The sequence below is a fragment of the Nicotiana tabacum genome, chromosome 23 (genome assembly GCF_000715075.1).
Source record: "Nicotiana tabacum cultivar K326 chromosome 23, ASM71507v2, whole genome shotgun sequence".
In the NCBI taxonomy this organism is placed as follows: domain Eukaryota; kingdom Viridiplantae; phylum Streptophyta; class Magnoliopsida; order Solanales; family Solanaceae; genus Nicotiana; species Nicotiana tabacum.
The window spans coordinates 114637893-114709981 of NC_134102.1; the positions used below are offsets into that span (position 1 = coordinate 114637893).

The following is a 72089-nucleotide window of genomic DNA, read 5'->3' on the forward strand; positions in this document are numbered from 1 at the left end:
AGTCTCAAAAGTATATGTGCAAGGGGATCTCCCAGAATACTATTCCTTAGTACCAAAGAAAATATGTAGGGGGATCTCCCGGAATACCGTTCCGTAGTCCCAAAGTAAATACGCAGCTCAAACAATGGAAATTACAGTTACGGCAAGAAATCCTACAGTTTAGACTAAGTACAAGTCAAGGAAAAAGCAGAAAATCCACTAAGCATGCCGCACATAGTTCAAATAAGCAATTAAGGCACGTAGACATGTTATTCTAGGCTAAACAAGATAACTACACATGCTAGTATAACTCAATTAAGAAGAAAACCGGTTATTACTCAGTAAAAATTGGATTTTCCAACAATTAGCCCGTGTACGTACTCGTCACCTCACGTACACGACGCTCACATATCACAACAATACCAAATCCTAAGAGGAGTTCCCCCATACAAGGTTAGGCAAGCCACTTATCTCGATCCAAGCTCAATCAATCGGTAATAACGCCTTTACCACGGATATCCAACTCTGAATGGACCAAATCTAGCCCACAACAATTACATATTATAAATACAACTATTATGGACTAATCTAATTAATGAAATTAATACTTTTATAAGAAATTCAAAAATCGTCCTAAAAAACCTCCCCGGGCCCACGTCTCGGAATCGGGTAAAAGTCACGAAATATGAACCCACATTCACTCACGAGTCCAACCATACTAAAATTAGCCAATTCCGGTCACAACTCGACCTTCAAATCCCCAATTTATAGTTTATGAATTTTCTATAATTTTTTCCAAATTTTCATCTTAAAGTACTAATTAAATGATGAAATGAGTGATATATTCATGTTTATTAACCAAATCTGAGATAGAATTACTTACTCCGATGATTTTCTTGAAAGCTCCACGAACAATTGTCACAAACCGAGCTCCCAAAGTCCAAAATGTGAAATAATACCCTAACCCTCGTTTATATAGTACCAAAGCTGCCTTCCAAAGTGATGACCGCACATTTTCAAGTGTGGTCGCACATCCCAGGTCCTGCGGCCGCAATCCAAATTGTGCGGCCGCACTTCAGAAATTTTTGCCCTACTAGGCTTTAGTAAAATGGCCATAACTTTCTGTACAAATTTCCAAATAATAATTTCTTTATCTTTCTGGAAACTAGACACGAAGGGATACAACTTTTGATTTTGAAACATCTCCAAATTCCTTGTGGATCAAAAGATATAAGCTTCCGAAGTCAGACCAACGAACCTGCAGAACATCCTGAAATGCGGCCGCAAGAAGAATTGTGCGGTCTACACTTTTCCGATGTGGTCCGCATTTTTCCATCATTCCCTTTTTGTGGAAGATTCCATCATTCCCCAACCAATTCTCTATCATTTTTAGGTCATAATCTTCCCACATACTACAAGGATATATGCATGCAAGGTAAGCACTTTCATCCCCATGAGTTACCTTACTAATGGCCCATTCTAGTTACATTTTGAAATTAAGAGTTTGGGTGATAGAATCTTACCTCTTAGGAAGAAGACCTAGGTGTCTCTCTTGATAATCTTCAAGGTTTTAAGTGAAAATTGAAGAGCAATTTGATGAAGATCACTTCCTCCATCTAGGACCTTCTCTCTCACTCTAAAAATATCAGAAAATATGATCAAAATGGTCCAAGGTAGGTGTTTTAACAGAATAGGGTCGGGTTTAAAAACCTCAAAAATGAAGCTCTGGAACAAGTTTTGCGGTCGCATATGCACCGCGAAATTAGGGTGCCAAAATCGGAAAAACAACTAACCGGGTCTGCGGTCACTATGTGGCCCACAGACCTGTTCTGCGGTCGCATAATGCACCGCAGAACGGTTCTGCAGTCGCATAGTGCACCGCAGAATGGTTCTGCGGTCGCATAGTGCACCGCAGAACGGTTCTGCGGTCGCATAGTGCACCGCAGAATCTCCCTCTGAAAAATCTCAAGGCGGGATATGCGATAAGAATGCGGCCCGCGAAACGATTATGCGGTCGCATAATGGCCGCGAAATTGACAACAAAGATGCCCCAGAAAATTATCCCACTCTGCAACCAGTTTGCGGTCCGCATAGTGGTTATGCGGCCGCAGAAATGCCTACTTCTGCCCAATATTTTCCTTCAACTCCCTAGCATACTGTTCAATCCAAAAAGTCCGAACCGCGACTCGCAAGCTCACCGCGAAGAATTTCTACTATTATTAACCTCTACGCCTACTATGGCATCACAGAATTCGGTTTTTTAGGAAATATTTTACGGGGACTTACATATGTGGTCCGCAATTTTCCTATGCCTCAACACTTTTTCTTGTGGCTCGGCGCTTTTCTTCTGCCTCAGCACTCCAAAATGTGTGGCCTGCACTTCCGAAAGTACTAGAACAACATGAGAGTACCGAAATGCCCGAACTCGCTCAAAACTTACCGAAACACACTCGAGGCCCCCGGACCTCAACCAAAGATCCCATCAAGTCCTAAAACATCATACAAACTTAATCGAAACCTCAAATCATACCAAACAACAACTAAAGACATGAATCACACACCAATTCAAGCTTAATGAACTTGAATTTTCAAACTTCTACAACCGATGTCGAAACCTATCAAATCACGTCTAATTAACCCCAAATTTTGAACACAAGTCATATTCAATATTATGGACCTATTCCAACTTTCGGAATCAGAATCCGACCCCGATATCAAAAAGTCCACTTCCGGTCAAAATCTCCAAAAATTTGACTTTCGCCATTTCAAGCCCAAATCAGCTACAGACCTCCAAAGCACAATCCGAACACGTCCCTAAGTCCAAAATCACCCAACGGAGCTAACGGAACCAACAAAACTCTATTCCGGAGTCATCTTCACACAGTTCCGACTACGGTCAAAGTCCTAAGGCTTAAGCTTCCGTTTTAGGGACAAAGTGTCCCAAAATACTCCGAAACCAAAAACAGAACCTCCAGGCAAGTCATATAAGCAGAAACAAATAAGAGGAAAGCAGTTAATAGGGGATCAAACCTAATACTCTTAAAATGACCGACAGGGTCGTTACATGTAAGAATGGTAGCTCAAAAGCAAAGAATGGAGCAGTATTATAATCGAAGAGTCAACCTTCGTTATTTCAAAATAGGTGACTTGATCCTAAGGAAAGTAACTCACAATACCCAAGCTAGGTCCAACGTGGGAAGGCCCCTACTGGGTTTTAGCTATCACCGAAAAAGGTTCATACAAGTTGGAAAACCAAAATGGAGAGAAGTTGCCCAGCAATTGGAACGCGGCACACCTCATAAGATATTATTGCTCATGAACATTATCCGATCAGAAAATATGTGCTGCACTATTTTTCTTTCGTTCAGTTTTTGTCCCAATTGGATTTTTCTGGCAAGGTTTTTACCGAGGCAGTAACAGAAAGCATACTACGAAGACAACAACAATAAGCCCTTTAATAACAAGGCACACAAGTAAAGATCTACTTGGGGATGGTTAGATAATTTTTTGCTCTATAGCAAATTCCCACCGGGAAGTTAAGTTTGCTATTGAGCAAAGGTTATATGATCATACACGAGCACAAACCACTAGAGTGTTATTAGATAGTTCTTCTCTCGATAGCATAAATTCTTAAGGGGAAGTAAAGTGTGTTACCAAGTTAAGGATTATCTAGTAATGCATTAGTGGAATTTTCGAAGATACAAGACTTCTAGTGTTCCAATTCATATTCTTTACATTCGAACAATGGAGGAATAATATGAGGATACGGCAACAATGACTGCCACGTCGACCGGGAATGAAAAACCGAAAGTATAATTACATCATCGGGACTGGGGACTGCGCGAACAGCCCCGTAGAAATGGCGATTTCTTTTCAGCATAGCAAATGCTTTTGTATTTCTTGAATCATTTTTACGACATTCATTCAAAATATTGTACGAGGGAAAACATGTAAATTTATTCATGAAATATTCAATTTGTTTTATATTTGTCCTCCATTTTTTTTTCGCTCCACAAAAGCCCCTTATCAAATTTTGTCCCGTATTTGCCCCTCCCTCTAATGCTTGATTATGATATTTGCCACATTGGAGCCATTTAAACAAACAAACCATCCAAATTATCAATTTGATTTTCATATACTATCCGCATAATTTGAAGTAAGCCCCTGCGTAATTAAAACGGTCTAAATATATCCCTACATGGTTTTACCAATTCTTTCACAAATTAGTTTACATATTCCCTCTTCAATAATTTGAAGCATGTCCTTGAACGGAAAAAAAATCCAAATATATTCCTATGTGGTTAGTGGTAAAGATATATTTGAGACAAAAGATAATAATGAAGCTCATATGAATTGAAAGGCGAAAAATAAATATATTACATCTATAAGTCAAAACGCAGAATATTAGGGGTATATTTGGGCTTTTTGCTTTGTTGTTAATGGGCGAAAACTTTCAATACTTCAATAGCATGTATTGGTTTGCTTTCAAATCCACACACGAAAAAGTGATTTTATTTTCATGTTTTCTTACCTTTTTCTTACTCTGGGGAAGGTTTGTGCTATAATAAATAAGGTTGCAAAGGATAGGTTTGATTTTTGAAATATTATAAGTAGTGACTGTAGATAATAAATTTGCGTCAAGAAAAATAAAATCAAGACAGAAAAATATTATAATAATCGTAGTATTTTATTTCAAATATTTGAGTGTTATAATCTCTATTGTTCCTCTGATTCTACTTTTCGAATATAAATTTAAGAGCCATTGAACTTGATCTTGATTTGTTCCTTGTTCTTGAGTTTGAACTTAATTTGTTCTTCGTTCTTGAGCTTGAGCTTGATTTGTTCTTCGTTCTTGAGCTTGAACTTGATTGCTTGAACTTGGACTTGATTGCTTGAAGTTTGAAACTTGTGGAGGAATTTGTAGTGTTTGATCCACGAGCTCTTTCTTGCTTCTTGTTATCACTTCTGATGTCTTTTCTGGGTTATGAAGACCCCTATTTATAGTTGTGGGAGGGAAGAGTTATGATAAGAACAAACTTTTTTCGACCAATCAAATTGAAGTGTGACAAGGCCGCATTTGATTGGCTAGAACATGTCACTTGCACACGTGGCGCGCTTTCATTGGCCTTTTAATGTGACTTGGCATGCCTTGTCATTTTAACACGTGACATAATCATATTTGCTCTTCCGTTTGACTTGGCGTACCACGTCATTTGACACATGACACCAATTGGGCCTCTAAGAAGATGACATATTGGGCCTACTGAATTGGGCTCATTACTTGTAGCTCAATTAAATGGGCTAGTCCAATAGATTAAGATTTATTTATTTAACCCATATAAATTGGACATATAGAATTGATCCAATTATATTAGCCCATAATATTTATTTGGACCAAAATGTATTTAATTTAAAGTATAGTCCAAATTATTTTATTGAATTTAAATTCAATAAATTTTGTATGCCTACAAATGCCCCATACTTCAAGATTTGTCAGGGTATATATTTTGTCCATTGAAGACAAGGCTTGAAGTATCAACTCATATAAAGAATCACGTGGCATATATATGTTGGCTTGAATCATGTGGCATATATATATATATGTTGGCTTGAACTGTAGGCACTTGAATTTAACAATTGCCATGATTAACTTTGAATTTATACAAAGCCTTAGTTTTCACGTGACATTCTGTTAGCCAAGTTACTAGCGAACTTTTACTTCTTTATTAGGAATCTATTTCACTATCAAATTCCAATGGTCAAATTTAATGTACAACACCAATTATTAATTGGTTTAGACTTTCAAATTAACCATGCCCCAATTCGTCACCGGCAGAATGCATCTCCATTTCATTAGGGAACTAATTCCCTCCTTATTGTAATGATTAGATAACTTCACGTGTGTATTTCAATTCCAAATAGCAATTTGAGTTGACTTTGGATTCCTACAGTAGCTGAATCCCATCCGGAATGCAAAATAAGTAATCCCACCACGGTAATTCACCTTCAAGATCAACATTATGACTTCTATAAATACAATACTCTTTATTCTATTAGTTTCACTTTCAGCGTTTGCAAATCAATTTGAGTATGCTTTTGACGACTTGGAAGCATTGACGCGAAGATAATTTCTTCTTCTTTGCTTGTGCTTTCTTTATTCTATTGTCCTTTTTGTAGGTAAAACAAGAAGGATATGTTCTTGCTTAACGAGATGTGTGAAATGATTTGTATTCATCCCCGCTCGAATATCAGAGAGATTACTCTCAAGATGGCCAGAATATCGGAGAGATTACTCTCAAGTTGGCCCGACTATCAGAGAGATTACTCTTAATGTGGCTCGACTACTCTCAATGTGGCCCGACTATCAGAGAGATGACTCTCAATGTGGCCCGACTATCGAAGAGATTACTCTCAATCTGGCCCGACTATCGGAGAGATTACTCTCAGTGTGGCCCGGCTATCGGAGAGATTACTCTCAGTGTGGCTCGACTATCAGAGAGATTACTCTAAATGTGGCTCGACTATCGGAGAGATTACTCTTAATCTGGCTCGACTATCAGAGAGATTACTCTCAAGGTGGCCCGACCGAGAGATTACTCTCAATGTGGCTCGACTATCAGAGAGATTACTCTCAAAACGACCCGACTATCGTAGAGATTACTCTCGAGGTGTGAAGGGATTGATACTCATCCCTGCCCAAAATACCGGAGGCCATTTCAGGATGCAAAGGTTCATATGGCATATCGAAGTACAAGTCCATGGCAACAAATAGATGGACAAATCCTCAAATATCATATGGGAAGACAAATCCAAGGGACTTAAGGTACAAAAGGGGCTTACATGTCCACCTTAATATTGGAAAGTTATAGTTCCTTTTAAGGACAAACCCACGAAGAGGCCAATTTAAGGTGCAAAGGGACTTAAATGTCCGCTAGATTGGAAAATTAGAAAGTTTCAACTCGAACACTTGGTGAACTTTGAAGATTTGGCGGATTTTGCAAATTTTAACTTGAAGAGTGGTGGACTTTTAAACTTCAACTTGAAAAATTAGAAGGCTTGAAGACTTCAACTTGAAGATTTGGAAGACTTAAATAATTCAACTTGAAGACCGACATACTTGAAGACTTCAACTTGGAGACTTGGAAGGCTTAAATATTTCAACTTGAAGAGCGGCGAACTTGAAGATCGATGGACATGAAGACTTCAACTTAGAGACTTGGAGGATTTAAATGTTTCAACTTGAAGAGCGGCGAACTTGAAGACCGAAGGACTTAAAGATTTGGTAAACATGAAGACAAAGTGAATCTTCGGGCTTCAATGCAAATACTTAATAGCCTTCTAAAAGACTAAAATCATTCCATTGAAGATACCAATTTACCACAGAGGCTTACCCCATTTAAATCAAATGGGATCCAAAGTTTAACAGAAGAATAGTATCTCATCTCGATTTTCAAGTGCTGATTGAATGGATTACATTCAATCGTACTTTATTTGGACAATGATTGGTGGATTATGTACCTTTTGAACTTATGCGATTGAAATCAAAATGAAACTCTAAGCTGCCTACGTACCTCAATGAAGAGGATCAAGTCATACCGTAATTCATAATGGGTGATTTTTTTTTTTACTTTTTATTTTTATTTTTTATTTTTTATGTCCTAACTTTTGCCTAAGCCGCCTCTTTAGAGGTTTTCAACCTAGCGGACTTTTTTTGGGGGACTGTACACAGTTTAGACTCATGCGGTCCAGGAGTGTAGGAATATGCAGTTTAGGCTCATGCATCAAGGAGCGTTGCAAATTCAAGAATAATACTTCTTCAAAAACTTGCCATTGATAGGGTCGATTCTCATGCCATCTACATCAACTAGATTGTAAGCCCCACTTGGATAAACTTCTTGCACGACATATGGCCCATCCCATTTTGAAGTGAAATTCCCTACAGGTTTATGGGAAGTAATAATGGGTCTTCGTACGACAAGGACTTGATCTCCTACTTGAAAGGATCTTGGGCGAACTCTTTTATTGAAGGCGCGAGACAATCGAGCTTGATAATATTCAAGTCTCTGTTGAGCTTCCAACCTCTTCTCATCAAGAGCCTCCAACTCTACTAATCGAAGTCTAACATTTTCTTCATTAGTGATCCTTTCTTGAATAACTAATCGTAATGAAAATATTTGACGCTCGAGTGGCAAGACAGCTTCGACTCCATAAACAATTGCATAAGGGGCCGCTTGTGTTGGCGTGCAGTGAGTTGTCCTATATTCCCACAGAGCTTCTTCCATACGGTCATGCCAATCTCGTTTGGATTTGGAGACAACTTTCTTTAACAAGTTGCATAGAGTCTTGTTGAATGCCTCAGCTAGACCATTGGTGGCAGCATTGTACATAGAAAAGTTACATTGCTTGAAGCCAAAGAGATCACAAATCTTGTTCATCAATCTATTGTCAAATGGCTTGCCATTATCCGTTATTATGTAAAGAGGAAGGCCAAAGCGATAGTTTATGTTTACTCGGATGAAACTTGCAACATTTTCTTTATTTACTTCCTTAAGAGCCACAACTTCAGCCTATTTTGAGAAGTAGTCAGTTGCAGCCAAGATGTATAGGTGCCCACCAGAGGACTTTGGCAGTGGTCCAACAACATCCAATCCCCAAGAGTCAAACGACCAGGATGCAATAGTCGGGTGCAACACTTTAGGAGGTTGATGAATAAAATTCGCATGGAATTGACAAGCCTTGCATCTTCGAGCATAGTCCAAGCAATCTTTTACCATCGTTGGCCAATAATATCACATCCTTTTTATATGAAAGTGGAGCTTTGGTCCAGACTGGCGTGATCCACATACCCCATAATGTGCCTCTTGCAAAGCTTGGACTGTTTCTTCTTCCCCTAAGTATAACAAGAATACTCCCTCGAATGACCTTCTGTAAAGGAAGCGAGGTGCACGACGACGGATTTCAGTCCTTCTCCTCGGATTTTCTAGAAGTATACCATAGCTTAAGTAGTCGATAATGGGTTGTCGCCATTCTTCTTTCTCAACTTCAGAAACAACGACAAGATGCTTGAGTTCATTTTCTTCACCTTCAGCCTCATTTGGCGGTGGTACTACCTATTTTTGGCAGACAATAACTTGCGCTTGATCAAGCAGGGTTAACGATGAGGTTAGGGCAGCTAAAGCATCAACCTTCTTGTTTTCTTTCCTAGGCACATGTTGAATAGTCATGCCACCGACCCACCCCATTAAATTTTTAACATAATCATGATATGGGCGTAAATCAGGTTTCTTGACCTCGTAACTACCTAAAAGCTGGTTGATCACCAACTGAGAGACACCAAAGACTTGCAATTGCAACTGCTTCATTTCGACAGCCATTTCAAGCCCAAGTATCAGTGCTTGATACTCAGCAACGTTGTTAGAGCATAGTTGTGTCAACGTAAAAGAGTAAGGCAAAACTTTACCTTGAGAAGTGATAAATACTACACCGGTACCAACACCAGCTCCCCCGTGATGTGCAGCACCATCAAAGTACATCTTCCATGGAGGTTGAACTTCAATGACTATTGCGTCCTCATCAGGTAGTTCGCCAGATAGCTCCCAATCATCAGGTATAGGGTGATCTGCCAAGAAGTACGCTAACGCTTGTCCTTTTATAGCCTTTTGAGGGATGTGCACAATTTCAAATTGTTGAAACTGGAGGTACCACCTTGCTAGTCGATCACCAAGGACATGTTTTCACATTACAAACTTGATGGGATTTGCCATAGAAACAAGGCGAATGACATGAGCTTGAAAGTAGTGCTTCAACTTTTGAATTGAGAAGACTAGGGCCAAACATAACTTTTCGATTGGTGAATAATTTAACTCATTTGGTGTCATCATCCCATTCAGGTAGTAAAGGGAGTTTTCTTTCCCCTCACATTAGCAATGAAGCAAAAAGTCATCATTTGGAGAGCAGAAACTTATTCAAACATTAGTTTCTAGAAAGCCAAGAACTTGCTTGCAAACAATTGTGAGATATGGTTCAAGAATAGTCTTAAGTTGCCTGATTACATCAGCTAAAGATCCACGGTCCATATACTGCAGAACCAGATAAATAGCTCCATTGTGATAGAAAGAGTGGTAGCATAAAATAACATGTGAACATTGTGATGCTTGATTTATTTTCAGTTCTTGCACTATCTGCTTACGAATATCTCCATGTATAGTCATATGGATAACCTGGGTCAAAAGCAATCACCCGTCAACATTAAAAGAGATGACCATCATGAAGTTAAACCAAAATACAACTTCCTGGAACAACAAGAAGCTAGTAGACACTTTAACAAAATGTGGCACTGGCCTAGGAAGCAAGGGTCAAATTGTGGCAAACCATATGTAGATTCTGTAATGAAAGATTCTGCAAATTGTCATTCCAAGAATAGTTAAGATGCATTTGCTTGTTGATTCCTTTATTCAAGAAATCTAATCAAATATTGGTGGTTCTCTAAAGGATTCGAATCTCTTTTTCACAAATACTTGTTCTTCTACAATTCATCGAAGGAGGATCACTCGCATAGCCACTATTCCATTATATTGACATTTACAGAGAGTAATGCGTAAGTAATGCACTTTTCTAGGTCCTAAATATATGCAAACGTTACTAACCAATTAAATTAGTGAAAAAGAGGAATGTTAAAATATTCTTGCTTGATGAGTATTGACCTTCAATGCAAATAATGTTCTAACACATTTATGGCGAACAAGTTGAACAACACCACCACTTCCCTTTTTGATGACTTTGATGGTTTCAAGATCTCCCGATAAGAACTGAAGATCTATCTCCTTAGTTTCTGAGGCATGTGAACATTATGCACAAGAAGTTGAAACTTTATATCATATCATAGAAATGTCCCATAGTGAATTTTGACTTAACCTACGGGTATATCCGCTAACTAATCAAATAATTAATCCTTAGCTAAGGATAAATTCGACTTTGGGAAATAATATAGACAAAAATATGTGCAACTTTACAACAGCTAAAAATTTTAAATTTCCTACTCATAATGTCATAGCGACTAGAGCTGCATAAATAGACAATATTCTTCAACTTGGACAGATTCCTTCTTGCTGCTCCTCAGACATGCAACAAGATAAAGTATCCTGAATCATTTGAAGTTCTCTTGTTTAGGTATTACTAATTTATTACTGCACAAAATTACTTGTGTTGAATCTTTGAGTCTTTCCTACAATGAGAGGTGAATTTTCCATCAAAAAGCTCACATCTCAAAAGCACGACATAGAAATAATTGAATGGGTTGTTACAAATACACTTTCCCATATGCCTAATGCTCTTTATAGTTTTATATCCTCTCTTATGCTCTTTCCAACATATTGCCTTCTTTTTTTCTTTGATCGGAGAAAACTCTTGCCAAGTTGTGTGCCAAAAAGTAGAGAACCAACACAGTAATATAGTTCTCTATAAATAACATCTAATTCTCTATACATACATGAGAACTTCTTAGGTGTACCAAAACTAACTAATAGTAAGAGGTTATTCCTCAGATTTATTAAATCATTTTCTAAACTCTTAAAAACTCTACTTCTTCTGTCTAAAGGTCTATATAGAAATGTCCTTCTTCTAGTTACAGGTCCTGCTATGCGATTGCAACACATCCTTCACTAATCCCGACATCACCTACTGCACCCAAAAATAATTCAAAAGAAACCACCACAAAGTGTGAAGCCACCCGGACCATATTGCCTTCTCCTACCAAAGCTAATACACAACCACATGAAAAAGTTGATATGCCATCAAAGCATATGAGATTCGTTTTTGTCCAAATACACCAAATTATACTTATTGGGATCATCTGCCAGATCCTCTTGATGGTTCTGTCAATTTTGCGAAGGTTCCAACTTTCAACTGCTTCTTTTATGGCTTGTGGGGTTGTTCAACTGATGCCAAAAACTGAAAGGAACATGTGCCACAAATCTGCAGCCACCCTGCAGTGCAACAACAAATGGTTTATAGATTATGAGATGTCGAGACACATGTAATATCTATTGAAAATTCATTCTACATAAGTTGTCTTGAGTCAAAATAACACCTTTAAGAGCTATCCAGGTAAGCACATGATCTTTGTAGGTGGTTTATCTTCCATATAAGCTTCCATGGCCAAAGTTCAATTACTTCATTGCTAGCACACTATTTATTGTATCCTGCCTTCACTGAATAACAACCTCCATTGAGATTGCCCCACCTTTGTCTTGAGCTTGTGTGTTCATTTGAAAGCTTTCCAGTAGCTGGATAATCCCAGATCTTATACTGGGATAAACCTCTAATCATTGCGACAAAACAACCCCTAATTGTTTGTATATATTTTCCAACAAATAACTAAGAAAAACTCTCCCCTTTCTTTTACTTTTTCCGTCCACTATATTGTCATCTCCAACCTAAGCTAATAAAGACGCGTGAGAAAGCTTACTGCTTTATCATCCATTTGTTGAAATGCGTTTCTTTAACAAACAAATACACCAAATGGTACTTAAAGATTTACTTTCGAAACCTTCGTCTTTACCCCTTTATCACATATCAGTAGATAAAGCTAAGATCATCCATGGACTATAGGTGATAGATCTACAATGAACTCAATTAATATGCTAGATGATCTAACCTAGACTCGGGCTAAAGTGCTGAATGCAGTAACTATGAACCATTTATCGAGATTCTAAATTCAGAACATAGCATCTCTATTATAGGTCCATAAATATGGATCTCCATTTTGGTATCTTAGGAACTGTATTTGGTATATATTCTGGCGGTTTAGAAAAGATACCACAGTAAGTCTCCATAAACTGCAAAAAGGAAGAGATTCATTCTCTCATGATTGAAAAGTATAACTCTAGATTTTTCTGATCTGGACTTGAAAAAAAAGGCATGCACTACTGGGTTTCCTGGTACAATATTTGTTTTCCATATGAGGAAGGGGATGCTAACTTCAGGAGACTAGATGAAAGTTGTCTGGCATTCAATGCTAAACAGAGGTGAAAGTTTAGAAACATCGATTCCATGTCGTCTCAATTCATGAAGGCCAAGTAGCATGGTAGTTGTCATCCTCTCACATAGGTATGGACCAAGGGTCAGTCTCATAGTTGGAAATCTATGTGTGGCATTGAGGATAATGTGGACTCTAACATGTTATGGAATATTGGCAGAGGAAACATTAGTTTCTGATTTGATAATTGGTCCACCATTGATCCTTTAGACAAAAAGATTGATGATGGCTTGGCTCAACATAGTAATCTTATCAATGAAGTATTTATAGATGGGCAATGGGATTGGTCTTGTCTTCATGCTCAAGTTCCAGTCAATATTAAGAGGCAAATGTCTCAAATGCATGTTGTTCTTAATCCAGCTGTTGATGACATTCCACACTGGATATGCTTAAGTACAAGTAATTTTTCTGTAGCTACTGCTTGAAACCTCCTCAGACAGAGGAGACACACAAATCAGTATGACTCCGAGATCTGGCACAATGACATTCCTTTTAAGATGTAATTCCTAACTTGGAGAGCAATACATGACAAGCTCTCCATTGATGAAAAGATCATCAGGTTTGGTATGAACTTACCCTCAGTGTGCTCATGTTGCATGAGTCCTAGAATGGTAAAAATATTTGGAAATACTTTGTTGGTCCTCTGGGGATTACATACAGAAACGTAAATATGAGAACTCTTATCATCAACTGCTGGAATCAAAGGACTAAGAACTTTGTTGTTGCTTATGTGCTTACAATTATCCCTCCCTTTGTGTTGTGGGAACTATGGAGATCAAGGTGTAGCTCCAAATATGGAATGGAAAGACCATCTACTTCTAGATATATCTCCTTTATATCTTTCAACATTACTGACAAACTGAAAGCTAAATTTGGTAATACCAGACTTGGTGAAGGCTGGGTTAACATATGCAATCTTAGCAACATTTCTCTCAATGAAGTATCTATTATCTGTGTCAGATGGATCAGACCTCCCATTCTCTTTATTAAACTCAATAATGATGGCTCATGTATTGATGGTAAATGTAGTGCTGGAGGTGTGATCAGAGATTTCAGGGGGAAATTCATTATGGCATGCTCCATTCACTTGGGGATGGTACCAGCAACTGTGCAGAAGCATGTGCTTTAGAGTTTGGTATCAACCGGTGGATACAAAGAGGGCACAACTTAATCATAGGTGAGACAGACAAATACTACACCAACACCAGCTCCTCCATGATGTGCAGCACCATCAAAATACATATTCCATGGAGGTTGAACTTCAATGACCATTGCGTCCCTATCAGGTAGTTCGTCAGTTAGCTCCCAATCATCAGGTATAGGGTGATCTGCCAAGAAGTCTACTTACGCTTGTCCTTTTATAGCCTTTTGAGGGATGTACACAATTTCAAATTATTGGAACTGGAGGTACCACCTTGCTTGTCAATCACTAATGACAGGTTTTGACATTACAAACTTGATGGGATTTGCTCTAGAAATAAGGAAAACGACATGAGCTTGAAAGTAGTGCTTCAACTTTTGAATTGAGAAGACTAGGGCCAAACATAACTTTTTGATTGGCGAATAATTCAGCTTATTCGGTGTCATCATCCTGCTTAGGTAGTAAAGGGAGTTTTCTTTCCCCTCACTATTTTCTTGGGCCAACAGTGCTCCTACAGACCTTTCTTATGCTGAAATGTATAGTATTAATGACTTTCCAGGAATATGGGCTTCCAAAACTGGGGGCTTCATCAAGTAAGTTTTAATACTTTCAAAGGAATTGCTACAAACTTGGTCCTACTTGAAAGAACGCCTTTCTTCATGAGGCGACTAAATGGTTGGCACCTCCCGGCTAGGTTTGAGATGAATCTTCTAAGGTATGCTAGCTTTCTTTGCAGACTTTTCAATTCATGAATATCCCGAGGCTCAAGCATTTTCAAAATGGCATTCACTTTGGCTTGATCAATTTTGATCCCTCGATGTCGGACAATGAAACCAAGGAACTTTCCAGAAGTAATTCCAAAGGCACATTTCAATGGATTCATCCTAAGTTGGTACCTCCGGAGTAACTCAAATACCATTCTCAAGTCTTTTAAGTGATCGATTTTCTCTTTTGATTTTACCACCAAGTCGTCAACATAGAATTCAACATTCTTGTGGAGAAGATCATCAAAAATATTCTGTATAGCCCTTTGGTAAGTAGCACCGGCGTTCTTCAATCCAAAAGGCATTACCTTGTAGCAAAAAATACCCTTGGGGTACGGAATGCAGTAAATTCTTCATCTTTTGGCCCATTCGAATTTGGTTATAGCCCGATGAACCGTCCATAAATGACATTGCCTCGTACCCAGTAGTAGCATCGATCATCAGCTCTAGAATAGCTGGAATTCATTTTTGGGACACGCAATGTTGAGATCTCTGAAGTCAACGTACACCCGAATCTGGCCATTCTTCCTCCTTACATGGACAATACTTGAGACTCGTGTTGGGTATTTAACTTCGCGAATAAAGCCAGCTTCAATGAGTTTGTTAATTTCACTTTCGATTAAGGGAACCAAGTCCAGCCTAAAGTGCCTTTGGGCTTGCTTAACAGGACGAGCGCCATTCTTGACTGCAAGGTGATGAACTGCTACTTTAGGGTCCAAGTCAGGCATCTCTTTGTAACTCCAAGCAAAGACGTCCTTCAACTCCTTGAGTAACTCGATATAAGTGTTTTCTTCATTAATTGCTAGTAAAGGACTTAGGTATGTGGGCCTTGGTTCTTCATCTGTGCCAAGGTTAACTTATTTTAAGGCATCAATCATTTCCTTCACCCCTTCTTCAAGTTCCGGGGGAGCATCTTTCGCATCTTCATCTTCTTAAGGGTCCCCATCATTGATGGATATGTGATAACACAATGAAACATCCTCTAATTTTTCGTCATCCTCCATTAGAGATGAAACACATTGCTCACCTTGTGTAGTGACATGATATGAAGAACCCACACTTTTTTTGTCTTCATCACATTTTTAGTGTAGACGACAGTGTATGGCTTCACCTTCAGTACCTCATCACACGAAACCATGACTTTTGTTTGTCGCCTCATTCTGGAAGGAACCAGACTTTGAAAATCCTTAGAGATCTTCTGAATTTTGGGTGAAGTGGGTGTTCTTGTATTTCGATAATTTCTCCGAAACTTATTCCCTTACTTTAATGGACCTAATATCTCGAATACAGAAGTCCTCGCAGTTGATTTTCTAACTCGATCAAAGACAGAAGGCTTGTTAGAAGCGGCAGATTCATCTTCTACGGTGATATAATTGATGTTCGCCCTTCTCATGGAGAAGTGCACCGGTGACGGTTGTTTGTATCCCAAACCTTCACGTGGTTGCCTCATCGCAGCTTCTGATGTGAGCTTCCCTAACCTTGATGGCTCATTGGGATTGTATTCAGCTTTTGCAAATAGCCTGTAAGCGTTAGGATCAAAACATTCATCTGTTCGCTTTGTAGGGAGTACCACATTCTGCAAACGATTTTGGGCCAAAACTGATATAACACATGACCCCGCAATCTGATCGTTGATAGCGGACTCCCCTCACTTGGCGCGAAGCCATAGAACACATGCCGATGATCCACAATACTAACCTTCACCGATCATAAGACACCTCAAGCCATTTATTTGGCGCATGTCACCCTCGTGACAGTTAAAATCGCTCTCTCCAGTGCCTTGGCTACCAGTATGTACCCTTCGCTAAATAGAAATCTCATACGAACTACTTAGTCTCTAATACCACCAACTATTTTAGATCTACATCCACCTTGTGACACTACCACAATTGTGATCATTAGGCAATTAATTAAACCTTCCTTATAGCATACTTATCAACCAGATGCCAGAACCCGCTGCACCATAATGTGCATAACTGAATGATCTCTCAATACTTTCGCATCCTCGATCTGGACTACACGTCGTAATAATGGTTGAGCAACCTTGGCTCCCTTATAACCCCTTTGTAGTATCCCGAACCGTTGATGCATAGTTGATACCAAGTGCACAATTTCATTCACGAGTGGATGCAAAAGAACATAAGAATGAAAGAAGTGAAATTTTTTCCTATTAGCTCTGTAGCCTCTCGAAGATAAGTACAGACGTCTCCATACCGATCTGCAAGACTCTACTAAACTCGTTCGTGACTCGTAGAACCTATGAACCTAGAGCTTTGATACCATGTTGTCACGACCCAAAATCCCACCACAGGCGTCGTGATGGCACCTAGTCTCTAAAACTAGGTAAGCCGATTTTCATTACATTTCGAAGCCATTTTTTTGTAATTGATTAAATAGGTAATCAAAACCAACAGCGGAACAAATATGAACATAACAACCTCCCAAGACTGGTAGTACTGAGTCACGAACTCTAAGGGACTGATAGAATATACAGTACTGATCGAATAAGAAATTAACAGTACAATAAAATGAAAAGACTCCAAGGGACTACGATGACCAAACAGTCCTACCTTGAATCCTTGCGATCATACTCTAATCTCTGTCTGAATCCAATATCTTCAATACCTGGCTCTGCACAAAAATATGCAGAAGTGTAGTATGAGTACACCATGGTCGGTACCCAGTAAGTATCAAGACTAACCTTAGTGGAGTAGTGACGAGGTACAGTCAAGACACTCACTAGTCAAATAATATGTGCAATATAGCATACAAAAATAATAGAAAACAAATAGTAGTGACAACAACACCAATCAACTAGTGATTTAAACAGCAAAGCAACAGGAACACCATAAATATTACTCAAACGAATAATAAACACAGGTACAACCAATTAATCAAGTCCCTTTAATATACATCTTTTACCTATAAGTTTTTTTCCCAATAAAAGTCTCTAGAATATAATCATTTTCAATAAATATATTTCGAATATACTTTATTCAAATAAATATCCTTCCATTAAAATTCTTTCACATAAATATCTTTCGAATATAATTCTTTCAAATAAATATCTTTTGAATATAATTCTTTCAAGTAAATTTCTTTCAAATATAAATCTTCCAAGTAAATATCTTTCAAATATACTTCTTTCAAGTAAATATCTTTCAAATATAATTCTTTCAAATAAAAGTCACCATGTGATACCTCATTTAACTTTCCTGGTGTGAGAAATATATTCAACATATCACATCAAATGGCACGACAATACCTTCGTGCACTTGTCTCATTCTCACCCAATATATATATATATATGTAGACCAAATCAATTGGCACGGCAACACCCTTCGTGCATTTATTTCTTTCATTTTTACCCAATATATAAATATATATGTAGATTAAATCAATTGACACGGTAATACCCTTCGTGCATTTATATCTTTCTCACCGTGCATATATATAACAGTACCAACTAGGTGGGAGAAATGCCAATAACAATAAAAGAAATAAAGTGGAGGTACACAGGAAGCAACAACGACTACAAGTCACATAGAAAACATAGGTGCACAATAACATCTCCAGATAAAGGTATGAATGTATACACAACAAAACGATATCACAATATAATGTATGTCTCTCGTCTTCGCCTGCATAGAAACACCCTTCGTGCCATGAATATATGATAATATCAAAATAATTACACGTCATCACCCTTCGTGCTTTTACTTTCATCCTCACCTGATAATATAAATGAAATGGCACGGCATCACCCTTCGTGCTTTTACTCTCATCCTCACCTGATAATATAAATGAAATGGCACGGCATCACCCTTCGTGCTTTTATTCTCATCCTCACCTGATAATATAAATGAAATGGCACGGCATCACCCTTCGTGCTTTTACTCTCATCCTTGTGAGCACCTAATTTTTTACTATATTTGAATTTTTATCACCTTTTACTATGTAAATATTTTCAGAATTTAATATATATTTTTTTAGCTTTGTTACACTTATATATATATATATATATATATATATATATATATATATAGAAAAATTATTAATAATTTAAAAGGTCAATTATTACTATTAGTATTATTATTATTATTATTTTTATCTTTATTTTTAAATAAAATGAATTAAAAACCGAAAATAAATAAAAATTAATTATTATTATTATTATTATTATATTTTTTTAAAAAAAAATCGGATGGGAATTAAAAAAATAGGAAAAGTAGAAATATAAAATTAAAAAGTAAAAGTAAAAGTAGGTAGAAATTGTTTAATAAAAAAAAGTAAAAGAATGTGGAAAACTAAAAAATGAAAAGTAAAATAAATTTGGAATTAAAAAATAAAAGTAAGGATTTTTGTTTTTAAAAAAAAAGTAAAAGTAAGTGGGAAATAAAAAAAGAAAAGTAAAATAAGTGGGAAATAAAAAAAGAAAAGTAAAAAAGTGGGATTTTAAATATATTAAAAGTAAAAAAAGTGAGAAATTAAAAAATAAAAGAAAAGGAAAGTGGGGAATTATTTTTTTAAAAAAATAAGAAAAATGGGAAGTGAAAATTCTTTTTAATTAAAAATAATAAAATAATAAAATAATAAAAAATAAAAATCTGAAAAATCCGATTTTTTTTCTATAAATAGAAGAGAAATGTGATGAAAAAAAGAGGAGAGAAAGGAAAAAATAGGGAGGAAGAATTGAGAAAAAATTATCTTCTTCTTCTAGGATAAGGAAATTTCTACTCGTGTCAATTTTTCTTCGGCTTTCTTTCGAAAAATCCAGCAACTTCACCACCCCAAAACCACCGACCCTTGACCACTTTTGAGCCATCATTAACCCAAAAAAAAAAAAAAAAAGCTCCAAAAATAGCCACTAAATCGTCAGTTTTGCAAGGTCGATTGAGGTTGCAAGTTGGGATTTGCCGCTCGAGTTTTCGTGGTCCGAAGGGTCCAGTTGAGAGCTATCCGATCATTGAGTGGTTGTAATTTAAATCCACAATCATCAATACAAAGGTTCACTTCTCTTTCTATTTTGTTTTTCTCATTAATGTTTTGGGTCACTCTGTTTTAATTTAACTTTGAGTATGATATGATCGAGTTCGCATCTGAGTGTGCTAAGATTAATTTATTCTCATGTTGAGTATTTGTTAAGATTAATTTCTTGTCCTTTTTAGTAGTTCATATGGTTAATTTTATTGATGAATATGTATTAATTCGTTACTTTTCTTGTTTATTCAATGAAGTAATGGCTTTCCATTTTAGCATGCTTTAGTTTCATTTTGATCTCCTATCTTAGTGACTAAATTGGTCCTGCCTGTATCTATCTATTCCTGTCATAAATTTAGTCTAGTTTCAAATATTGGTTAGCAGTAAAATTATAAGAGATTAGGTTGGGCCATGATTGGTGTAAGACTTTAATTGGATTTCCCTAACGTATTTATGGGCTAATTGTTGCACATGACAAAAAACAAATAAATATTCACAAGCTAGCCAACTTTTTCCATAATTAATTTACTTCATTTCCTCCATAACAATATACATACCTCATGACCTTACAATAATGTCAAAATTAGTAATTGAATAATATTCTAACACCGTAGCTTGATTTAGGCGCGATTAATAATAAATCATCGTGACTATGGGTACGGTTCCTGTGGCATAGTCATGATACGTAAACCCCAATTCAAGTGCGCGTTTCACGCGACTTGACCATAAATTCAAATAATAATAAAAATAAACATGTTGTAAATCGCGGGTGCGTTTCATGTGGCGCGGTTTGCAATGTGTACCAAAACGACAAGTGTGCGACATCGCGACTTGTTCAAATAAATTCCATAAATATTAAAAAGCGGTAAAAGACAAAAATGCATAATGGGTTTAAAACATGCAATAAATCAGATAATTACGCCAAGTATTAATTGTTAAGAGACTGTGCTAAAACCACAGAACTCGGGAGTGCCTCACACCTTCTCCCAGGTTAACAGAATTCCTTACCCGGTCTTTTGTGTTCGCAGACCAAAAATAAGAGTCAAATTTCCTCGATTTGGGATTCTAAAATAAATCGGTGACTTGGGACACCATAAATTATTCCAAGTGGCGACTCTGAATAAATAAATAATCTTATTTCGAATAATGTCACTTAAATTAAAAAAAACTCCCCTACACATCACCCTTCGTGCTTTTACTCTCATCCTCACCTGATAATATAAATGAAATGGCATGGCATCACCCTTCGTGCTTTACACTCTCAATGGCACGGCATCACCCTTCATGCTTTACACTCTTCCTTACCAAGTACATGTATATCATTAACAAGCAAGGTAGGTATAAGTCGTAATGGCGCCCAACACTACAGCTAGGCAAGCCAACTAATAAATTAAGCATACATTGATAAAATTTAAAACCAAGAAAACATAAACCCAAACTCTACCAATGTTTGTACCAAGACCTGGTGTCACAAGTGAATGAGCATCTAGTAGATTATACAAAATTCCAAATACTGTCTGAAATAAAATAGACAGAATATAAATATCAGAAGAGACATTGGTAGCTGCAGAACGGCTCAGAAAGGCAGCTCACCACTATGCCTCTAGATGACGTGGGTATGTGATGATAGGTCCTCCACTAGTACCTGTCTCAGATCCTGCACAAAAAGTGCAGCAAGTGTAGTATGAGTACGTAAACAACGTGTACCCAGTAAGTATCAAGCCTAATCTCAAAGTGGTAGAGACGAGATGGCCGACTTTGACACTCACTATAGGTCAATAACAATTGAAATAAAACTAGGATATTTAAATCAATGTGATTTGCAGAATTTATTTAATCAGCGAAAATAATCAAATTCCTTCAAATGTATCAATTTTCAATATATTAATTAAATTTCTTTAATTCAAATAAATTCTAATTTATCAATTAAATCTCATTTACAGGAGTAACAATTAATTCCTTAACAAGAAAGAATAATAATTCATTAAATTCCAAAGATTTTCCAATTTACTAATTAGCTTTACAAGCTGAAATAAATTATTAAAGTATCGTGTAATTATTATTATTATTAAGCACGATTTCTGCCGAGGACGTACGGCCCGATCCAGAGTGTCATGTACACTGCCGAGGGACGTGCGGCGCGATCCATAGATGCATCTATCCTGCCGAAGCGTTCGGCCCGCCCACAAGAAAGGAGGACATTTTTATGTACCTCCGGAAGGAGAGTATATTTATTATGAGATAAGTTTGGGAGGAAGAATAATTTCTTTAATAATTAATAATTTAAACAGAGAATCGAGTATATGAAGTTTTCATCCTTTAATATCTTTATCTAACAATCCACAATATATATTCATATATATCAATTAATATTATTTTAATCAAAGAATACAATTTACACAAGTAATGCATGCTTTGAGTCCTAAATTACCCGGACTTTAGCATTTATAGTAGCTACGCAAAGACTCTCGTCACCTCGTGCGTACGTAGCCCCCACATTTAGCAATAATTATTTAATTTTTTAATCACCTATGAGGTAATTTCTCCCTCACAAGATTAGACAAGAGACTTACCTCGTCTTGCTCCAATTTAATCCAAGATTTTGCCTTTTCCATGATTATCCAACTCTGTCTGGCTCGAATCTAGCCAAAATAATTCAATACAATCACTAAAAATTGTAGGAAATAAATTCTATAAGGAAATACTACATTTTTAATAAAAATCTCGAAATTAATTAAAAATTCGCCCGCGGGGCCCACATCTCGGAATCCGACGAAAGTTATGAAATCCGATAACCCATTCAATTACGAGTCCAACCATACCAGTTTCACTCAAATCCGACTCCGAATCGATACCGAAATCTCAAAATTTCATTTCTATGAGATTTCTAAACTTTTCCAAATTTCAATCTCAAAACACTAATTAAATTGTGAAAACAATGATATATTCTTGTATATTGATCAAATCCAAGTTAGAATCACTTACCCCAATATTTTTCCCTTGAAAATCTGCCAAAAGTCATCTCTGCTCAAGCTCAAGTTCGCCAAAAATGGCAAATGGGACGAATGTCCTCTCTTTATAACACTGCCCAGCACTTCGGAACTGGGCCTCGAACAGGGCCTCGATCGCGGCATCGAACATGTGCCTTCGATCAGGGCATCGAGGGTTGGGCCTCGATCCTAGCCCTTGAGCCATACCTTCGATCATGCCATCGAGCCTTACCTTCGATCGCGACTTCGATCACAGGCTCGAGTCTGGACCTCGGTCATGGTCTCGATCAGGGTATCGAGGTTGGGCCTTCGATCATAGCCTCAATCATTGCATCGAGCTTGAGCCTTCGAGCCTTACCCTCGATCATGCCCTCGAGCCTTGCCTTCGATCGAGGTTTCGATACTGAGCCTCGTCCCTGACTTCGACTCAGGCCTCGATCGTGGGCTCGATCTGAGGCTCGGTATCTGGGGCTCGATCTGAGGCTCGGTATATGGGGCTCGGTCTGAGGCTCGATCACATCCCAGAATATGCAGCAGAAGAGAAAATTACAGCAGCTTTTTAAGTCCAACTTTTGATCCGTTAACCATCCGAAACTCACCCGAGGCCCTCGGGACCTCAACTAGATATACCAACAAGTCCTAAAATATCATACGAACTTAGTCGAACCTCTAAATCACATCAAACAACGCTAAAACCATGAATTATACCCCAATTCAAGCTTAATGAAACTAAGAGTTTTCAACTTCTACATTCAATGTCGGAACCTATCAAATCAACTCCGATTGACCTCAAATTTTACACACAAGTCATAAATTACATAATGGAGCTATAAAAATTTTCGGAACTGAATTCCGACTCCGGTATCAAAAAGTTAACTCCCCGGTTAAACTTTCAAACTTTAAATTTCTATTTTAGCCATTTCAAGCCTAATTTCACTACGGACTTCCAAAAACAATTTCGATCACGCTCCTAAGTCCAAAATCACCATATGGAGTTGTTGGAATCATCAAAATTCTATTCCGGGGTCGTTTTCTCAAAATGTCGACCGAAGTCAAACTTAGAACTTTAAGGCCAACTTAAGAAATCAAGTGTTCCGGTTTCACCTCAAATACTTCCAAATCCCGAACCAACCATCCCCGCAAGTCATAAATCATTATAAGCACCTACGGGAAGTTTTATTTTAGGGAACGGGGTTCTAAAAGTTAAAATGACCGGTTAGGTCATTACATATATCATTAACAAGTAAGGTAGGAAGCATAAATAACATCAAGGAGAGTGTTTAAACCACAACACAATATAACAGTTAATATCACAATTTGCCACTAACCACAACCAAATTCCAAACATATAGCAGAATCAATAAATTTCTCAACAAATAGCCCAAGGCTCCACACAACGTATATAAAACCTCAAAACAATCAACAAAGGTGAAAAATACTCAGTATAGGACAACTCCTTCATTAATCCAAATTCTTGATAATTATATTAACTCCTCAATTTAAACTAATTAATAAATATTTGCAGATAAGGGTTCCATCATGGATTTAATTCCAAGAAAATATCAAATCAATAAACACACGAAATTTACGTAAAATCCAAGTGACAATAACACTAAATTTATTATATAAAATACATATTTGACAAACAAGGAACGAGGTGTGATAATTCAAGGATTTACTAATGCCAACAATTATCTAATTTAATACATAAGAATGCTTAAAACTTTAAACCACGAAAATTTGCACATATAAGCCCGAGTACGTACTCGTCACTTTGCGTACTCGGCTTTTTATATTTTACCAATGGCACATAAGACTCGATGCCTAAGGGGCAATTCCCCCAGTCGAGGTTAAGCAAGACACTTACATTTTTGAAGTTGTGTCGATATTCCAAAATCGCATTCTTTCTTGAATTGACCTCCAGACCGCCCAAATCTATCCAAATTAATTGTACCACTATATTAAAATTCATCGGAAACAGTTCCGGATAATAAAATACAAACTTAAAATTTTATTCTAAAAATTCAGCGCGGGGCCCGCCCCTCGAAACCCGACAATTTTTTTACAAAATCCGAACACCCATTCCGATACGAGTTCAACCATACCAAAATTATCAAATTCCGATAACGGATCGCCCTTCAAATCTTAAATTAAAGTATAGAGGATTTCTACTATTTTCAACCCAATTCACTAATTTAGTGATAAAAACAATAATAGATTCATGTAATTTAACCAAAATCAAGTTAGGAATTCTTACTCCAATGTTTCCTTGAAAAACTCTGGAAAAATCGCCTCACACGAGCTTCCTTGTTCCAAAAATGGAAGAATGACACGAATTTGGACTTTATTCTACTGCTCAGGGGTTTGTTCTTCGCGTTCGCGAGACTCCCCTCGTGTTCGCGAAGAACAAATTCTTCAAAAGTCATTTTCAATCTCTTCTCAGACAGCCTCTAGTATAATGGTCATAATCTTTTGTACAAAACTCCAAATGATGAATGGTTTAACTTTCTGAATACTAGACTCCAAGGGCTATAACTTTTATTTGTTGCTAATTTCCCAATTCCTTATAGATTACGAGATATAAGCTTCCAAAATCAGCTCTGTGCAACAGAGATTTCCAAACTCTTTCCGGGCAGCCTATAGTATATCTATCATAACTCTTTGTAAACAACTCCAAATGACAAATGGTTTACCTTTCTGAAAACTAGATAAAAAGGGCTACAACTATTATTTTTGGATCATCTCCAAATTCCTTATAGATTGCGAGATATCAACCTCTAAAGTCAAACAACGAACAGCAAAATGTCCTTCTCCACGAGAACCTCTTCGCGAACGCGAAGAACAAATTCCTAACATCAAAATCCTTCTTTGCGAATGCGAGAGGTTTCTCGCGAACGCGAAGAACAACACCAGAACCAACAACCAGCAGCATTAAAACACCCAAACTTGGTCCGGAACCACTCTGAAACACACCTGAGCCCCTCGGGACCCCGTCCAATCACACCATCCAGTCCCATAACATAACACGGACCTGCTCGAGGCCTCAAATCACATCGAACAACATCAAAATGACAAATCACACCTCAAATCAAAATCTATAAACTTTGAACTTTTACATTCTATATCTTGTGCCGAATCACATTAAATCAATTCGGAATGACTTCAAATTTTGCACACAAGTCATAATTGACATAACAAAAGCTATTCAAATTTCTAGAATCGGATTCCGACCCCGATATCAAAAGGTCAACCCCCCGGTCAAACTTTTCAAACATACGACTTTCGCCATTTCAAGCTTAAATTGGCTACAGACCTTAGATTCACAGTCCGGACACGCTTCTAAGTCCAAAATCACCCAACAGAGCTAACGAAATCGACAAAACTCCATTATGGAGTCGTCTTCACATAGTTCCAACTATGGTCAAAATTCTAAGACTTAAGCTTCCGTTTTAGGGACTAAGTGTCCCAAATCACTCTGAATCATCCGGTAACTAAATTCAACCACACACACAAGTCAATACACATAATACGAAGCTGCGCATGGCCTTATGCCGCTGAACGAAACTTAAATTGTCAAAACGACCGACCGGATCGTTACAATTGTAAGGTCATGAGGTATGTAATTATTTGTGGAAGAATTAGATTTGTTATTTATAGAAAAGTGGGCTAGTTTAGAGAAAGATGAGTAAACTATGTTATTTATTACTTTGGACATGATGAGACTAAATCTTTTGGCCCAAAATCTTTTTTTCTCCAACAGCCCAAAAATCAATTTCCTTAGAAACAAATCGTGGCCCAAGCAAATTATCCAACCCAATATCCCATATTTTGTATATTTCTTAAACAAAACTAATGGCACCACAATCTCATGAACAAAATTAGTAAACAAGCCAAATTATAGTGATTCAATAGACCTTTTATCCGGTTAAATCAACTCAAAACAAAACTTTGCAACTCTAAATTTAACATTATGGTCCAATAAACATATGAACAAGGAAACAATCTGATTCAAATGATCCAAGTATCAATAGAGTGAACTACTACTTCATGCTACCCAATAATCACACCAATAGACAAGAAGGTAAATGGACAATTATAATCAGTGAAGAAAGGGAAATAACATGCCTTTGATATAAATTAACAAAGTTGAAATTACAAGAGCGCTAAACAAATCGACGAGTGTTGACTGGAGCTTTCACCGGCCACGAAACCTCGAACAAAAAATCGCGACTTGCAACCCCGATCGACCTTGCAAGATCGGTGATTTAGTGGCTTGTTTTTGCTATGTTTAAAGCTATTTTTTTGGGAGGGGTGATTTTGCTGGATTTTTCGAAAGAAAGACGAAGAAAGAATGACACGAGTAGAAATTTCCTTATCCTAGAAGAAGAAAATAAATTTCTCTCAATTCCTTCCTCTCTATTTTTTCTCTCTCTTCTCTTTTCTCCTCACATTTATCTTCTATTTATAGAAAAGTTTTCGATTTTTTTCAGATTATTTATTTATTTATTTATTATTTTTTAATTAAAAAGAATTCCCACTTCTCATTTTTTAAAAAAAATAAAAAATATTTCCCCACTTTCCTTTACTTTTATTTTTTATTTTTTTTTTACTTTTATTATATTTAAATTCCCACTTTTATACTTTTCTTTTTTTATTTTCCACTTATTTTACTTTTCTTTTTTAAATTTCCACTTAATTTTACTTTTTTTAAATTTTCAGCTACACTTACTTTTACTTTTTAATTCCAACTTTATTTTACTTTTTATTTTTTAAATTTTCACATTCTTTTACTTTTATTTTTTAAAATTTTCCACTTTATTTTACTTTTTTTATTAAACAATTTCCACATAATTGTACTTTTACTTTTTAATTTTATATTTCTATTTTTTTTAATTCCCATCTGAATTTTGTTTTAAAAAAATAATAATTAATTTTTATTTATTTTTGGTTTTTAATTCATTTTATTTAAAAATAAAGGTAAAGATAAAAATAATACTAATAGTAATAATTGACCTTTTAAATTATTATTAATTTTTACCCTATATAAAAAAATATAACAAAGCTAAAAAATATATATTAAATTTTTGAAAATATTTACATAGTAGAAGGTGATAAAAATTCAAATATAATAAAAAATTAGGTATCATAGTAATTAAAAAGACAGCATCTAAAGAATCATAAAACTAAATAAAATAAAAACCTACGGAAAAGGATCCCAAGAATCCTAACACTAAAGGAAACAAGAACTAAAGGAAAAAAAACTCGTAAGACGAGAATTCCAAAACCCAAATAATGCAAATTCTAAAGAATTCTAAACCTAAAAGGAATTAAGCACACATCACTTTTTGATTTTTTCCAAAAAACTTAACGATTATATTTACAACTATATCCAACATATAATGCACTTACGAAAGGTACAAAAGACGAACGACATTTCGATAGGGCCTTAATACTTTTAATATATATATATATATAGTAGATAGATAGATTGTTGTTTAAAATCTACTCGATTTTTCTGTTCAATTTATTTTGTTTTTTTCTAGGAAAAAGGCTTAGCTTTGTTATAAAATAAAGACTATAAAAGAAATAAACTGAAGACAAGTATAGAGGGAGATTGATATTTTATTTAACTTTCAAAGTTATGTTCATAATGAAGTAAAAACTCCTTTATTTATAGAAGAAAGGAAGCAGTTGCGAGGCTTTTCAGGAAGCAGCTGTGAGGCTTTTCAGGAAGCAGCTGCAAGGCTTTTCTTTAGGTGCTTGTAATTTGTCTACATGAGCTGCTTGCAACCTGCCAGTTTAATAAGAAGCTGCTGCAAGTCATTTCATTGAGCTGCTTGCAACCTGCCTGCATCAGCTACTTGTAGATAAATTTCAACATAGTACTAAATGGATAATCTTCTTCGGGAAGATTATCTATAGCGGAGTAATAAATGGACATCCACAATATAATTATTTTCATAACACTCCTCCTTGGATGTTCATTAAAAGATAATGTGCCTCATTAAAACATTACTAGGAAAAAACCCTGTGGAAAAAATCTTAGTGAAGGAGAAAGAGTACACATATTTATTAATACGCATTGCTAGCTGCCTCATTAAAAACCTTATAAGAAAAATCGTGTGGGAAAAAAGCTTAGTAACGAAAAAAGAGTACATCGCGTATTTTACTCCCCCTGATGAAAATCTTGTTTCAAATATTTAAGTCTCCGCATTTCAATCTTGTATACCATCTTCTCAAAAGTTGAAGTTGGTAAAGATTTAGTGAATAAATCTGTCAGATTGTCATTTGAACGGATTTGTTGCACATCAATATCACCATTTTTCTGAAGATCGTGTGTGTAGAATAATTTTGGTGAAATGTGATTCGTTCTATCTCCTTTTATAAATCCCCCCTTCAATTGGGCTATGCATGCAGGATTGTCTTCGTATAAAATTATGGGTCTTTTCTCATATTCCAAACCATATTTTTCTCGAATGAAATGAATTACTGATCTCAACCATACACATTTCCTACTTGCTTCATGAATATCTATTATCTCAGCATGATTTAAAGAAGTAGCAACAATAGATTGATTTGTGGAGCGCCATGATATAATAGTACCTCTACATATAAATACGTACCTGATTTGAGATCGAGCTTTATGGGGATTAGATAAATGGCCTGCATCTGCATAACCAACAAGATCTGCACTACCTTTGTTAGCATAAAACAAATCCATATCAAGAGTTCCCTTTAAATATCGCAATATATGCTTAATCCCATTCCAATGTCTCCGTGTAGGAGAAGAGTTATATCTTGCTAGTAAATTAACAGAAAATGCTATGTTAGGCCTTGTAGCATTAACAATATACATAAGTGCATCAATTGCACTAAGATAGGGTGTTTCAGGACCAAGGAGTTGCTCATCCTCTTCTGGAGGTCGGAGTGGGTCCTTATTCACTTCAAGTGATCGAACAATCATTGTTGTACTCAATGGGTGTGCTTTATCCATGTAAAAGCATTTTAAGACCCTTTATATATAGGCAGATTGACGGATAAAGATCCCTTCTGCTAAATGTTGAATTTGCAGACCAAAACAAAGTTTTATCTTTCCAAAATCTTTCATCTCAAATTCTTTCTTAAGATATTCAATTGCCTTTTGGAGCTCTTCTGGAGTTCCAACAAGATTTATGTCATCAACATAAACAGCAAGTATAACAAATTCTGATGCCATTTTCTTTATAAAAATACATGGACAAATAACATCATTTATGTAACCTTCTTTCAGCAAATATTCACTAAGGCGATTATACCACATGCGCCCAGATTGCTTTAAACCGTACAAAGATCTTTATAATTTGATCGAGTACATTTCTCAAGACTTTGAATTATATGCTTCGGGCATTTTCAATCCTTCAAGGATCTTCATATAGATTTAGTCAAATAAGTCATATAGGTTAAGACTTGTATCTAAATGGTATGACATCTTCAAGTGTCTGGACTGCTAGTCCGATCCTCACAATCTTTTACAATATTGTGCACAAATATATTATCAACGATCATTTCGTATCAGTTCGCAATCGGCATAACTTGTTGAGATCTCATCACTTTCTTTATTTTCAGGTACCTGAACTTTTTTTGGAGTTTCATGTTATGTCATAGGCTCTTCCAGAGCTTATTTCCTCCTTATTATGATCATTTTGATCATTTGCTCCTATTATTTTCAAGGGTTGTTACCTTTGGAACCGATTGGTCTACCACGTTTCATGCGTACAGTAAACTCTATCCTTCAGGGACTTTAATTTTAATAGGAGCATTTACAGCTGAAATATGATATTTAATTTTGGATCAGCAAATGCTTCTGGCATTTGACTTGAATTATCTTCTAAACAAGGATCATATTAATGATAATTCGATTCATATAGCATATTTTTCAGCTGTTTTATTCCATCCCCCAAATGTTAGAAAAACTAACTCATATCCTCAATCTTCTTTGAAAAATCTATCTTTGTACATTGTGGTAGATAAATTAATCATATACCACACATCAAAAGTTATTAGATAGTAAAAATATTTGGTTTCTAATCCTAAACCAATTATGAGGGGAGGACTTATCATATTTTGTTAGTTTGATACATACAAGTGCTGTTATATGTAATTTAGAAAATCTTAGAGCAACACATGAGGCTTTGTTATCATAAGCAATAGTTTAGCCATTAATAAGAGGTATTCGATGCTAAACTAGCTTTGATATAAACCAACATCATCAAGATGAACTATCTTGATTTCATAATCTGAAAATTATGCTCTTAATTGAGAAAGACAATTTCAAATACCAAACTGCAAGTTGACAATAAACATACATGTAACCATCTTATATATGCATCTATAAATGGTTCACATGATAGGTGAATGGTCCCATATTCACCTTTTATATATTCCAGAATTCGGGGATTTTAGTCCCAACTTTAGCTGGTATAATCAAGTTATTATGAAAATAAGCAACACAAGAGAATTCTTGAAGAATATTCTAGTTCTTCAATATATGTTTATCTGAATTCTCAAATAGCTCATTTAAAAATGGCAAATGAAAACTTCAAGTTTATCATGGCATGTGCTATCTCTAAATAAACTTCTAGTTTACTATGGCATAATCTTTTGCATCAGTAAACTTCTGATTTACTGTGGCTACTTTTATTTTGGTAAATTTTTGATTTACTGTGACTGCTTTTGCATTAGTAAACTTCTGGTATATTGTGATACATGATGTAGTACAAGTTTGAAGAATAAGACAGGTATCTTCTCACATACATATTTACCCTATATGATTGTAGAAACATGAAGATTTTCAATCTTTCAATCATTTATAGTCTCAATATGATAGCCATTTGTATTAGTAAACTTCAGGTTTATTACAACATATGTTTTGACCATAATCATATAATATGAATGACATATTTGTATATAAGTTCTTCGAGAGCCTTCCTTTATTATCCACAATCTAATATTTACCAGACACTACTAGTGTCATGTGTCTTCTAGACAACAATTAGCTCTTCAGCAGTTGTTGATACATTTTGTACTATCAAATATTGCTTAGACAATTCTGGTATCATGAGAGAAAATCATAATCAAATGAACAATATAAAACTAATTCTAAATTTATAAATGACGAAAATTAAGAATTTTAATATTTCTACCACTAACTCTGTGACAAATATCTCCTTCAAGGAGAAATATCATTAACATCTGAATATTTTGTATCAATACAACAACCACATAGTCATTGCATCTTTTAAGGAAAGATACACGAGTTGTTATTTCCTTTGAGGAACTCAATAACTAACCATAATATATTAATGTGGTTGTAGTAGAAAGCATTCTACAAGAATACTTTTGCCTTAGAATGATACTTAATAAAATTATCCAAGATGTTTTAAGTACAACAGGTACGTGCGACAATGATCTTTATGCCACAAAAATAATATTTATATCATTTGTTATTCTAGCTCTTCCGGGGGTGAGTTGTGGTATTTCTTCATTCACTACAGGGAATGAAAATGTGCTTCAAAAATAACTTTGAATAGCTAATTATTTTATTTACGCACAGAAAGACACAATTTCATAATATTTTCCTGCTTCGGGAGAAAATTTCAATTGTGTTACTTCTTCAGGAGCAAATTAAAATACGAAAAATTGAGTATATATTCTCTCAATCATATTACCTCTTCTGGAGGTAAATTGTAATAAATTTATATCAAGAGCACATTCATATTTACGACTTTATTAATATTATCACATTTACTTAAGGGAATGGATTAATATTTATCAAAAATTCTCATCCTTCAGGAAATCGAATATAATTATCTGAAAGCGCATTAATCACATCAATTGTGATGCTTCAACCTCTTTTAAAATATTTACTACTTCAGGAGCAAATCGAGGCGTGCATGTAATATAGAGAATATTTCTCTAGCTTATCTTTAATTGTAACCACAGAAAGCCTAAATTATCACTTCTGGTGGTCATAGGCATATACCACTTCTGGTGGTTAACAAAATTTAGTTACAATGAGATATACGGAACATAACCACTTCTAGTGGTTGTATATTTCTTGCAAACTGTGCTGGAGTTTAAGTGGATTTAACAATGTTATCCACTTTGTAATTCTTTATTAAGATAATTAGGATGAAAATAAATACCAAAATAGGTATTATATACATAACATATAACCAAGCAAGCGATGATAATGATATTAAAATATAAGCAAAAGGCTCAAATTAAATTACGTAAATTTGGCCACACCAGATGTAAGTGATATCTATATCACTACTGCCAAGAAGAAAAACTCACCACCTCAAGGGTATAATCTGCCCTATGATGCTCGTTATGAACAAGATCTAACCACGGACATAAGAATGTCGCCTTACATCGGAGACGAACACTGAAATATAAATTAAATTCGAAGTAAGTGCTCAAAATGGCAGAGTCTCGTGCTGATAACGTGTTATAAAATAAAGACTATAAAAGAATTAAACTGAAGACAAGTATAGAGGGAGATTGATATTTTATTCAACTTTCAAAGTTATGTTCATAATGAACTAAAAACTCCTTTATTTATAGAAGAAAGGAAGCAGCTGCGAGGCTTTTCAGGAAGCAGCTACAAGGCTTTTCTTTAGGTGCTTGTAATGTGTTTGCGTGAGATGCTTGCAACCTGCCTGTTTAATAAGAAGATGCTGCAAATCATTTTATTGAGCTGCTTGCAACCTGCCTACATGAGCTTGAGATGCTTGCAACCTGACTGCATGAGCTGCTTGTAGATAAATTTAAACAGAGTACTAAATGAATAATTTTCTTCAGAAAAATTATATATAGCGGAGTAATAAATGGACATCCACAATATAATTATTTTCTTTTTATCATTTTATTGTAGTTCTAGTAGTAGTACTAGAATGGAAGCAAAAGAGTAAATTCCGAGTTAAAACTCAATAAAATACTAACAATTCGTTTTTCAGTGTTTCACCGTGTTCTTTTTCAGAAAGCAAAATCTTTTCCCCCAATTATTCTGTAGTGTTCCTCTCCGGCGCTCCGCAACAAAGGGTTTCCCCGTTGGAATCAGCCATTGCAAAGACTTAAGATCAAAACCGTGTCTTTCAAACAAGTGATCTTTTTTTGTCGAATAAGCTTCTTGCAGATTTGAAGGTGCGATGCCTTTTCCCCTACAATTTTTTCTATCTTCAAATATTGAAAAGTTAAACAATTGAAAGGAATTTATTAGTTTTATTGAAAAATCTCCAAAACCAGATTTCCTAATACTAATTCAAGAGAAAGTTTATTTTCCCTTTTCTTGTCTAGGTCTAATACTTGCCCCATGAAAATTGAAAATACAGTTGGAGTTTGTTATTTATGATAATTAAGCAAGGAGATAAATCCTTGTATTGTCAGGCAAATGCTGAGTAGTTAAGTTTATGGATTTAGTTTATCCAAGTTAGTGAAAGATCTGGGCTTTGATTCCTGATGCAGGAAGTTGAACTTTAATCATAATGGTGGCTCCATCTTCAGGCTCTACTTCGCTGAAGGACTACCTAAAAAAGTATGAAAGTAACAATGAAGAGGAAAAGAAGAAACAGAAGAAAAAGAAGAAGGTTAAACCTAATGTCAAAGGAGGTGTCGTTGTGGTCGACGAAGATCCTGTTTGGCAAAAGCCTGTAAAAATTGAAGATGAAGAGGATGAGTCAGCTGGTAATGTTACTTCAAAGGTTTGTTTTTTGTTGATGTTCTGCATCCTCGGATGTTGTTGTGTCTGTCGTTTATTAACTGTGTTCTTTTACAGACGAGGAGCTGCCTCAGGTAAATGAAGATATTGAAGTTAAGCGCATGAAAAGATTGGAGCAGCTTAGAGCTAGACGTCCATTTGGTTCCATTTCAGAAGATGGAAGTGGTTGGGTATCTCTATCAAGTACTTCTGATATTATCCCTTCTGATGACCAAATTGCTGATTTGTCCCCGCCACGGAAAAGACTTGGTCGAAATGATACACCCTCACCAGAACCTCAACTTAAGCAATCAAGTTCTGCAGCTGATTATTTATCACCGCCGCGTAAGCCAAGGGCTCGAAATGATACACCCTCTCCAGAAAGTGGGCGTAAGCGACCAAGAACTCAGGAGGGTGACCTGTCACCACCCCGCAAAGGTGAACCTCTGTTGAAGCCTTCAAGCGCAAGAGACGCTGATATGTCACCACCACGTAAACGGAGGGTTCGAAATGATACATCTGAACTTGAAATGAAGCCTTTGAGCACCAGAGATGCTGATATTTCACCACCGCGTAGACGAAGGGCCCGGAATGATTCACCTGAATCTGATGTGAAGTCTTTCAGCACTAGAAATACTGATATCTCACCCCCAAGGCGACGTAGGACTCGAAATGACACCCCTTCACCAGAAGCTAAAGCCAAGCCTTCTGCTGATTTGGCACCACCAAAACGGAGGCAAAAGTATGGCCAAAGTCCTCCAGATATGTCTGATATTTCTCCTCCTCGGCGAGGTTCCCGTGCATCAGACTCGGATCTTTCTCCCCGAAGGAAGGCACGTCCAGAAACATCTACTATGAAGCAGGAGCTAAAGACCGGTTTGGTTAGTGGCAAAGATATTAAAGAAGAAATTGCTAAGACAAAGAAGGAAGACTGGTTAAGGTAATTCTATTCTACTATTTCATGCAGCCTTATCATCTTTTCATTTTTTGCCTTTCTTCAGGGCAAGTTTGGAAGATTAGAGCAAGTAAAGTAATGTGTGAAGAGAGTGGCATCTTTTGTTTCCCTAGGAGGAAATTTTTTATGCTAAAAGTATCAAAGCTTTCCTGAACATGCACATCACTATCCCGCCTATATTGCTTGGATTTTTCAAAAATGCCGCCAGGTGCGTGTTGGATCCTTTAAAAGTTGTGCATTTTTGGAGGATCTGACACGGGTGCATCAACATTTGGAAGATCCGAGCAACAGAGAATTCCAATAATGCTTGATCCTTACTCTGGCTAATTCTAATTGCTGAATCTAATTTAAATATCTTTGTTATTTTAGGTTTAAAGAGATGGATCCGTTACTTAGTGGCCGAGGGGCTGAACCAGTATATCGGGATAAAATTACAGGTGCGTTAGAGCTAGAGAAATAATTGTTATAGTTATTAAATGTATTCTTTCATTTGGTCTCACTCTGTATCACTGCAGGGGAACGAATGTCAAAGGAAGAGTTCCTGAAGTCCAAGAAGAAGAAGCAAGAGAAGGAGAAGCCAAAGGTACTTTTATCCGACGTGTTTATTTACATGAACAAGTGGTCAACCTTGGAGCTAGTTTTTCCTTCATCACTACTTATCTTCTTGTAGAGCTGCAATATTTCCAGAATTCAGGGCAAATATTTCTTCTGATCTCTGCTTCTTACTCATGCCCATGTTACTGACTACAATCAACTATAAATCTCTTTTAATCCAGATATTTTAGGGATTGCTAGTGTATCAGGAACTTAAAAATTGGAGGTTTTTCACTTGGAGTAGTCAGTATGGGGTATTAATTGTGGTAGTCCTCCATCATATTTGTATATTTTCTCTTGTGGCCTGATTATAGAGTGAATAGAGAGGTCTGCTTCTTTTCTCACACTTTCTAATATTAATCAACTATGCCTAAAAAATTAGTCGAGATCAAATATATGAATCCCCTTTGCTGGTTCAGCTCTATTAAAATCCATTTCATTTTAATGCTAAATTTTGTTACTTTTAAGGCGAAATAGGAATTCTCCGAGACAGATGCTTTTTGAATGTCACACTTATGGCTACATGGACTACAATTCTCTAGCTAGAATAAAAATCATTCCTGACAAACGTCTTATACAAACATGGAGATTCTTGACGAAAAAAATGAACCTAAGTCCATGTGAAATCTGTGCCAACTAGTTGATATAAATCTTATGCTCCTATTATGTTTTATTTGTAATGAAATCTGTGCGTTGGTTTTGAGAGATTTCGTAAGTTTTTTGAGGAAACCCAAGTCCATGTGATATTAGCCTATTAGGTTTTCGTTTCGTATCACCTTAATTAATCTTATCTTGCATCAACATTATTAGTGCATGTTGAAGACATAATTAAACAAATAAAAACATTCCATCTATGACAATTTAAGTTTTTAGATGAGATGATCATCCTATTCAACATGGTATTAGAGTAGGCAGAGGTCTTGAATTCAGGTTTAACAGCCACTTATTTTCAAAAAAACTTTCACATGCTTGCTTGCGCGTTTGAGGGCATGTTGAAACATAATTAAATTAATAGAACTGTCCCCTCTATAACAACCTAAGCTTTTAGATAACATGATCATACTATTCAACAGTGTATATGGAGATCTACTTAGGATAAGGATAACTCATCTTAGGTGGCCTTTGCTTATTTCCCTCTTTTATTTTTCTTTCAAAAAATTTATGTCTGAAGAGAGATCTATTCTTATCTTGTCCAGCCTTGTGTGACTGCACATCTATCGTGCAATTTGTATATCTACTGCCAGTATTCGACTATTCGCTCTTATATAACATTATTGGTCTCACAACCATTCTTTTAAACTTGCCTTGCACTTTTCCTGCTCTATAAGTAGGACCATTCGTACGTTTTGGGACACTTGACTTGCTGAATAGCACTTTATGAATTGATTTCTTTCTATTTTTCTGTATTATTTTCTCCCGTTCTCTCTTCTTTCGCCACTCTTTAGGTGCTACATCACTTAGTTTTTTCATGACCATCAGTCACTGCAGCCCTCCTTTTCCTTTATTCGGGATTACTTAGAACTGGCTATATTTGTGAAGCACAGTTACCTGCTACTTGTTAAGCTTTTGTGAATTTTCTTTTTCAAGTGATTTTTTTTCATCTTTGTATCAGGAAATAAAACTGGAATGGGGGAAGGGATTGGCTCAAAAGCGTGAGTTGGAGGCTAGGCTTCAGGAACTAGAAAGCGAGAAGGAAAAGCCATTTGCACGGAGCAGGTATTATAATTGCTAGATATTCATTGTTGTTGTTTCTTTATGATCCATTAATGTGTCTGAAAGATATGAACTTGAGATGATATATATCTTGCCTTTGCACTTTCTGCAGTAGCAATATAACTATCAACTTATGCTCATGAGTTCTTTAAAGCTTTTGAGGCTTCTTTCTCGGTTTTACCAAACACAAACTGTATAGAGCAAGAAAATCGATTGTTGAACTTTTAATTGTAATTTGAAGATTGGGCATACTACGTGCTTTTAGTAACCTTGCCCGTTGATTATTACGAATTTTGAGGACTTAAATATTTTATTGCTGGCTGAGATGTGTTTACTTGCATGATTTTCATATTTTGTGAGGCTTCTTTAGATAAGTCCTGAGTTCATATAAAGCTAGCTCACCATTAGGAAGCATCTTATTTAAGTTCTATAGGGTTGGCCGAGGCACTAATACATCCTCGATTTGCTCAATCTGCAGCCTTTTGAACACCATAGTTGGTGATATATTCCTGAGAAACCACCTATTATTTAACAGATCTGTCTCCTTTGGTTTTTTTGTGCAAAATACTACGCCTCAATTCCAAAAGTAGTAGGGATTGATTATATGAATTCTTTGTATTTATTCAATTCCTTTTGAGATCATTTCATTTTCTGTACTCAATAATTTCTTTTTTAGACACATTAGGGTTTGCCTAAAATTGTGAATTCACTTATCCTTTCATAGACATACAAATTTTTAACCAAACTGAATGGACTCTTAATAAACACTAGACTTGATGTAAGTGTACCAACAACTAAACCTTTATCCCAGCTAGTTGGTATCCCCCACATGGATATTTTGTCTCTAGTGTTTTGTTCTTTGCTAACGTTGCATGAAATCCAAGAGATTGTAGGTCTATTGAAACTACTTCCTTTCCCGAAGTTTTAGGTTTATCTTGTCTCCTTTAAACACCTGTAATCATCATAGTGTCACGCTATCCGATTGATGCTTTTAGAGGTTTCTTCACTAGACTTAATTATACCATCTCGAGTGACCTCTTGTATTATCTTCCAGTTGTACCATTCACGACTTTATTAAATGGGAGTATTTCAAATAGTTTTTGAGAAATGGTAAGTGTTATTATAAATAAATGAAAGCACCAAGAAGGTGCTGTCAAAAGAATCTACAATCTGCCCAAAAGAAAAGAAAGGAATAGAAAAAAAAATCCCTTATACATTCTTAAAAGGAATCATCAAGATCTGTAACAGCTTCAGCATCACTAACAATGGTCTGTTTGCACCAAAAATAAAACACAAGTAAACAGTCCATTTTGATCTTCTGAATGGAGTTTCCTTTATTTTAAAGCATCTAGCATTTCGCTCCCTCCACACTGTCCACCATATACAAGCCGGGATAATTTGCCACCATTTCTTCTGATTTGTATTCCTTCCTCTAATATTCCAACATTTCAAAAACTGACTTGTCTATTTTATAGTCCATTTCAGCCCCACCATATTCAAAAATAGTTGCCTTAGCTGATCCGTTAAGTGACAGTAAAGATATAAATGATTGATGCTCTCAGGTTTGTCCAGCCATAGCTGTATCATTTTGAGCAAAGTTGAAATTGCCGTCTTAGGAGGTTGTTCTGTGTTAGGCAAGCCTCTCTAGCTACTAACCAAGTGAACTCTGCAACCTTGTACGCTGCATTGCTGTCCACCAGAATTCAACAATAAATACAAGAATTTACAGTAAAATTCGCCTTACTATTGCCTTTACATACAAGTCTATCTTGACTATTGCCAAACATTCAAAAGAGTCCAATACACCCAAATAAGGAAGTCTTCCTATTTCCCGATCATTCAGGTGTCTCCTAAATTGAATCCAACCTTCAAGTTGTTTTGATGGAACCTCAACTCCAATTTACACTCAGAAAGCTAGATGCTTAGTTAGTTTGTTCAGTTGGAACTTTCACTATCCTTTAAACAGTACAACAACATACCCAGTATTATCCCACATCGTGGGGTTTGTGGAGGGTAGTGTGTACGCAGATCTTCCCCTACCTTGTGAAGGTAGAGATGCTGTTTCCAATAGACTCTCGGCTCAGAAAAATATAGGCACCACATTAATCAAAAAGATAGACAATGAGGGACAACACCAAAAAGCCATGTAAAAGTAGCAAAAAAACAACACGATAATAAGATGATCAAAATGAAAGAAAATGACGGGTATTCATAAACCTACTACCAACAGAATGCAAGAGTGCGTACTAATCCTATTGGTATGAACAATGTACCACCTAGCCTACTGCCCTAATCTTCGACCTCCACACCTTCCTATCGACGGTCATGTCCTCGGTCAGCTGAAGCTGCGTCATGTCTTGCTTAATCACCTTTCCCTACTTCTTCTTCGGCCTACCTCTACCTCTCCGTAGGCCCTCTAATGTCAACCTCTCACACCTCCTCACCGGGGCATCTGTGCTCCTCCTCCTCCTCACATGTCCAAACCACCTAAGCCTCGCTTCCCACATCTTGTCGTCAATGGGGGCCACACCTATCTTGTCGCAAATAACCTCATTCTTGATCCTATCTAACCTGGTGTGCCCGCACATTCATCTTAACATACTCATCTCTGCTACCTTCATATTCTGGATATGTGCAATTTTGACAGGCCAACACTCAGCCCCATATAACATAGTCGGTCTGACCACCACTCTGTAGAACTATCCAGTAAACAATGTTGATAATTTTTTGAATTTTGTTAGCTCCCCGGTTTTAGCATAAATTGTATAGGAGCTAGCATTTACTGTTTGACAGGTTTCTTCTTTTTACCAGCTAGCTCCCTGTCTTGGAGCTAGTCTTTTGTTCTCTCTGTAATTCTGCATCTTCTTGATGCCTTACTAATGCAATTTACTTCATAAAAAAAAATAACAAAAAAAAAATTCCAACCTTCAAGTTCTCTGGTGTTGGCCAACTTTTAATCCGGTAGCAGTGAGCCTAAATAGATCTGGCAATAGGTCTTTAGGGGAGAATGATTTATCCAGTTGTCTTCCCAAAAGGCAATCCTTCTTCCATCTCCCTCTTCAAAACCAATGTGGCACATGAATTTCTGCCGAAGAGCTTCTAATGTTTTTTCATAAACCTCACTCCGCGAGAGGAAGTCACTGGTGTTGATGTCCAGCATTCCTGTGAACCAAACTTTTCGCTGATAACCCGCTTCCATAGTGATTGCTCTTGAGCAGCAAATCTCTATAGCCATTTCGTCATTTAACTGCAGTTGTGATGTCTCAAATTTCTAATAACAAGGCCTTCTTCCTTCTCACTTTGTGTTAATATACTTCATTTAACCAAAGGATAAGATCTTATTTCTTTGTTACCCTGCCATAAAAAGTCTCCTCACAGTCAGTATCACTCTTTGATGTTGAAGTTGTTCCAGTGTGGCATCACACATCACAAGCGTGTCATTTGCATACATAAGATGAGAGATTTCCAGTCTGCTGTGTCCACTGTTGTCCATCCTGAAACCCCTAATGCATTTATTCCTGAAACCCCTAATGCATTCATTCTGTTTAGCGATCTTTAACATGTGTGTCTATTGGAAACAACTTCTCTACCTCCCAGTGTAGGGATAGCGGTAAGGTCTGCGTACACACTACCCTCCCCAGACCCCATGTGGGACTTCACTAGGTCTGTTGTTGTTGTTGATCTTTAACATGTGACTGAAACATTCCATGGCCATGATAAAAAGAAAAGGAGACAGAGGATCACCTTACCTCCCAGTGTAGGGATAGGGGTAAGGTCTGCGTACACACTACCCTCCCCAGACCCCACTTGTGGGACTTCACTAGGTCTGTCGTTGTTGTTGATCTTTAACATGTGACTGAAACATTCCATGGCCATGATAAAAAGAAAAGCAGACAGAGGATCACCTTGTCTCCACCTCTTTGAGAAGGGAAAATACCTACTGGAGTTCCATTTACCAAGAGAGATTATCTGATAGTGTTGATGCAGTAAAAGAGCCAGCTCCTCCATTTCCTTCTGAACCCCATTTCTTTTAGAACATTGAGGATAAAATTCCAATTCACATAGTCGTATGCTTTCTCAGTGTCCAATTTGCAAAGAACACCAGGTTTATTTTCCTTCGTTCTTCTGTCTACACTTCTATTAGCAATAATAACTGCATCAATAGTCTGCCTGTTTTTCCAAAAGCCATCCATGGGTTATCTACCAGCTTATGAACCACCAGCTTGAGTCTTTCTGTCAGTACTCTGGCAAGTATCTTGTAACAGCCTCCAATGAGGCTAATAGGGCTGAAATCTCTTAGCTGCACTGCCCCTGGCTTCTTTGGGATTAAAGCAATGTAGGTAGAGTTGAGACTTTTTTCAAATCTCTCCTGTCTGTAAAACAAATTCACAGCATTCACGACATCTTCCTTGGTTATCATCCACATTATTATGACACTCATCTTGTGGATATGTTGGGTTTTAGAGGCCCAAAATTCATTCACAATTAATATTGCTACTCACATACTTTCTTCTTGGTAAGTATCCTCCTGTCACATAACCCGGTAGCACTCTTCCACTTTAGCCATCACTTGATAATTTTGTCTGTTACATCTTTGTCTATCGTGCTATTCTATTGTAAGATTTTAGTCTATTTATTCGAATCATTTGCGTTTTAGGCACTTCAAAATCGTCTAACTTCACCTTAGTTTCATTCTTACTAATGTGGCTAAACTTATATTGAAAATAATTTTCTTACTTATTTTAAACTCTTGCTTTCTAGAGTGTTTCTCCTAGTTCAAGTGGTTGGTTGATAGTCTATTTGTACGTGTTTAATTTTTGCCTCGCAGAGATGATCCAGAACTAGACAGTATGCTGAAGGAAAGAGTTCGATGGGGTGACCCAATGGCACATTTGGTTAAGGTGATTTTTTATTCTGACCACTTTCTTTTTGCAGGCATCTACTCTATCTGTGCTGGGGTGGATGATTGCCAGTTACTGGATTTTGTGTTTTTCATGATGTGAGTGGTTCCCTTTAGCTCCTTCTGTCTCTCTAAATATGGTTACATTCTTGGATGTTGCAGAAAAAGCAATTAGAACCAAATCTGCCGGATTTTGGGGCTAATGACAAAATGAAGGACTCAGGTTTTATAATCCCTCAGGAAATACCTTCTCACAGTTGGATAAAAAGAGGATTGGATGCGGCACCCAATCGTTATGGTATAAGACCAGGGCGACACTGGGATGGGGTTGACCGAAGTACAGGTATAGGATCTCTCTCATTTCTTCTGTAATAAGATGGTCTTCACTGGTCCTTATTAAAGAAGATGGTCTTAACTGTTGTCAGTTCTATTTTATTTTTTGAATTTTTTCACTTGATAGATAAAGAGCTGATTTAAGCTACTTATCTTCTTTCCTCTTTGGCGAATATTGGTGACTTCAATGTTGATTCTCTTCTAACAGGATATGAGAAGCAGTTGTTCAAGAGGACCAATGAGAAACAAGCAACTGAAAGGGAAGCATATCTATGGTCTGTGTCCGACATGTGATTTGTTCCAGTATGTTTATGTACAGACAGACAACATGAGCAGTAGGAATTTCCGACTTCCTTGCTGAGTATTTTGATTCCCACAAATTGCCTCCATGACGAGTTTGTTTCGATTTGCGGAAATTTCTTAGCTTTAACATGGTGCCATCAGTTTTGAATAGTAGGAATCTAGTCGTTGACTAATTTGATCGCATGTTGCAGTAACATTTTGTTTTCCAAACACACGCCATTGAGGAATCTTCCTTCCCATACTGTGGATTCTGAGTTGCATCATTTTCGTTGTCTCAACGATTGTCACGGCTGATGATCATGAAGTAAAAAACGTAAAAGATATGCTTGTAATTTTCTGGATGTTGTATAAGATTGTAATGAAGGCAAAACAAAAGACAATAGAAGGATGTAATGCTGGGTTTGTTGTAGAAGGAATTGGAAAGGAAAATTGTAAGTGTGGAAACTTTTGCAATCTATTTATGAAAATGGAATGAGATCCCCGGTCTCCTATTATCTTTCAAGATACCGTTCTAGTATTATTGATTTATTGATATAAACATTTATTATGAAGAATATTTCGCGAGTTAACGAGATGCAAATCTTTCTGTAGAAGAAAGATTAAAGCCTTCTCGTTTAAGATACAAGGTGTAAACGCCTAAATTGTATGCGTAGCAAAAGTTTAATCATGGAAAACAAAAAATAGTTTTACTTGGCTTGCATTTGGATCAAACAGGATTTTGAGTTGCAGTTCAGGTACAGGATTCAAATTGCAAAGAGAACCCTTCTAAATCATACCAAACAAAACAGGATTAGTTTTTTTCCCATTGGTAGATGCACGCAATTGTTTATTCTGTGTGCAATACTAATAAGTGCATCTCTTAGTACATGCTATTTATTGCTTTTACTTTTGGATTTTTTCCCACACAATCGAAGCAACAATATCGACAGGTACTTGGCAACAGAGAAATGTTGCAAACTATTCAAGGGAATACGGGCAGCAAGACTTTTATTCTTTCTGTTGTGCAAACTAGACCGAGACTATATTACCGCTATTGAGTGTGGTGAAATGAATGAGATCTCTTCACCTTTAACTAGATGTTTGGAGTTCGAGACCTTGGAATGTAGAAACTCCTATTATAAAGAGCACTTTTCCCTTAAATGGATCCTATGTAATGTGAATCTAAGATTAGTTGGGATAATGAGTTTCGGATACCAAATGATTATTATAAAACAAAAAGTAAGCAGAGGCTATAATTGCAAAGCTTTTCAAGAAGAGACATAATATAAAAGTGGACTCAAAATGAGGCTATTTGTGCAATTCAACCAATAGGCAGGCGAAGCTTCTGGTAGCTTTCCGGGAAGAAGGGGTGCTTTTGAGTTTCTGTTGGCGTGAAACAGCTGTAAGAAGCCTATTGGTTATCTATCGTCACTTTTTTTCTTTCTGTTTAAGTAATTTTTTTTTTTCTGGACTAATTAAGTTTTCTCCGCACATATAAATACGGATCTCGTAGCGCGCAATTGTTAATTTATTATTGAATTCACAATGTCATCTCCGGCCGAGTAAGTCACACCCCTCTCCCCCCTCTTTCTCTTCTTACGTTTTCCTACATACAAACCGAATTAGTTTTTATTATGTATATTGTGATGCTGAATTACCATTATTTTGTTTATCAAACACTTCAAATTTCAACTGAAGTAAAATTATAGTCCTTGGAAATTGAACACTCTGCTTAAAAGTAGTTAATTGTAGGTGGTATAAAAATTTCTATTAAAAAGTGTAATCCTCACCACAGAGCAGCTTTTGCGATTTGCGAAGGTTTAATCATAATAAGTGCCAAGGTTTAATCATAATCAGTGCGAAGGTTTAATAATAATGAATGACACTTTTTGCGTGAAGAATGTGGTAGCACTATGCTGTAAATAAGGAAAAATTTGTCAATCTTAGCATGCTCTCTATATACATTGTTCTGAAAATATTGCATATTTGCCGTGTTTTTCATAATTTTCGCTCTTCCCAATCTTCGTTTAAGTTTAATTAATCTTCATCCTTGACTTCTTTTCAAGAAATTGGTCTAGTAGAGCTACTGATAGGCTTAAGTATAGTATATATAAAAGGAAGAAATAGTTTGGAATTGATACACTTATATTTGGAAAACACTTGATTGGATCAAAGCACTTATTTGGAAACATTCGATGGCGGAGCCACATAGCTCCAAGGTGTGTCAATTGACATTACTTCGTCAGAAAATTACACTGGTTAGATAGGTAAAAATTATTTTTTATGTATATATACTATGTGTTGAATCCCCTTAACTTCTTCATATATTTACTTCTTTGATACCCCTTAAAAGCCCTTAGCTCAGCTACTGACTGCTGATGCAAACTTTGGAATCATTCTCGGTTCTCATTTTATCTCATTTTGGCCAATTCTATCCTATATCGTGGTCCTTTATTTGATGCTTCTCTTTATACTTTTTTTTTCTCTCTGACGTTATGTGTTCTACAACAAGTTATTGTTTTCTCATTCCAGATTTTATAAGTCACTTCCACCTATAAGCAAGGCTTATGGGACTGCTTGTCTCTTGCTTACAACTGCATGTCAATTGGGATTATGCCATCCTGTTCATATAGCACTATTATATGAGCCCCTGATCTCTCATTTTCAGGTAAGCATCCTTCTATCAGTTTAATCTGATTTCATATTACTCTGTAGTTAGCATTTTTCACAACACTAATAAGACCATATAGTGTATCTTACAAACTACTGACATGTCTAGATGTGAAACGTGCTCTCCCACCCGAAAAGCGAAGAAGAAAAACGAAAGAGAAAGAGCAGGGTTTGGGGGGGGGGGGGGGATGCAATATCTGCTGTGGTTGGACAATTTTTTTGTTTTACAATAAGACCCAGAGATTATCCCTACCTTTGGTAGCTTATGAGTTTACGCCAATCCCTGGTCAGCTGCAATTTTCCTTCACTTTGGCCTGCGAGAATACCACTGATTAGATGGGCATGGATTTGAACCGTATGTTGATAAAATCAGTACCTTTTACCTAAAGGAGTGTCCTAGTGGTTAATAAAGTGAGATGAAAACCATAGGAGATTTGAGCTCAAATTCCCGCCGACACAAAAAACACTCTAAGCCTTGGTAGGTAGGTTACCCAATGCCTATACTAGTTGGAGATAGCAGGTACTCGGTCGAATGGTGAAGGTGCGTGCTAGTTTCCGTAGACATCCAATAGCTTATGGGAATAATAGGTGTATGTACTATTTGTCCACCCAATAGCTTGAGGGACTGATCAAGAAATACATTCTCCATTATTTCTCTCGCGTATTTCTTCATTTCTCAAGTTCTTTTATGTTATTTTCAAAAAGTTAAGTTATTAACTACTTCTCTGGGTTATGCCTAAGACTATTGAATTTTATGTAATTTCGAATAACCATTACTCTGACATGGCATAACAAAGTAAAGTGAGGGGGATTTTTATTTATTAAAGAGGAAATGAGGCTTGAATTGTTGAGTTGCATGCAGTTGAAAACGACTATTCAATTATGTAATTTCGACTAACCTTTGCTCTGACATGGCACAGCAAAATGTTGCATGCAGTTGAATCTATGCATTGATAACCACTTCTCTTCCCTGTGGCAACCTACTTTATTGAGTAGTTCTGTATCTGCCTTTGTGTCTTCTTTCGTATAAGTTGGATAGATCCAGAACCGTAGGTAGCAGGAGCTTTCATTTCATTTTGAAGCGAGAATACGAAATAGGCTGTGCGTCAAACTGCAATAATTATTTGAAGCTAACGGTGTTAGATATTCATCATTTATCCGTCAAATGAAGAAAAGGATAAAATAGTCTTCTGGAATTCTGAGTATTTCGTCAATGAATTCAAGTTACATCTATAGAAACTATTTGGGGTTAAACTTTTACTTTTCTTTTAATAACAGATGCTGATATAAATTAGTTTCATTGGTTTAACCTATGTTTAGCATTCTGTTTGACCTATGTTTGATGATAATGGAGACAACTGGGAGAAATTATTTTTAAAGACCAAACAAAAAGGGAAAAGGTTGATTTTGCACAATATCAGGAATAACTCAAAATGGTTTTTATGATTACAAACAATGTCTCAGAAAATACCCATTTTTTTGTACTTCATGTTGATCAATGCAGCTATTAAAAGTCTTGAGATATTGCAATGTTATTGTCACTTTAATAGAGGTGACATTGTTTATCATGTCGTATTAGATATGTGTTAATTTGCTCTTAGAGGTACTTCTGAATATTTATTAGATTTTAATTTATCAAAGAAGATTTTATGTATGAGATTGGATGTTGCATTTGTTTCAGGTCTGGCGATTGATTACAAATTTCCTCTTTCTGGGAAACTTTTCTATTAATTTTGGAATTCGCCTCTTAATGATGTAAGTACTTATGAGTAGTATAGTAGTATGCTTCGAAATCTAATATGTTTTCAGTCATTTTCCACAGTAGCTATTAAAAGCATGGTAGGGAGTTCTTGGAGGGAGGGAGCCGAGGGTCTATCGGAAACAACCTCTCTACCCCAGGGTAGGGGTAAGGTCTGCGTACACCTACCCTCCCCAGACCCCACTAGTGGGATTATACTGGGTTGTTGTTGTTGTTGTTGTTGTTGTTGTTGTTGTTAGCTATTAAAAGCATGGAAGTAGCTGTGGTTATTTATTTAATGACTTATTATGACTTTTGCTTCATGATGTTATAGAGCGAGATATGGGGTGCAACTGGAAAATGGACCATTTCAAAGACGTACTGCAGATTTTCTATGGATGATGATATTTGGAGCTTTCACATTATTGGTATGTCCGATGTTGACAATCATTTGAAGATTGAATATCTAGGACTTTAGCTCCTGTAGTATTTGCCTTTAGTTGTCATCCCATACTTCTGTCCTTTGTTCAATTTTCACTGAAGATTTTGTTTGATGTCTTTGATTTGCACCTACACCCAATCTTTCATCTTTAATACATTCTTTTCCCTCTCGTGCTTAGGTCTTATCCGCAATCCCCTTCTTCAGTTCTCCGTTCTTGGGCATATCGCTGGTTTTCATGCTTCTATATGTCTGGAGTAGAGAATTTCCAGATGCCAATATCAACATTTATGGTCTTGTAACTCTGAAGGTATGGTTCTGCATTTTTTAGTTAGGTAGTATTCAAGTCCCGCTTATCAGGTTTTTTTGGGTTCTTATCTTAATTGTCCATTGGTAATTTCCCTATTTCCAACTTTCAGGCATTCTATTTGCCATGGGCCATGCTCTGTTTAGATGTTATTTTTGGTTCATCAATCATGCCAGACCTGCTGGGGATCATTGCTGGACATCTGTATTACTTCTTAACCGTATTGCATCCACTTGCCACTGGGAGGAACTTTTTGAAGACGCCAATGTGGGTGTATCCTTTTGATTGCAGTTGATTCTTTTTATATGATACTGTGCTGCTGCTGTTCTGTTATGCCCCTTACTATTCTATATTTATTTGATTTCTACCAAGAGAATCATAGTAAAGAGAGGGGGAAGAGGGGGGGGGGGGTGTGTGTGTGTTTGGGGGGGGGGGGGGGAGTGTTTGAGGGCGGCTCCTCTCTGCATTTAAGTGCATCTTTCGATGTCTAAATTGTGTTCTTGTCTAAAAGTTTCTTTGACTGCTGATTCATAGACATAAACTTGTAACACGGTGGAGGATAGGTGTACCACCAATTAATCGTGCACAACCTGATAGGAGTTCTGGTGTAGCGTTCAGAGGGAGGTCTTATCGCGTGGGTGGATGAAGATGCTGCTACTAAAAATATTTGCTTTGGTACAAACTAGTAGATTACATGACTGCAGACATGAAGCTGTCTATGATATGCGCAACAGCAGATGAAAGTACAGCTACCTTCACCCAGCCACCCCTGCCAAAAGAAAATGTTTTGATGTAGATTTTCTTCGTCTAGTGCATAGAAGTTCTGCAAATGGATTACTGATAATAGTACAATATGCCAATTTGTTGATGATTAAAGCTGTGTGATTATTCCTTATTTCCAGTGCTACTCATGGGAAATCCAGATTGTTTATGTTGGCTGCCTTACATCTCTTTAAGGGTTAAGTTGCATGACCCTGTGGAACATCTATCCCCTCTTCCTAATTGGAAAATGTCACAAACTTCATTAGGGTGAATATCATCTTTTTTTTTCCAGCATTTCTTGAAATGTACTGACGGGCAATGGTAAGCTATTTGGTAAAACTAATAACCAAGATTTGTGATCACTTTGGTTTCAAACAACATGTTCCTTCTATATAATATGCTGGACTTGTGATCACTTTGGTTTCAAACAACATGCTCCTTCTATATAATATGCTGATATCAATGCTAGCTTAGGCGTTTAATAAGACGCTGTGCAACTTGTTGGAAAAGTCGTCTCTAACTCCAAATAAGGTATGGGCATTTGAGAATTTGGGGAACATACTTCCTAGCAACTGAGTCGATGTCAAAAAACCAAGATGGATAATCAAGTCCTTTCAATGAGATATAGCTTATCACCTCTCATTGAAGAATATGGAAAAAATATTAAATTTTCTTCCAGCAATAGATTTTTTAACTAAATATTGGAGTCTAACAAAAGAATAAAATTTCGAGTTTCTTCCACATATAAACTGAAACGCAATTCTTGAACAACCTTAGGATACAGAAGTTATCTCAATAAGCTAGTAACAAATTGGTTTGACAGTAACATCATCAGTAGAAAATACAAGTAGTAGTGGCAAGTTGGTAACCGGTAATGAAACTACACAAACAAACTGCTATATATGCTAAAAAATATAGTAGCACCCTTTTGTTTCTTTTTTTGGTATAATCATCCGATATTCGATGTTCACTTGTTCGATTAATGTGGATTCGTGCCATAGAAAGCTCACTATAGAGGTTTTAGCGTTCCCTACCAAAGAGAACTTCATTCTCAGAGCTCGATCCCAATGAGCTTATTAAGTAGTGAGAATGGGTGGTAGAAAATCAGATTTGGTACCGAGAACTCGAGCCTTGGTGTCAGGGAAGTATTGTGTTCCAGGTAGTTCAGTGACCTCTCCATTTTCAGTGACATCAATAGGATAAGTAAGCAAGTGGCCAGGCAAATCATGAACCAGGCTCTCACTTGAATACAAATCCCAATATTTATCAGCAACTTGGTTCACTTTTCGGATGCATTCGGTGCTCTCTGGATAAAGAAAACTGTTATCTAACATGCCCAAGTGTTCATACCACAATGCCATTCTGAAACCATGAACCTGACCCCTAGCTGGCTCCTTCACTGATAAATGAAATGGTTGGTAAGCTCCCATTGCTATTTCTGAATCTCTTGCTCCATCCATTGACCTTTGGTTTATGTTTGCTGATCCTATGATAATGTATTCATCATCCACTGCAAAAAAAGAACACACAAAAACAAGAATTGAAAACTTAATATATCTCAATGTTTTCTAGCTTCAACTGCAGTATTATCAAAGGCGAAAAACGCAAAAAAGTTCGAAGGTCTTGTTGGGGCTTTAAGCGCAAAATGCAAAGAATGGCGCAAATGGAGAAAAACTACAAAATATGTATGTATAGTCCAAGACTAATATCTATAAGCATGAACACTAAATATATGGACAAAGAAATTGAAGAAAATTTACGATAAAGTGAAATATCAATTGCTTAGTGTCCCAACTTTCGGATTATGCTCATTAGCAAGGAAAAGTATGCGTTAGAGCCTTGATGACAACACTGAAGCGCCCGCTAAACGAGGCGAAGCGCTCAACATGTTTGAGCCTCGCTTCAGGGCTTAAGGCTTAAGCGCACCTTTGATAACACTGTTTAACTGATTAAAGAATTATACTTACCTATCATCATTTTGGCATGCACGTAAATCATGAAACGCCTGGCTTCTTGAGCTCTACTATAGTCTGAACCAGGTTCTGGTGTCTCAGAAGGCTCATATTCTCCTCCCTTCTTTGTTTCCCTATTGCCAAGGCAAAAGAAACTTAAGTATTCCCTTGGATTTGCCACAATTCCCTTTACTTTTAGAGCTTGAATTATGTCAGTGTACATCATTCGCATAGTCCTCCTCTGCCAATCCAGTATTGCTTGTACAGATCCACTCTCAGGAAGTCCTTCTGGCCACATTGGAAGCACAACATAAACTGTAAACCTTTCCCCTGCTTCGATTTTGCTAACTATCTTCAAAGACAGCTCCTTTGGGATCAAATGTAAAGCATTGATTTCTTCATCCTTGATATCATGAGAGTACCATGAAAAGGAGCTACCTAAGAAGTACTGGTTTTCGATGTAGATGAAATGCTTTGCTCGACGAATAGCATTAATATACGCGTCCTGTATGCTTCGATCAATGATATTGTCCTTGCCACTAATAAGGCCAGACTTGGCTGCCTCCTCAGGAGCATTAGGGAAGCCGAAAGCTGCTCCTCCATCAATTGATCGAAAAACTTGAACATTCCATGTGTCATGATCGTCAGGATACATAACAGGTGAAGGTGGAGTAATAATGTTGTCGATATCCCCTAGCTTTATAAGCAAGTCCTTTCCGCCTTGCTTCCTCCACCTCTGTTCAAAATTGTAGAGTACATCCCAAGCAACTGGCCCTTCTAATCGACAATGTATATCGTGCCAAGGCTCTCTTGGTCCCCCTTTTTGTATTGAGGCACCAGTGAAATTTGCTTGGTGAAAATCATCATGGTGTGCAGTGTTCAATGTCCTAAAAAGGGAGTGAAATTGTGTATCATATCTACCATCACAAAGATCAATCCCACCAATATAACTCACAATTCTCCTCTTCTCATTGTCTCCATTAGGCATTTCACTATCCACAATTACAATCTTCTGATGATGAGTAAACATTGTTCCAATCTCTATATTCTGAATAATGCTCCGTCCATCATCAGGATTTCGAGGACACAACACACAATTGACCTCAGTGTCTCGGAAAAAATTAGCAGTTTCTTCGTCATGAGTAGCCATTAGTCCATCTTGTTTCAACACACCAACCGATGTTCTGTCATCCCAAACCAGCATTAGAACTCTCACACCTTCATTAGCTTTTTTCTTAAGCAACTCCCCGAGCGTTATGTCTCCACCTGGTTTAGGCCTCCTTGTGTCCCTTACCAAAGTGATCTCAGTATAAACAGACCATCCTGTTATGTAAATCAAATGCCTTGCATTCGTTATGGAATCGAAAATATCTTCCCAACATCGTTGTGGCTCGTAAAATTTCCCACCAGCAAGAGGGATTTTTGGGATGAAGTTATCAGGAACATGAGAATCTTGGTAAAGGGTGACTTTGCATCCTTGTCTTTGACTAAAAAATGTGTAAGGAACACCAGGAAATCTTGTGACTTTTATCCCTCTATTCCAATTATATTCCCTTGTAACATCAAAAAACTGCAACTTCACATGAATTTTAGAGTGTCCATGCACAGGTTTTCGTTCTGTATCGAGGATTTCAAGCCATTTATCGACTTCTTCTCCATCTAGTAGTTCTTGAACTGGCAAGTAAGCTCTACCAATGAGTTCTGCTCCAATTGGATTGTCAACTTTGACAGTGAAAATAACATCTGCAGCCATATGAGCACAGTAAATGTGGAAAGACTCATACCACCGCGGGTTTTTGTGTTCATCTAACAATCTTGTTCTGCCAACTCTGGCTTTTTGAAGATCAATGGTTGCATATAGTCTTGAGGCTGTCTTGTTGAAGCCAATTGCTCCCTCAATGCCATGCACCACCTACAAAAAATAATAGTTATAATATGGAACTGCTAAGAAGTATACACTTTCTTATTATTGTCTCGTAACATGTCAAACTGTATAATTATAATATGGATTACGGAACTGCTAAGAAGTCTACAATTTCTTGTTACTGTCTCGTAACTAGGGGTGTACATGGACCGGATTGGTTTTGGATTTTATCAAAATCAAACCAAACCAATTATATCGGTTTGGATTGGTTCAGTTTTGTCGGATTTTTTGGATTTTTTTATTACGTGAATATTATTTCAATCTTGCACTATTAAAGTTATAGATACTATTTTGAGAAGTGAATATATGTTTACTAAAAAAAAAAAAGAAATTAACATATGATCTATTAAAGTGATCTCATGGGAGAATCTTTTTAGTAACACATTATAATTTATTTTCTTAGTCGTCTACCAATAATTTTTGGTGGATGTACGCTTTCAGGGTTAACCAAATTTAATAATCAAACATAAAAATCAATATGATACCTAAATAATGATATGTTCTATGTAATTTTAAATTATCGAAATACCACTTCAAATTCGAAAAAGATATAAGAAATCTTGACATATGAATATAAAAAAACAAAGAGATGATTGATGCATTTCAATAATACATAATAAGAAAGTGATACAATCTATTATTTAAAGTAAATAAAAATAAATGCACTTTATAGTTCTATTAAATTATATCCCATGAGAGGATCTCAAATATTTCTAGACATCTTTTAAATAAAATTCTATATAAAAAATTATATATTTATATGTCAGTTTGGTTCGGGTTTTTTAATCGGTTTGGTTTGATTTTTCGGTTTGGTGCAGTTTTCCGGTTCAGTTTGTACACCCCTACTCGTAACATGTCAAATTGTATAATTATAATATGGAACTGCTAAGAAGTCTACAATTTCTTGTTACTGTCGCGTAACATGTCAAACTGTATAATTATAATATGGAACTGCTAAGAAGTATACAATTTCTTGTTATTGTCTCGTAACATGTCCCAACTATAAAATGTTAAAGAAGTGTCAAAAGATATTTATACTTTAATTATTACTGCTGTATATTAAATGCTTAATATAGTTTTAGATTTATAAAAGTTAAGATGGATTTTCTCAAATCTTATGCACGAAAATCTTAAACCTTGTACATAGTACTCCATCCATCAAAACTAGTTTAATTCCCTTTGCTTAGAGAAAGTTAGTTCCACCAATATTAGCAGCTAAATAGAACTCATTTCTTTTTGGTAAATAAAAGATTTTATTATCAAAACTGGACGTATTAAAATAATACTTTCTATAACAAAAATAACAAGGCACTACTATAAAACTGGAACTCATTAATTCCTTTTTCCCTTATAATTCAGATATTGAGAAAAAATAACAAAAGTATTACATACTATAAAACAATATAATAACGACACCTCGTATGTATCAAGTTGGGTGGAGTCAGTTGTATAATGTAATTTTAGGCTAACCTCGTCCTCTCCTAGTATCATCAATTGTTCTCAAGTAATCTTGTCTTATTTTATCCCTTATATGTGCAACTTGCATCTTCTGTTGAATCATAAGTTTATTGCTATAATAGTTTGCCTTTATACATCTTCTTTGTCTTTAAATCAGAATCAAGGTACTATTTCTCTTGAATAGCTTGGCAAGCAATGCTATTCCAACTGCTCCATGATACTTCCATTTATTAAATTACCCATTAATATTTATGAAAAAATTTATCTATAATAATCTGATAAAAGAACTAATTACATAAATATATTTTGCATTGCAAATGCACACAATTTATTTAAACTCTAAAAAAAGGGGTGGTTGGGAGAAGGGGGCAGAAAGTGATACTAATTGATCAGCGAATATTAGTAAATAATTACTCTCTTGAAATCAAGCTTAAAGTAATTCTAAGCCAAAAATATCTTTGCTTAAGGTGGGAAAAAAGTTGTGGTGGATGTGTTACCACAGCTCATGAGTACATACACTATTTTCTTTTGTGTTCTTTATACTAATTGTCTAGTTTCAACTTATAGACCCGCTCTTCAATATTATTTAATCATTCTTTTTAATTAAAATAATTATTTAACTTCACTTAAGTATCACGCTATTGATTAACCTATTTTTAATAACTAATAAGTCACTCAATTTTTGCCGTAAGTATCATAGACAATATTTCTTTTCTTTCTCCTATTGACTTCATGTGATAATTAGACAAAATTGAGCGACGTTTTAGTTATAAAAAATAAGTTAATAAATATTAAGTAACTTTTTGAATAATTTTGTTACAATAAAGTTCATAGTGGAGTAGGAACTTTCTTCAATTTCAACAACCCCACCACACAAAATTTTTGCAATAATTGAATTCACGAGATCCTCAAACTCCCCCATCCCCTTATCCTTGTTCAAGTAACTAACCTATTTGTCGTCTACAACTTAGAAAAAAATGGTTCCCTTCATTTTCTTCTAACTACTGTTTCCATTACCCATATCCTGCGTCGGGTCGGAAACAATCCACCACTTTTGATCCAAATTCCTAAATCCTCATTTGTGTACAACTATGAACTAACTTATCGCCTTACAACTAAGAAGAAGTCAGTCCATTATTCATCTGAAACCATATATAGATCTAAGAAAAGCGGAAATGTGGCATTATATTCCTATATTTGTACATGTACTGAACGGATCACAACCAAACAAATGAAGGCAAAACAATTGTAGTATTGTTCTAATACTATCAATGGCGGAGGCAAAATTACACTGAGTAACTAGATTAAAAAAATGCATATATACTATAGCCTTTAACTTTTTCGTGGGTTTACCTCTTTATATTTTGACCCCTCCACCCCAACTAAAAATTCTGACTCCTATTAAATTGAAGAGTGGAAAGGAAGGATTGTTTTTAACGCACCTTATTGAAAAGTTCTTTGCCAAAATTAGTATGGATTTTATCGACCTCGAATATAGTAGCATGAAGAGTACCATGTAGCAGAATTTGTGCCATCTTCTTTCCCTGAAACAAAGAACATACCGTATTATGAGGTTAGAATAATAAGGTTTATTATTTGTTGCATAAGCAGAAAGATTCATATGAAGAAGAGGATTAGTTACCTGCTTAGCTTTAAACTTGAGCTGATGAATAAGAAAGTCTTTAGATAAGAGTAATAAAGTTCAGAAAATATCAAATAGAAGTCATGTATATATATGGAGGAGATATGAACAGGTATCTTTGAGAATCAAGTAATTAAGAGCTATGAGACCCCCCCCCCCCCCCCCACAACCCCCCCACAACTGCAGGTGTACATTTGATTTACCACATTTAACAAAAATAAGCGAAGCATAAAATTTGGCATAAGATGGAAAAAATTAATCGTTGCATAACTTATAGTGTTTAAGTAACCTTATTAAACTCCGTCCTATTAATTAAAACCTATATATGTTATGCAAATTTAAGTATTATTTTTTGTGATAGAATATAAACTATCGTAATGTTTGGATTCAACTAAAGATAAAAAAAATCCTTTAATTAATTAAACATAAACCATTTAAGAACCATACTTCTAGTATAAACCAAACCACACGTAAGTGATTGAATTAGTTGGAGCCAAGGAAGGTAACATCATCTTTAATAATTATGATGAATTGATTAGGCCCTTATCTTTTTCCTGCCAATGAGAGACCTCCACTTTGTGTTTACGAAAATGAAATCTTTTTAATTATGAGAAACTATGGGGTCTTTGGGCCAGTGATGTTTTTTCAACACGATTACATAATTTCTCTGTGTTGCATTCACTACAAGAAAAATAAATTTGCTTCTGTTTCTCAAAAAATATATATTTTTTTCTTTAAAAACTAAAGGTTTTTTTGGGAACACAACAATTATTTTCAACAGCATTTTTAATTTTTAGAAAAATTTTCGAAATATTTAAAGAATCATTTCCAAAGAACTGCCCACACTCACCTTTTAAGTTTGAATTAATCTTTTCTACTTAATTCTAAATTAGTTTCTTGATCAGCGCACTAATTGAAGATTGTTAGCTTTGGATGCTTATTACACCCGAGAAAATAATCGTCATCCCACGAGGTACACGTGTGCGTTAGAGTTGTTAAAGATACTGTTAAGTCTACAACTCTGACAGGAACAGAATTACTTCCCAATATTTTAATAACCATGTGACTATTTTTATTCTTCATCCCGCTAATAAAGTTCATTAAAGAAAGAAAGCTCTGTAAAAGAAGTTTTACATTTTCCTATCTCGAAAACAGAACATTTGATTAAGCATAAAAAATTTCATCCATCTCATTCTTTTTTGTTTCCCTCAATTTACCATGCCCTTCTTTTCCTTTTACTCCTTTCGTCTCTATTTATTAGTCATGGTTCGAATCACGAGGGTCAAATTTTTTTAACTTTGACTATAAATTAGATATAAAATTTTTATAATAAAAACTACATAAAAAATACTATAAGTCATAATAATTTATATTTTTTTTTAAAAATAAATACTTTCTCTTCTCTTTCGGCGCATGATAGCGTGCTCCTGCTAACGTACGCCGACAAGCAATGGGGAGGGATAGGCCGAAGAGAAATACAACTACGATTCAGCTGGTGGATTATACGAGGACTAGCAACAATACCCAAATCATTGAAACGCAGAGTGCTGAGATCGCAGATGCGAAGGAAGCTTCAATGGAACAGTGGCCACCATTATCAGCCACGAAGGAAGGTATGAAAACACCTCCTGCTATGACTCCTTTACCGATGATTGATAGTGCGAAGATAGCTACTGGTAATCAGTTGAAGGACATTAACCCTAGCTCAAGGAAAACTGACATGCATGTGAGCAAATTCAGTAGTAACTACTGGTAATTTGACGGAAATTGGGACATGGAAGATGCTGATAAAACCAAAGACAAATTGCCAGCTGAGAATACAGAGCAAGACCAAAAGAAGTGGGCAAATTTTTTTGTGGGGAACAGATTGACAGCGAAAGGAATGGATCTAAGTTTCATTGCACCGACTATAAAAAATGGCGAAATAATTGTTAAATTATGCAAGAAAGAAGTGGAAGAGGAGACACAGAAATGGAAGCAAGCCCTGATCCTCTATGTCGTTGGAGGAGCCCCAACCATAGGAGCTATGGAGCGTTTTATTTCTTCAGCATAGAATTTTACGACAAAGCCAAAAGTATATTTCCATTATTTTGTGGTAAGATTTAACTCTATGCGACAGAGATGAAGTTTTGTACTCTGGACCTCATATGCTAAATAATAAGCCGATTATCATGAAAGTATGGTCAACTGACTTTGATTTCAATAAGGAGGTATTGCAGACCATCCCTGTGTGGGTCAAGTTTCCTAACCTACCACTCAATTATTGGGGAGCAAAGTCATTAAGCAGGATAAGCAGTGGACTAGGGATTCCCTTATATGCAGATGTTTGTACCACTTAGTTGGATCGAATTTTCTATGCTAGAGTGCTAATTGAGTTGAATATTACTAAAGAACCTCCCAGAGCCATTAAGGTGACAGATCCTAATGGAAGAGAATTCATGTAAAAGGTAGTTTATGACTGGATCCCTGTGTTTTGTCATACCTGCCTGCAAGTTGGACACAAGTGCAACAAACGATAACACCCAGCACCTAAACCTAAGCCTAAGCAGCAGAAGCAGAAACAAGAATGGCAGCCCAAAGCTATTCGAAATAATAAGATGAATCGACCACATGCAGTTCAATAGTAGTGAAGTAGCAATGGTTGCTGGTGCAAATACAAATAGCAAACTTGTTAGCTCACCTACAAGGCTAGCTAGAGGGGAGGAGGAGCATACTTGGAAAAAAGCCACAGGAAAATCAATAGCTTGGAACAGGGAGAAATCAGGAAATGATGCAGTCAACACGATCAATGGGTTCAACATATTGGAAGAATCTGGATTGTAGCTAATATTCTCTAGGTAAATGGGTGAGGGTACAAGTAGACAGAGTAGTCAAGAAGGAGAGGAAGGATATCCACGATCCCTATTTATTCTTGTATGAAGCTTGTTACATGGAATATTAGGGGATTGAATAAGACCCCTAGACAGAAAGAGGTTAAGAGGTTTATAAGAAGCAACAACATAACTATGATAGCATTATTTGAACAAAAAATAAAGGAGCAGAAGGCTGTGCAAATAATAAAGAAAATCACTACAGGGTGGGATTGTCTGGCCAACTATGAACATAGTAGTAGAGGAAGGATTTGGTTACTATAGGATACTATTGAGATAGAATGCTTGGAATTGGGAAAGTCCTCTCAATTCATTCATGTTGCAGTTCACATCAAAAGTATGAATATGAGATTCACATTTACTGCAGTCTATGGCCTACATACACTGGAAAATAAAAGATGATTATGGGATGACTTAACTGGTTTGAACAATGTGCAACAGGGCATTGTGGCTAATCATGGGAGACTACAATGCTATCAGATCAGTGGAGGATATGCCAATTGGGAACCCTGTGCAAGAGCTGGAGATTAGAGATTTCAATAATTTTATTGATGATACTACTTTGGTAGAAATGATAACTAATGGAAGGTATTTCACCTAGATAAATGGTCACACATATAGCAAGATATATAGAGCTTTGGTGAATGCTGAGTGGATGTTTCAAATGCCATACCTGAAAGTAAGGGTAATGGATCCAGAATGTTCTGATCACTCTCCTCTGAGTATTACATTTGATGATAATTAAGATAAAGTTCCCAAACCATTCAAGTTCCTAAACTATCTAGCAGAATAGATAGACTTTCTATCCATAGTTAGTGGAGCATGGCAAGGGAGTAATGAAGGAAGTTTTATGAAAGATGTGTGGAAGAGACTGAAAAAATGAAACAAGCTATGAAAGATCTTAATAATGCAAAGTACAGTGCAGTAGGAGAAAATATTAATCAATGTAGGAAGAAACTTTGTGAATTACAGAAGCAAATGAGGGAACCTGGACAAGTTGAGGATATGGTTCTAGAAGAAAATGACACAAAGGTACAACTGGAGAAATGACTTGGGGTGGAAGAAAGTATCATGAAACAAAAGTCTAGAGTACAATGGTTGAAGCTAGGAGATGCTAACATAACTTATTTCTTTGCAAGTACGAAAAACATATACTCTCAGAATAAAATCAAGAGCTTAATAATGAGAAATGGGGAAGTGGTGCAGACAAAACAAGAGATTGAAGAGGAAGTGCTTGGTTTCTATAAGCAGCTATTGGGATCAACAACTGAAAGTTTGCCTGCTATTAATCCAGTAGTTATGAGGGATGGCCCATTGGTGAATAGGCAACAACAACTACAGCTGGTGAAAGGAGTTTATAAAGAAGAAATATACCAGGCACTGCTTGGTATTAGTGATAACAAAGCATTTGGTTGTGATGGATTCAATGCACTATTTTTCAAAAAGGCATGGTTGTGGTTGGGGACAGGATAATAGATACAGTGATGGAATTCTTCTCAAGTGATAACCTATATCAGCCTATCAACTGCACAACTGTTACCCTAGTACCAAAGGTAACTAATCCATCTAGAATCACTGTGTTCAGACCAATATCTTGCTGCACACTCCTATACAAAATCATCTCGAATTTGATAACAAACAGACTGCAGGGCATAATGGATGATCTAGTAGATAGAAACCAATCTGCATTTGTGCCTGGCAGATTGATAAATGACAACATAATATTGAGTCATGAACTTGTTAATGGATATGATAGAAAAGGCTTATCCCCAAAATGCATGTTGAAAGTAGATATGAAGAAGGCTTACGACTCTATTGAATGAGATTATATGGAACAAGTCCTAAAGAGTCTACAAGTACCAGAAAAATTTGTCTAATGGATTATGAGATGTGTGAGAAGTGTCTCCTATTCCATCATCATCAACGGACAACATTCCACCCCATTTTCTGCTAAAAAGGGACTGAGACAAAGTGATCCTTTGTCTCCTTATCTATTTGTATTGGCCATGAAATACTTAACTAGACTAATGAAGACACTAAAGAGGAATTCAAATTTCAACTATCCCCCTAAGTGTACTAAAATGAATATAGTACAACTTAATTTTGCTGATGATCTTTTGCTATTCTGTAGCGGTGATACTATATATGTGCATCTATTATTAGGGGTGGACATTCGGTACTTCATTTTGGTATTTAAAAGTTTCGGTTCAGTATTTCGGTATTCGGTTTATTAATTGTGTATACCAAATACCATACCAAAGTAGTTCGATACAGTTTAGTATTTCTTACTTTAGTTTGGTACAATTTTAGTTTGATACATTAACTGAATAGATGATATATATGCAGTGTACAGTGGACTGGACGTTGGGACATGGTGTGCTAAGCTGGTTGTTACCTACTAGACAATACTCGTGGATGTTATGTTTGGTTGAATATTTATGTTTGATATGATATTTGGAAGAAATAGAGTAATAACAAAAGTGCAAAAGCAACATTCCAAGCATCTGCCATCTATGATCTAACAAGCATCAGCAAAAATCAGCCAACTAACGAAATAGAGTAACAACAAAATGAGAAAAAAACTTCATTTTTTTTGGAGGAGTCTAGGATGAAATACAACAGGAAATACTGCAAATACTAGGCTTCTCTAAAGGGACTCTACCAGTGAGATACCTGGGGGTGCCTTTGAGTACTAAAAGACTATCACTGGTGCAATGTCAACCCCTTATTGAGAAAATGCTAAGGAGAATACAATCTTGGACTACTAGATTTCTATCCTATACAGGAAGAATTCAATTTATTAAGAGTGTGTTGTTCTCTATACAAGTGTTTTGGTCTCAGATATTTCTACTGCCTAAGAAACCAATTCAATTAATTGAAAACATGTGTAGAAGGTTCATGTGGACAGGAGGTATGGAGGTTACCAAGAAAGCGCTCCTGGCCTGGGACAGATTGTGTTGGTCAAGAGCAACAGATGGGTTAAATCTATTAGATATAGGCATATGGAATAGAGCAGCTATCTGCAAGCTGTTATGGAAACTATGCAAGATTAAAGACAAAATGTGGGTTCAATGGGTCCATATATACTATAAGAAGTACAATTCAATGTGGGATGCTGAGCCAAAGCAAGCATCGTGGATGATCCAGAAGATATTAAAAGCAAAGAAATACTTTGAGGAAGCTGGCTACTCAGAAGAAGAGGTATTGAGAATGAAAACATTTCCAATCAAGGCCATGGACTTGAAACTTAGAGGAGAGTTTAGTAAGGTTCCATGGAGAAGGATGATATACATCAATGCTGGGCTACCTAAGTGGATATTCACTATATTCCTGGCTGCACGTAGAAAACTATTAACAAGAGATAGATTAAGGAGATGAGGCTATTGGAAGATACAACCTGCTCACTATGTAACACAGAGGAAGAAACTATCGATCACCTATTGTCACACCTCCTTTTTTCCGAGGGGATAGGGGAGTTTTTCCAATTTAAATGACATTATTCGAAATGAAATTATTTATTTAATTTTAAAGTCGCCACTTGGAATAATTTATGGTGTCCCAAGTCAGCGGTTTATTTTAAATCCCAAATCAAGGAAATTGACTCTGTTTAAAGTCTGCGAAACTAGAAGACCGGGTAAGGAATTCTGTTAACCCGGGAGAAGGTGTTAGGCAATCCCGATTTTCGTAATTTTAGTACGGTCGCTTTTAATTATACCTGGCTTAATTAAATTATTTTAATTACTTATTTTAGAACCTATGTGCATTTTACCTTTTACCGCTTTTAGATTGCTTGATTATTCATAATTATGGAATTATCTTGAAATAAGTCACGCGTACGTGTACTCGTTTTGTTTGGTGTGTTACGAATCATGTCACGCATACGTGTACACAATTAATAACACTTTATTATTTTTAAGATTGTTTCGTCCAAAGTTGTGCGAACGCATCCCTTAGTTATAATTTTAGAATCATAATTATTTTATGCGAACGTGTACATAATCACGATAGTAGATTAGAAACGCGCCTAAAGCAAACTACGATGTTCAAGTTATTTTTTCTATACTAATTTTAGCTAATTGTAAAGGACCAAAGTTATGAAAACTAGAATTAGTTCAATAGTTATCTGTGGCCACCCTTGGTTTTTCATATTTATTTAACTATAACTCACTTAAGTTAATTAAGTAAAAAAATTAAAGTAATACTAGTAATTACATACAGTAAACTAAAGAAACAAATACTTACGAACTATACTATATCCAATCTTATTACATTGTCAGTTTTTCTTAGCACAAAAAAAAAATAAAAATAAACCAGTTTAATGACTTTATCTTGTAGCATGTCAGTCCGAATTAACTCGACCCAAGCGTTCATTTGCAAATACACAACTTCAGTGGCCCTAAATGAATATTACAGTAATAATTCTTTGCAAAATCACCTCTCTAAATTACTAAGCTCACTTAAACGAACTACTGGAGACAACACAAATGCTTGCCAAAATAGTTCATAGCTCAAGGCATTAGAATCACATTTTTTCGTTACTACGTGAAGTCATTTTTGTTCCTGTTTTTGCCCAGATTTCACATTGACAGCATGTAAAAATATGTTTAAATCACAATTATTAAATCTCAAGTAACACATCATGTGTTCAACGATGGATGACAGAACTATAAATTGAATTCAACACCAATCCATGTAATAAAACAGATATAACAGGTGAAATCAAAATCACCAAGTTTAATGGCACAATCAGAATCCAAATCAGCGTAAAATTTGAGTATATGGATTGAGAATAAATACCTAGATGTGCGAGAATAGACAGAAGACGCCAAATAAAGGCTTTAATGATGTGAAAACTTTCTGATTTCATTACCAAAATGCTCCAAATGAATTTTGTGTGCAAAACACAACAAGATTTGGATCAAGCTAATGAACCGCGTCGGCGACCTCGAATCCGATCGAACCCAACTAACTTAACCTTGGACAAACATTATGGTATTTCAGTGATTTTGGAGTGAGCTTTATGGATGCTTTGAGCTGCTTTTCGATAGTGTTTCATTGGATTTTTGATGCTGGCTTTGGGACAGACTCAAGGTTGTTTGGTGGCCGTTCGACAACATCGAGTTTTTGACGGCGGTTGCTGGGCAATGGCAGAGGCGGAATAAGGTTGGGCGTCGGCTGGTTAAGAGATTCGGTAGGGTGGAATTAGGCTCGATCGAGAGAGATGAAAGGGTGGCTGTTGTCTCTCAGTTGAGAGAAGAGAGACGATGGAGAGTTCTCCATTTTTGGGGAGGTGCCGGCGGTCTTCGGGTGGAGGTGGGTGAGTCTCTCTTGGAGAAGGGGAATTGGATCTTTGGGAAAGGGCGGCTGCTCTTCTTTTTGGGGTTTAGGTCTCTCCCTTTGTGTGTTGTGTGTGTGGAAGATATATAGGTATAGGTATAGGGATTAATTGGTGGCCAAGAAAAAAAGAGTGTGTATGGGCATGTGAGTTTTGAGGGAGAGCATGTGAGTTTGTTATAAAAGATAAGAAAGAATCTTGCCACATGGAAATGACTCATTGACTCTTGCTTTAATTAATATTTTTTTTCCTTTTAAGAGTGTAAATTAAAAATACTAGCTAAATATTTTAAAATCAAGAACATATTATTTTTTTGTTATTTTTAATTTTCTTAAGTAAAACCTACTAAAAATGAAATAAAGGTTAAAATATGTAGATTAAACTTAAAATTATTTACTTACAAAAAAGTGTTGAATAATCCCAAGTATGTTAAAAAATTAGGTACTCACAACTGCCCCTCTTTGCTTGAGAACATGAAGAGTTTTCAGGCAAAGACAAAGTGAGTCGTGTGACTAGTTTTTGACGAAATCTTAATTCAAAAGGGAAAATAAGCATAGGAAAGGATGCAACCGAGTCCTGGTTTTGGACAACCTACATATCCCGGGTCATAAGGGAATCAGGTTGCGTGTAGTTCAAGGAGAGTTATGGAATGATGAGTTGAGGAGTCGAGTGAGGTTCCGTCGAGGCTTCGGTCGATCCTGTTATTACATCAATAATCAAAATCAAAAGAAACTAAACAAGCATATCATCTATGAGTTACAAAATTTCCATCTATAACTCTTCTGAAGCTTGATCTTGGGTCTTGAATGGTTCTTCACGCAGACTTTGATCAGAACCTTGATGCTTGCTAGCTGCAGGTGTTAGTTCATTCTTCTAAAGCTTCTTCTGATCAAAACGGGGAATGCAGTGCTCGTGTCTTCAGCCATGTCTTGAGCATTTCACATTTTCATCTGTTTCTGCCTTTTGGATTCACTTATTTCTTTTCTTTATTCTGGATTGAGACTCCTTCTTTTGATCATCTCGAATCATGTTCCTCGAGGTAAAACTTGCTCAGACACCAAAACAAAACAAACGGCCGAAATTTTCTGCCCAAGTTTTTACTAGGAATACTTCGTGAGTTATTTGTAACAACATTCTAAACTACTTCTTTATTAAAAGCAATAAAAGGTTGGGAGTGGTGTACCCTAAAAGATCAAGATGTTTTTTTTTTAGTGGTCTTCCTTTATTTTCAAAAAGATGTCTCAACTAAGGATTGGTGTACCTTATGTTGGAAAAATGTGGCCAGGGAATGATATACCCTATATTGGAAAAGATATCAGGGAATGGTGTACCCTGCATTTAAGATCAAATCAACTAGGGAGTGGATACCCTATGTTGGAAAGGAGACTAGGGAGTGGAGACCCTATGTCTAAAATAAAATCAACTAGGGAGTGGAGACCCTATGTTGGAAAAGAAGACTATGGAGTGGAGACCCTATGTCTAAAATAAAAATCAACTAGGAGTGAAGACCCTATGTTGGAAAGGAGACAAGGGAGTGGAGACTCTATGTCTAAAATAAAATCAACTAGGGAGTGGAGACTCTATGTTGGAAAACGAGACTAGGGAATTTTGTACCCTATGCTAAAATGAACCAAGAAGGATTTTTTTGTTGAGAAAATCATTCTTTTAAAAAATTGCCCCAATGCTTATTTTCTGAGGGCATGAACAAATGACCTTTTAAAAAAAAAAAAGAAAATCCAGACTTCTTCTCCTTTTTTTTAAATAATTATCCTAGGAAAAAATTCATTAGACTAGATTTTTTATCTTAGGAGAAAGATTCATCAAACTAAGACGTCTATCCTAGGAGACAGTTTATCAGACTAGGTTTTCTAATTTATTATCTTAGGAGAAAGATTCATCACACTAAGATTTCTATCCTAGGAGAAAATTCATCATACTAGATTTTCTTATCTTAGGAGAAAGATTCATCAGACTAAGATTTATTTATATTAGGATAAAGATTCATCAGACTAAGATGTTTATCCTAGGAGAAAATTCATCAGACTAGGGCTTCTTATCTTAGGAGAAAGATTCATCAGACTAAGATTTCTATCCTAGGAGAAAGATTCATCAGACTAGGTTTTCTTATCTTAGGAGAAAGATTCATCAGACTAAGACTTTGTATCCTAGGAGAAAATTCATTAGACTAGGTTGTTTTATCTTAGGAGAAAGATTCATCAGACTAGGACGTTTATCCTAGGAGAAAATTCATCAGACTAGATTTTCTTATCTTAGGAGAAAGATTCATCAGACTAAGATTTCTATCCTAGGAGAAAATTCATCAGACTAGGTTTTCTTATCTTAGGAGAAAGATTCATCAGACTAAGATTTCTATCCTAGGAGAAAATTCATCAAACTAGATTTTCTATCTTAGGAGAAAGATTCATCAGACTAAGACATCTATCCTAGAAGAGAATTCATCAGACTAAGATTTTCTTTGGAAGGAAAAATACATCAGACTAGGATGCATTACCCTATGAGGAAAATGTGAAGAGAAATGACATGATTTTATGCATATTAGAAAGACAAATAAAGGCAAAGATTTGAGAAACTTCCCTTTGTCAGCTCTTCTCTTTTTTTTTTTCATTTCATTTTTTTTCTTTTTTTTTGAACCACTATCCTTGCACTGCTTTGTTCCTGTTTCAAACAAAGAAAATTTTGTCAGTTTTAAAAGTGGTGGTCGGTTTGTGGCCTTGATGTCCTTGGTAGCTTGGCTTTGTGTCCATTCTCTTTTAGAAGGTTGACTGCATTGGTAATTAGCCGGACTGCTGGAAGACACTGATGTTGCTTTCAAGAGACTTTTACTTTATGTATCAATCCTGATTGTTTCGGTCCCAACGCCATTGGTGTTTTCTGGCTCAATCAGCCTTATCCCAACTGGAGATCTTTGCATAGGTGACCTTTTTTGATATCTTGAATGACTTCCTGCTTTTGAGCAATTTGTCTGTCAGAGAGAATCACAAGTTATCTTTCTTGCGCTAAGTAGGCTGACAAGAGTCTTTTGGGGGTAGCCTTTGCATGAATCCTCAAGGCATATTGACAGTAACAACTGAGTGTGGTGGCAAAATTTACTTTGTGCAACTGAAAAGCTGGTAGCAGATTTTGAAATCTTTTCTTGCTTGTTTTGACAAGGACTGACTTAGAGTAAAGGACACAATGATGCCAAGAAACAATATTAACAAGAAATGCCCCAGTCGGGAAACAAAGAAGGAAGAGTTTTTTTTTCTTTTTTTGTGGTAACTAGCCTTAATGATCATGTCATACATTTTGGACTTAACGGCCTATTCTATCAAACTAATCCAATCTTCCCTTTCACCATTCTTATGACCTTGGAAGTCGGGCTTGTTTGTGCCAATTCTTTGCATTAGCTCACAGCTCACCTTCGACTAGTGGTGCCCCAAGAAATTTTCACCAATAAGTCTCTCTCATTTATTTATCTATACTTACTGTCGTCTTACAGTGCCCGTAAGGGTTTTCACTAGTAAGACTCTCTAATTTTCTTTTTTTTCTTCTTTTTTTTCTTTTCTTTTCTTGATTTCTTGAGTGAGAACCATAACCATATCTCTCATATGACAACTGTTGCTCATTGCAAATTTCCCTTGGCATTCTCAAAACTGATCAGGAGGTCTTATTTGGAAGGCTTTTGGATATGGTTAGAAAGAAAGGACGGCATGAAAATTCAAAAGACTCAATGATGGGGTCATACACTTTACAACTCTTGGAATTGACTCTTTCAAAAATGAAATAAAATCTTAGCCCCAGTTTCATATACTGAGAATTTTTGGATTTATTTTTTATTTTTTCTTTTTCTGAATTCTTATTTGGTTGGCTTGAACCGTGTAAGGCTGCCTATGTATTCTTTTTTAAGGAATCAGGTCGAATGTAGTTCAAATATTTGACCTAACTATTTTCATCTTTCTTTCTTTTTCTTTGTCTCTTTTTTTTCTTCCATTCTTCTTTCTTTTTTTTTTCTTCCATTCTTCTTTCTTTTTTTTCTTTTTTTCTTCTTTTTTTTTCAAAACAAGTTGCCCTAACTTCTATTTTCCGGGGGCATGAACCTTTGACTGTTCTTTTCTTCTTCTCTTTTTTCTTTTTGAACTTTCTAAGAGTTGCCCAGTTTGTACTCTTGGGGCATGGACTTTTCTCATCATTTTTTTTCATCTTAATTTTTTTGACTTTTAACTATAAACTTGATTCCAAAAGAGGGTGGTCAAAGAAAATAACACAGGCTCAAAAGGGTAACGAAAGATATAAAGTGTTTGGATAGCAGAAAAAGGGCCTCCCAGCCTCGAGAACGCCAAACATAGTATCCATTCACGATCATAGTATTGATGAACATGTCTGCCTTTTGGTCTTGTCTGGTGCAATTTTTAACAGTTGGATCATGACGTGTCGTGGTCGAAAAAAAAAAAATTCCCATCCATTGATGCCAAACTTTCCACCAAACTTCAATTAGTTCTTTCCCAAACTCAATCTTCACAATGATTTGAAAGTAAAGATCATTAACCTCCATGGGTATGACTAATCTAGTTCCACATAAATTTTACTCGAGCTTAATTCCAAAGTGTTTCGATTCTTTATTCATCCTCAAAAAAATATCTTTTTCTCAGTTATCCAATTCAAGACTAACTCAGTTTTCTAGGATCTGGCCAAAAACTCTGCATGCATGTCATGTCACTAGAATTAGCCGGAAAAGAACTAAGCATAGAATGACACAAAAGGATAAACTGTATTTCATTGAATAACTGATGGAAGGATTTGACGACAAGACAGACAAACTGAAATCTGGGTTACAACCGTGGATAACCCAGATAACAGAAAAGAAGACTCCTCCCTGGCTAAAGAGGAGTGACTTTTCAGGTACCAAGCGACATCTTAGTCACGGACTTACACATAAACATTATTGCGGAATTCAACCATTTTTAATGCTATGGATTCAGTACTCAAATTTTGACTTTTGATCAAACCGCTCCCTATATTGGCTATTGGATTTTAGGACTTACATCATGGGAACTTTCACAGTAACTAATTCGCCAAAGGACTTGGACGAATTCTCATGTCTCCCTATCATCACAGATCATCCAGGCAGAGCATGTTCTGTTGCTCAAAATTGGTAGAAGTCAGCCATCATTTGCCTCAATTTTTATTACCAACTTGTCTACTTGCCTTTTCATGACCTTAGTTGGATCAACAATAGTGGTTCCCTTTCATTCGATTGAAAAAGTGCTTTTATTTCTCTAGGATCCTGGATTCGCCATTGCAAACCAACAAACCGACCACCTTTAACCAGATTTTTATCTTTCCGCTGCTTATCCTTAATTAAATTGTTGAATATCCTTAGTAATTCCTCAATCTTAAAAGAAGTTTTATATATCCGATATCTTAGTCGACTTGTTTTATTTGGAATTATTTGACTCATGTTAGTTTCTATGTTGTTGAGGTGTATATTGTGGGATCGTTGCTACACATTAGTTTTCCCTTTGTTGAGCTGTTCTCTTTACGCCTAGCATTCTTTACTGTGGTTATTCCTTGTGAATTGGTTCTACCGTTTCTTTGTGAATTAAAGTTCTTGATTTGATTTACTTGTCGTACTTTGTATTATTGTCATTACTGTTGTGGTACTTGTTGTGGTGATGCACGAAGTTTCTGCCATGCGGATATTATTATTGTGCTGCACGAGGTTTCTGCCGTGCGGTTGTTATTATGGGGTTACACATGTGACGAGACAAGGTGGGAATATTATTTTGCACGTGTGACGAGACAAGGCGGGCATTTATGTTTCTATTACACACGTGGCGAAATAAGGTGGGCTATGTCATGGATTGATTTGTGATGATTTATGGCCTGGGGGCATTCTTGTTGTTGATATTTGTGTAGTGGTATACGTACCTGTGTGAGCTTTATCTTGTGAAAGCTGTGAGAAAATATTCTACGTGTTGTCCGTTCTTCTTCTTCCTTATGTTTATTTGCTGGTATGGACTATGTTAGGACACTTGCACAAGCATACACATAGTTAAGCACTCTTATCGGATAAGAGGTGTTCTTGATATTGTTGAACATAGATGCTCACCCTTGTTTACTTGCCTTCTATGTGAGAATGGCTCTATTGGCACGTAAGTCGTTAGTGTGGTTATGAGGTGTTATGAGGGCACAGGATGCCAAGTGTTAGGGTTCAGGTATTGAGACCAGTGAGTTGTGAATTGTCCGAGGTTCGGTACCTTGTGAAGTTGTTGGCTAAAACCTAATTTAAAAGCGGTTGTAGTTGCTGCGTTATTACTTGTCCTTGCTGTATTTGTGATTCCGGATTTAGGTTGGGTTCCATTCATTTTTCTGTGTCATTTTCATGATATTTCTCTGACACTGGTTGTTTCCTTCCTTATTGCCATTACTGTACTGTGAGCCATATTGCATAGTCTTTATGTAGACATCATACTTCTGCTGCTCATATACTTGTACCTGTTTAGTTTATTAGACCAGTGAGTGTCTTGACTGTTCCTCGTCACTACCCCATCGAGGTTAGTCTTGATACTTACTGGGTACTGCTGTGGTGTGCTCATGCTACTCTTCTACACATTTTCTTTTGTGCAGATCCAGGTAGTTGTTCGTTAGCTAGTTGTGTGGACTGTTGCTGTGGAGACTCAAGGTAAACCTGCCGCTGCGTTCGTAGGCTTCAGAGTCACCTTCAACTTTTCGTTTTGCACTGTTTATTCTTATTTCTGGACAGTTCTATTTAGAAGTTTTCTAGCAAACACTCTGTAGAGCTTATGACTTGTACTACCAGTTTTGGGAATTGTAAGAGATTCTATTTAAATAATGTTGTTGTTTTAATTATTGTTAGGCTTACCTAGTCCCTAAGACTAGGTGCCATCACGATACCCAAACGGAGGGGAAATTGGGTCGTGACAAGTTGTCATCAGATCTCTAGGTTCATAGGTGCTACAAGTCATAAGCGAGTTTAGTAGAGTCTTGTGGATCGGTACAGAGACGTCTGTACTTATCTTCGAGAGGCTACATAACTATTAGGATAATTTCACTTCTTTCATTCCTATCGTGCGAGCTTATTGATCACAGAGTTTGAACTTTTATCATTCCATTCTCTCACAGATGGTGAGGACACGAGCTGCAGTTATCGAAGATGCTGCTCCCGGAGCCGGTAGCGCTAGAGGCAGAGGCAGAGGCAGAGGCCAACGAGGAGTAAGTGCCACAGCCAGAGCACCTACCAGGGCAGCAGTTGAGGAGCCGCCAGTAGTTCCAGTTGGGGAGCAGGTACCGGAGGCGCATGCTGTTACCCCCAGACTTTAGGAGACCTTAGCATAGTTCCTGAGCATGTTTGGTACATTGGTTTATTCGGGGTTGATTCCGGTTGCACCAGTCATTTCACAGACCGGGGGAGGAGCCCAGACTCCCGCCGCCCATACCCCAGAGCAGTGAGTTCATGTCGGTCAGGTTTCAGGTGTCATGGCGACACAACCTGTGGTCCCAGTTCAGCCCGTGGTCAGGGAATCAATATTTGAGGAAGAGTAGCTTAGACTTGCAAGGTACAAGAAAT

At 36.4% G+C, this 72089-nt stretch overlaps 3 protein-coding genes across 5 annotated transcripts; 2 read left to right on the plus strand and 1 right to left on the minus strand.

Annotated features, from left to right (window-relative positions):
- Positions 1-33885: 33885 nt before the first annotated feature.
- Positions 33886-43927, plus strand: LOC107820758 (uncharacterized). 3 transcript variants are annotated; one of them, XM_016647098.2, is made up of 9 exons: positions 33886-34074; positions 34396-34614; positions 34706-35567; positions 35952-36019; positions 36098-36165; positions 37789-37892; positions 42718-42790; positions 42952-43132; positions 43331-43927. In XM_016647098.2, the coding sequence occupies exons 2-9, from the start codon at positions 34416-34418 to the stop codon at positions 43414-43416; spliced, it is 1641 nt and encodes a 546-aa protein (XP_016502584.1). In that variant the 5' UTR covers positions 33886-34074; positions 34396-34415; the 3' UTR covers positions 43417-43927. The 3 variants fall into 3 exon arrangements, with proteins under 3 accessions (XP_016502584.1, XP_075101568.1, XP_016502585.1); XM_075245467.1 differs by having other exon boundaries at positions 33894-34074; positions 34396-34631; XM_016647099.2 differs by having other exon boundaries at positions 33894-34074; positions 34435-34614.
- An 887-nt stretch (positions 43928-44814) lies between these two features.
- On the plus strand, positions 44815-49500 carry LOC107820759 (derlin-1). Its single transcript, XM_075245278.1, has 7 exons — positions 44815-44966; positions 45937-46072; positions 47756-47829; positions 48147-48240; positions 48433-48561; positions 48671-48831; positions 49093-49500. The coding sequence occupies exons 1-7, from the start codon at positions 44950-44952 to the stop codon at positions 49202-49204; spliced, it is 723 nt and encodes a 240-aa protein (XP_075101379.1). The 5' UTR covers positions 44815-44949; the 3' UTR covers positions 49205-49500.
- Positions 49501-50065: 565 nt separating this feature from the next.
- LOC107779964 (phospholipase D alpha 1) lies at positions 50066-56432 on the minus strand. The gene is made up of 4 exons (XM_016600468.2): positions 56297-56432; positions 56097-56198; positions 51288-53184; positions 50066-50830 (listed from the first exon to the last, which is right to left on the minus strand). The coding sequence occupies exons 2-4, from the start codon at positions 56187-56189 to the stop codon at positions 50397-50399; spliced, it is 2424 nt and encodes an 807-aa protein (XP_016455954.1). The 5' UTR covers positions 56190-56198; positions 56297-56432; the 3' UTR covers positions 50066-50396.
- Between the last annotated feature and the right edge of the window lie 15657 nt (positions 56433-72089).

Bases quoted from the DNA above. Each gene is read 5' to 3' on its own strand.
- LOC107820758 (XM_016647098.2), top strand. From the start codon at position 34,416: ATGGTGGCTCCATCTTCAGGCTCTACTTCGCTGAAGGACTACCTAAAA. The intron at 37,893-42,717 runs GTATTATAATTG...TTTGCCTCGCAG, and splicing joins AAGCCATTTGCACGGAGCAG to AGATGATCCAGAACTAGACA. The intron at 43,133-43,330 runs GTATAGGATCTC...CTCTTCTAACAG, and splicing joins TGGGGTTGACCGAAGTACAG to GATATGAGAAGCAGTTGTTC.
- LOC107820759 (XM_075245278.1), top strand. The intron at 46,073-47,755 runs GTAAGCATCCTT...CATTTGTTTCAG, and splicing joins CCCTGATCTCTCATTTTCAG to GTCTGGCGATTGATTACAAA. The intron at 48,832-49,092 runs GTATCCTTTTGA...GCTGATTCATAG, and splicing joins TTGAAGACGCCAATGTGGGT to ACATAAACTTGTAACACGGT.
- LOC107779964 (XM_016600468.2), bottom strand. From the start codon at position 56,189: ATGGCACAAATTCTGCTACATGGTACTCTTCATGCTACTATATTCGAG. The intron at 53,185-56,096 runs GTGCGTTAAAAA...TATTTTTTGTAG, and splicing joins GCAAAGAACTTTTCAATAAG to GTGGTGCATGGCATTGAGGG. The intron at 50,831-51,287 runs GTAAGTATAATT...CTTTTTTTGCAG, and splicing joins GCATGCCAAAATGATGATAG to TGGATGATGAATACATTATC.